The 72,089-nt window shown below is 41.9% G+C and overlaps 1 protein-coding gene and 1 long non-coding RNA gene across 4 annotated transcripts; one reads left to right on the top strand and one right to left on the bottom strand.

Moving 5' to 3' along the window:
- Window positions 1-14,414: 14,414 nt before the first annotated feature.
- Window positions 14,415-45,700, bottom strand: LOC132207636 (uncharacterized). Its single transcript, XM_059643576.1, has 13 exons — window positions 44,599-45,700; window positions 39,380-39,510; window positions 37,504-37,752; window positions 37,186-37,271; window positions 36,341-36,399; window positions 34,909-34,982; window positions 30,716-30,915; window positions 27,455-27,517; window positions 23,574-26,076; window positions 21,242-21,319; window positions 16,809-16,871; window positions 15,335-15,415; window positions 14,415-14,917 (listed from the first exon to the last, which is right to left on the bottom strand). Exons 9-13 carry the CDS (start codon window positions 23,762-23,764, stop codon window positions 14,425-14,427), a joined length of 906 nt encoding a protein of 301 aa, XP_059499559.1. The 5' UTR covers window positions 23,765-26,076; window positions 27,455-27,517; window positions 30,716-30,915; window positions 34,909-34,982; window positions 36,341-36,399; window positions 37,186-37,271; window positions 37,504-37,752; window positions 39,380-39,510; window positions 44,599-45,700; the 3' UTR covers window positions 14,415-14,424.
- LOC132207637 (uncharacterized) lies at window positions 45,300-67,962 on the top strand. 3 transcript variants are annotated; one of them, XR_009443654.1, is made up of 5 exons: window positions 45,304-45,510; window positions 49,172-49,325; window positions 54,333-54,432; window positions 60,011-67,509; window positions 67,696-67,962. It is a non-coding gene; the product is annotated as an uncharacterized LOC132207637 (long non-coding RNA). The 3 variants fall into 3 exon arrangements; XR_009443652.1 differs by lacking the exon at window positions 67,696-67,962 and having other exon boundaries at window positions 45,300-45,510; window positions 60,011-62,192; XR_009443653.1 differs by lacking the exons at window positions 54,333-54,432; window positions 67,696-67,962 and having other exon boundaries at window positions 45,302-45,510; window positions 60,011-62,192.
- Window positions 67,963-72,089: the final 4,127 nt, after the last annotated feature.

Here is a 72,089-nt window from a genome sequence, read left to right as displayed (position 1 = left end):
CAGATCTGACAGCCCTTCCTCACTCTTTTCCCGATTGCTGACTAACATGCTGAGACAAATTCCTTTGGCAAACACATAGGAAACAGACAACCAGGCAAGTTACTGAAGGGCCGTCATGTAGGCACACAGAATGCAGAACATTTGGAATAAAATGTACACTGTTTCATAAACTGATTACGGCTTGGAAGGGAGGCAAATAACACTATGTAATGCCCAATAACTAACTTCATTTTTGAAGGGCCAGTAAAAATCTGAAATCAGTTTGCCTTTTTTATCCACATAAATATTTTTGATTAGAAAAAAGTACATTAATATTTCAATGCAACTGTAAACTGAGGCAAGAACTATTAGCAGCCAGCACTACAGAAATTATGAATGCTAGGATTTTCCATGAAGCATTCAACTCTTATTCAGAAAAGTATTCTGCTCACCAATTCAAGAGGCTTTCAAACCTTGGACATATCAACACATAGTGTTAATGGCTTGCTCTCTTCCACCATGGTTGTTTCATGCACTGTGGACTTTAACATGTCACAAAGGCTAAAAACCAATAAAGAATAGTGTACCTGGGCAACATCAATCCATTTCTCAATGATTTTAGCCGTCTGCCATGGTTTCAACTGTTGAGGTCTTAATATGGTGCTGGTGACACATTTTGTAACATTATTGAACTGTGTCATGGTGGCCTGGACGGTTGATACCAGATGCTGTTTTTCTTCCTTCCCTCGTTGAGACCAGATGGACCCTAAACATTGGCTGGGCACAAGTTTCCGAAAAAGATCCTAATCAAAAATAAAAAGGAAACAAAGGTTAAAGGTGTCAGTCGTGCCAAATTTAAGCAATGAACGACAAACAAGATTTGTCCATCCATGGGTACATTCGTCCTGCTAGTTTGCAATTGTACATTAAAACTGCATGCTATATTGTCAACGACTGGCTATATAATACTCACATTGATGCACAAGGGCACATTGGCTATTCAGACAGATCAAAACCCTCGAATTTTCAGTCATCTGCTTCCTATTTGTAGGTTAGATTTAAAATCACCGGTTATCTCCACCCAACTCCGACTGTTGGCTCCACGCACACCATCAATGCACGGCTCTGCTGGCAATAGTCACTGCTACAGATGCTCAGCCCTGGTGGCCCACAGGCTAGACAGGCTGGGCATCAGTATAGCGGCCCTGCATCATGTCTACTTCTCGCACCAAGGCAGGTTGACAGAACACAATGGCAGCCCGGCCCTCTGTTGGTTCAACAGATCTCAATGTCAACACTTCCCCACTGTTGGTTTCATGCTGAACACGAATATTGCCAAACGTCCAAGCTTGTCAACTGGCCATTCAGATTGCATAATGTCCTTCTGTGTCCCTCTTCAAGATGAGCAACTCCCATCAACAATTATGCCCCAACAGTGAAAGTTAACACAACCGGCAAATAGTTCCTTCAGATCCCCGTAAACTCATTCAGAATGGAGAAATTTGTCAGTCTCGTCACTTTCAAAGCCAGAGTTGGCTGTGACAGGTTGGAATAGAATGGAATGCTCAGAAACCATCGAGTGGGAAACTGTTGCATGTTTATGCAAGCATGGTGGGCTCTCACTTTTAACAGTCTGATCACGCCACAATGATGTCAGCGATCATTTCCGGCAAGGAATAGCTTCGGGTAACCCTGCTGCCTCGACAGCAAACTACATAATAAAACTCCTGCTGTTTAATGCTTCAGCCCCCTGGCTCTGCATTGTAAAGAAAAAAACTAGCGATGAGGATCAAAAAAACCGCTTTAATATTCACCAGGTCAAACCACTGATTTGACAAAGACTCACAACCCTCACTGCAGATCTCGATGGTTCAACAAAAGAAAAGCAGCTACATTCCTCAACAGACACCCAGCTAGGTTGCTTCCCACCAAAAATGGCTGTTGTCATCATTATGTCACATGATTAGACTCTAAGTGCCAGTCGGTATATACATACACATATGCAACAGAGACTGCAGTGAAAACAGACAGTTACCTTTGGAACTCTGTGCAGAAAAGCAGCTGCCCCTTAACAAACTGAGATAACAAAGTGTGGAGCTGGAGGAACACAGCAGGCCAAGCAGCATCTTCGGAGCAACTGTGCTCACCCAGCTCTGCACTTTGTTAGCTCGGGTTCTTCTGCATCTGCAGTTCCCATTATCTCTTATCCCATAACCAAAACCTACTTTTGACAAACTGGTCACTTCCAGATGAGATTGCTGCACCCCTGTTCTGAACATGAACATATGCTTAGGATTTTTGAGACCTAGAGGACTACTTACATTCTAGAGTCACACCCAATGCTGTCATACAGACCACTGAACTTCCACTTCAAGCCTAAGCCTATGACCAGACTTTGACATAACTCAAATTTTGATTCAGCAACCACGAGTCTCATTTTGTAGAGGTAGGCATCAAGCCACCTTGGAGACTAGATTGGAATACCCCGTGGCTGATCCCACTCCAGAAGATTCTGGGAAAACAACAAAATTGCCATCCTGGATACTACAAACAAAATCAGTGGACTCTTGAAGAAACAGTGACTGTTATGATGAAACAATTAAACTTTTACCCTGAAATACTATTCATTTTGTAAAGTTTCAACACTAAGTTACAAAGGATTTTCAGTGCTCTCTCGGGTCACTTATTTCACATGGCGTTCATTCAAAACAAATGACAAGTGCTGAAGTTTTAGTTGGCAGGTATTTCAAGCGAGATACTGAAGTCACACGTCAAACAACACATTTTAACATCTTGGAAGACTGCATTTTGAAGGGAATTCAGTTATAATGACTGGTGGAGCAGTAATAGCATTAAACAATACAGAGAGATTCAGATGCCTACTGCTGACTGAAACATCTTATTCAGAATGACTGGCCGCCAGACTCCTGTTTACTCACAGCATCCATAAAAGTCAGCTGCTCTGCAATGAAGCGTGATGGGTAGGACAGGAGCTTTTCGTCAACTTGTTCGATGGTTTGGTCGTGTTCTTCTCCCACATAGAATCTGACTCTTCTACGGTAGCCTTCTGTGCAAGTGAAGAAAGACATGTATTTTGTGCCCAAAGTTCACATTGCTCTAAAATATCTCACGAACTTGTGACTAGAAATTGTGCATTGGTTTCCAATAGTTATCTAATATTCATACTTCTAAATCTAGATTTGGTGAAAGTAATATGATATTGCACTGAAATCCTCTTGTTGGGAGCATCTCAATTGCAAAAGAACTTGTATTTAATGACAGATTCCCATCCCAATTTCTGGCTTTAGGAAATATTCTGAATCACAATCTATTGTTTCACAATAACTTGCAAAATTATTACATCAGATTATAAAATAAAATGTCATTGATGAAAACATTTCAAAAGGAAATTGTCCAGAAAGTCGCATTACATGCTGCTGGGTCTTATCGGACCATATGAGAGTATCAATTCTATGCAGAATTTGGTCTTGTACATCATGCAATTAGTACAGGGGTAAGCACTCAGCAATAATTTTAATTAACTTCGTTTATCCAAAAATTTGGAAGTAATTTTGAAGCTTGTCAAAGGAAACCAAAATGAACTAAATCCTGAGACAGAGGGGCAAGCCGCACACAAACTTGTAGGGAGGCACCCTGAATTAAAACCACATTTTTGCAACATAATTGTAAATCTTACTGAACATCTCTTTCTCCGCTGTTTCCTCCGCCAAAAACCGACTCAGGAGTTTCTGGGCCCGATGTTCAGCATCTGACCCTGGCACTGTTTGGTTCAAGTAGGAAAGTACCTTCCGGAGACAAGAGTAAGTTGGAACTTGACGAAAGTCTTCGGCAGACTCCTCCAGCCAGATTTCGAGAATTTCAGGAATAGCACTGGAAATAAAGTCAGAGTTAACAGCTGTTCATCGGGGAAGCAAAACATGTGGGGAAAAAAAAGCTTCTAATTCTACAAATGTCAATGCAATAGATTAAAGTTGGAATATGGGGTCATCGTGCTCACACAGGAGATGAGCTGCCATCTTGAACTGCTGCAGTGCAATGGTGATCCTGCTGTGCCATCAGAGGGGGGCTGTGTGGCACTTTGACCCAATGATGAAGAAATGACTGTCCAAGTTAGAATTACGCTGGCCATGGATGGAAACTGCAAGTTGGCCATGTTTCCAAGTTTTCTTCTTTGTAGATTGCACAGGTAAGCTTAAGGCTCACGTATAAAGTGATTTCACATGTGTCTGAGGTTACTTATTACACCAGCAGGACCTCTTCGTGTTTAGAGTTTACTAGTAAAGAGAAAGTGAGCTTTAACAAAAAATCTTCTTTATAAAAGTCAAATGGGACAAATCAGATGAACAAAGAAAAACACAAGGATAATGATGATTTGTTTGCGTTTGTTCTGGGAGTTGCATTGCCAGTACTTGGATACCTCGGTAACATGGATAAATTGGGTCTAGTTGCAGGTGAATAATGAAATACTCCAACATAGTCAGCTTTCAATTCACTTATTTTAACTGCCTGGCTAATACTGAGAGGCCACGTAGCATTATTTCACAGGTAAATCAATGGTTACTTTTTTGCAACAAGACATCAGCTGCACAGAGAAGGCATCACACCACTGAAATCGAACGCTTTGCACAGAAAAACTCCCCAGGGCACTTCACAGCAGATTAACCATTCAAAAACTGACAAAGGAGGAGATATTCAAACAGATGTCCAAACATTTGGTCATAGTGACTCTTCATGAGTTTCTTAAAGGCGAGAGATGGTGATGTCTCGAGGAAGGAACTACACATCTGCAGGAAGTAGCACTAACGGTGGTGGGCTGATGAAAAAAATCAAGTAGTACACACCACACTGGACGTGGCAGAACAGAAAAGTTCCAGGCAAAGTTTGGGACCTAAAATAATTCCAGACTAAAGCAAAATAAGAACATGAAAGGATGTGAACACAAGAATTGAAAGTTTTTTCGAAAAAAAATCTAAAGTTCAGACATTGGTCAACCAAGAGACAACGTGGGCCAGCAAACATCAGAATGATGAGTCTTGTTGTGAATTGGGAGATGGACTGAGTTGCAGCTATGGTCTATGATGCAGTAGGTCGGAGAAACCTTTGACTTTCCAAAGACTCCAAAAAGTAAACATTTGTTTGATTAGCATCGCCAATTTACATGGAACATTTTACGCTGAAAGTGCTGTTCTAGTTTTTAATTTGGAATTTCTTTATCTGCAGCCATACACTGAAACCGATGATCACCTATTTGAGCCCGTTCATAATAGATCATGACAGCACAGAAATTACATGGTGTGAAACATTACACACAGACATTGGGGCTTGATTCAGACTTCATCAGCTCCATTCCTGTTAAACAGTGGTTGGTGTAGGAAGTGCTAGGCAGCCACAGTGCCATATGCAGCAATAGCCTCTTGTTGTTTGAGAAAGATATACGACTTAGAAATAGTTCACACTGGAGGGGCTATTTTGACTTCATCTGCTTTCAGATCAGTTGGCATAGGTTGTACTCTTTTGCAATGATTCAAAAACACAGCTGGCCCATACTGGTAAGGTGCTGTATGATATTAACTAGTGAACATGGCAAATTATGAAATGAAGTGACTCATTTTTGGAAATGTCAAGAGATTGTTTTTCAGTGAGGTCAGAAGAATCATGAAAAGCTTGATAAAAGGTGAAGTTTTTAATCAGCTTTTTACAAAATGGAGAAAAGCATACTGTGCATTTCAGATTTTCGAGTCTCAACAGCTGAAACCATGGCTGGTAACAACAGGACAAACATAATCTGGGATAGGCAAAAAAGTGAAACTGGACAGGAAAAAAGAGAAACGTCCGAAGTGGACACAAGGAAATTGCAGAGATGGAGGGACAAGGCTGTGGAAATGTTATTTGTTATGTTACCTCTCGGAAACAGTGACTAACTGAAACACACTGGAAACATGACCTAAGGAAGTTGCCTGGGCTCATTTGGTCCTGAATCATTCAGAAATGCCTAGGTCACATTACAAACACTCGAACAGTAACCCTCCAAAAATATATATAAAGAAAAATCAATTCAAAAGATCACAAAACCAAAAAATTCCATTTCCTACTGAAAGCCTTCATGGCTGGGAAATAAGTTGCTGAGCTAAAGAGCCTCTACCCTGCTGACAATATGGTAGAACTTAATTAGTACTGTGCTGAGTCCAAAATTTGACCCAAAACACTTTTCTGTCGTCCCACTAGAATTAAAGTCTCTGTTTCCAATAGATTCATTAACAAGTTACTACATCCCCACCGAGTAATCTGAAACCTTTAATCAGCTGCAGTGTACAACATCATTTCATTTAATTACTCATTATCATCCTTCCACCATCTAAAAGGATCATTTCCTAAAGCGAGCACAACATAATCTTAGATTGCAATGGCACTGGAGAGAAGCGTATTCTTAAAGTATTAGAGTGTTCCAGAATTGAAATAATTATGTACGGGTGCACTTTTGTCTTTCTTTTCAATTCTGGCCACTTGCGCATCTGAGATTAATTGTTTCACCGATGACAACTTCACTGGATAGATTCCTGCCTCTTCTGCCCTCACTCAAGCTGTTCCTTTAAAACCATGCTTTTACTCAACCCCTAAATATCTGTGTTTTCTTCAATGTCAAACTGACAGGTTGTAAGCTACTATTCTGTAGAAAAAGAACTCAACCCAAAAAACTTGAATTTAAAAGGAGATTAACATACCAAAAAACATACCAAACGAGCACATTACTTTCATGAGGATTACACTGTCCTCAATCGGGAATCAGGATAATTTAGGTTCCTTTATACACTTCATCCCTATATGTCTCTTGAGACATTAGTACAGGAATATTGTGAAATTAATCAGGACCAATTTGGTATCCACAATTAGCTGTGTTCATCCAGACATGAATAGCTAGGTGTTGGAGAAAAATTTCCAGATAACCACCATGCCCTGTGGCTTAGATTTCTAAAACTTTGTTTCATTTACCCAAAAAGCCAACTGGGTGGGTTAGAGTGAATAGCAATGCACAAGGCATCCCAACTGTGTTCTGAGTTAGTAGGTACTGCTGATGCTGGAGTCTGAGATAACAAGGTGTGGAACTGGATGAACACAGCAGGCTAGCAGACTAGGGGCTCAGGAAAGCTGGCATTTCAGGTCTGGACCGATCTTCAGAAAATTTCTGGTGGAGGGCCCAGACCCGAAATATCAGTTTTTCTGCTCCTCTGATGCTGCCTGGCCAACTGTGTCCTATTTGTTTGATTAACGAGAGGGATTTTTCCTTTGCTGCATTTTTCATAAATTGTTTGAGCTTTATTTCGAACTTCAGTGCAGCCCAGTTGTGAACGCTTGCTATTGCATCTGAAGTAAAAATATTCCATGAAAATCCTCACTCCCTCAAATTGACCATTTTTCTCAATGCAATACTGCAAAAATTTGCCTTTGTATTTGCTCACAAGTAATTTTTCTGTGCTTGGCCCTTCAGGCATTGGCTTTCTTGATTGTAAAAATGACAAACAATATCAACTCAAGAAAACAAAATAAATGAGTAAGCAAACCATGTACAAAAGAAAATAAATCACTGTATATATAAAGGCAAGAATCTCAAACTTTAAAGTCCCCAAGTCCAGTCCAGCACTCAAATCTATTGGATAAATGTTCTTTTGTCTTAATCAAAAAGCACAGAGTTTAATCGAATGGCCAGACAAAGAAGAATAATCCCATCTTTAACCCCATGCAGCCAAAGTGTCATGCAGGGCAGCATGGTGGCTCAGCGGTTAGCACTGCCACCTCACAGCTCCAGGGTCCCGGGTTTGATTCCAGCCTTGGGTGACTGTCTGTGAGGAGTTTGCACATTCTCCCCATGTCTGAGTGAGTTTCCTCCAAGTGATCCAGTTTCCTCCCACAGTCCAAAGATGTGCAGGCTGGGCGGATCAGCCGTGTGCTAAATTGCCCTTCGTGTTCGGGGAATGGATCTGAGTGGGATGCTTCAAGGGACAGTGTGGACCTGTTGGGCCGAAGGGCCTGTTTACACACTGTAGGTAATCTAATCTTATTCAGAGCAGTAAAACAACCTCAGCAATCTGGTACAGCTCAAAAATAACTAGAATTCCAGCTAGAGATGCATTTGTGCGATGCTTTCTACAGTCAAATATCTTTGAAAGCACTTAGTTTACAAACTTCAAACATGAAAAATCATTTCACAAGATCATTTGGATTTCATTGATTCAGGAAGTATTAATTCAAGATCGATTATGTGCAAAATGTACAACAGCAGCACGGAGTGGGAGGGCTACCAAAGTCAGGACACCACAAACAAACCACGTGCCAAGTATCTGACTGCTCTAGATAGCGGTATCATTCGGTTTCAACTATTCACAGGAAGTTTGCAGGATAACTTCTAATAAAGTGGTGTGAAGAGGAAAACCATTCCTGCAATAATGCATCATTATCACAAACTAGACGAATGACAATCTGAGATAAACAACCCCAAAAGCGTGATCATGTAGGACAAACAATTCCAAAAGACAAAGAATTTTGGATGATTTACACTGAAAAATATTAACAAGCCAATCTCTAGGAATAATGCAATCATTGGACATGCAAGGCAAGCAGCTTCTTTAATGCAAAAACAGAGTTAACATTTTGGGTCCAGCGACCCTCCCTCAGAACTGGAAGGGTCACCCGGACCTGAAACATTAACTCCGTTCTTACCTTCACAGATGTTGCCAGAAATGCTGAGCTTTTCCAACAACTTTGTTTTTGTCCCTGAATTGCAGTGTCCGTGATTCTTTCAGTTATTATTTAGCTTCTTGAATGTGATTGTTATGGGTTGGAGTGCTGTTTGCCATCCTGTTTTGGGTGCCTTATATATTCATGACAAAGGCTCTACATTATTTTACAGGTCTTTCTGGCTCTCCAGCAATTCTTCTCACATTCTTAAATTTCACATTGAAAATACAATTTCACTGCATGTCAAATCAAACTTACATTTTCATTAGTGTTTCCTTTTCTGCAGGACTGAAATTATATTCTTCTAGAAAGCTTGATCTGTTGAAGTCTATGCTTCTGCAATTGATCATAAACCACAAAAGAAAAAGCAAATTAAAATGGTGTTTGGGTCTACAATTGCTTGCCAGCCGTAAAATAAGAAATGAAGTCTCAAAATTCAGCATCCTAAGCCGTGATCAGCTAACTTTATGAAACAAGGTCACACTCTAAATGTAAAACTGCATAAAATAGTGAATACGTTCTTTAAATTTCCTCAGGAAGTTTACCAGAAATGCCCTTGAGGGCCAAAGCAGCTCACCAGCAGTGGTGGCGGCTGGTGGTAACAGGGGAAAGGAGCAGGTGCAAGGAGTGAAGCCACTTCTTCAATAGCTTACATTTGCTATTAGTCCAGAAATTTCAGTCTGAGATAAACTCAACACCTTCACATGCAACTGCTGCTTGTGCTTTGTATTGCTTGTTCCTCAGAATTAGGGAGAGAATATGCAAAGAACTCAGAAGCTGTTTCTTCATCAATGTGCCATGATCTGGAATGATATCCGTGTTTTTGTTTCTGTGGTATGTCTGACACAGTCATACAGCATGGAAACATCTCTGCCTTCATGAAGAGATTTCTGATTATCCAACCTATGGCCACCAGCTCTCCAGCCATTCCCTTTACACACTACTGTATTGCAAATGAAGCATAATATGGTCACATTTTGGATCAAACTCACTTCTTGACTGTCGCTCCCTTCTCCGGTGAACTTAAATTCTGAATTTCATCAGAATTCGGACAGTGTTTGGACTTAACACTTTCACAGCTGCAATTGAACATCAAGAACAATTTAAAACACCTCAAGCAAACCCTTTCATCTTCAGTTAAATCCATTAAAATACCCATGAAAATTGAAGATTCAGAATGACAAGCCTCCATCAGATGGTTTTATTAAACAGGTTACACACCAGATGGTGAAGATTTCTGAGTCAGCATAAAATGTTAGCCCATATGCTCCCCAAGTATTCTTGCTTGAGACTGGGATTACAGTTCCTGTGATGCTGTCCCGCCAATAAGATGAATCTAGTTGCTGGATTTATCCACACACTTTTGAACATAAACATAGTACATGTTGTAATCCTCCAGTCCTCTGATACCACCCCTGCATTCAAACAGCATTAGGGTGTTGTGCAAAGTGCCACTGCAGCCTCAAGCTATTTTTTTCTTTCTCAGTATCCTCAGTTGTCTACAATTCACTTCCTTCTGAGTTACCAACACCAGGGACAACCAGCCGTTCTAATCAAAGCAGAAATTGCTGTAAAAGCTCAGTGGCTCAAATTACTCAAAAATGTTAACTCTGCTTTCTCGCCACAGATGCTGCCAGACCTGCTTAGCTTTTCCGGCAATTTCCATTTTCGTTTCAGTTTTCCAGCATCTGCAGTTGTTTAATGTTCACATTTCTAAAATGCTGCCCAACCTCAGCTCATCCTTGTCTCAACTATTTACTTTTCATCGTGAATTGGACATCAACTTCTTCTGAATAGTATCGCAGCCAGGCCCTTACCTCTGTGAAGATTAAACAGTGATTTATGACCATTAGCCCCACTTTCGCTACCCTTTCACTGCTCACAATGGAGGACGACATTCGGATTCCCTTTTTACATTAGCTGCCAGCATCATTTAGTTCAACACTTCCCTTCTGAACTACTTATAATTAACTCGGTACACACTGGGGTCATCAATAATCCTCATCATTTGTACCATTTGCCACACTCTCCCGCTTGTGGGAACATTCTGACACTGTCACTAAACAACCTCCTGCTGTAAGACAGACTGCTGTTTCATTGCAGTTTTGCCTAAACTTGTGTTCAAACTTACTTGCTGCAAACGCCTTCTTGCTCCTTTTGAAGTTGGACCTCCTCCAAATCAAAATTATTCTGGATTGTTCCTTCTTCTCTTCTGGAGCCAAAATAAATATCTTATGATATGGTGCTTCCTGAAATGATCCATGCCTGATATTTGATCGATAGTGTGTGTGTATGTGTGTGCACAAATTATAGAAGTGGTAGTGCAGGTTGAAGATATCATCAGGATTCTGAACTTTAAAAATTGGAGCATTGTATGAAAAACAAATATGTTCTGACTAATCATGATTAAACAAAAACCTCCTGGTTTCCCCTCAACTCTGGTATTTACCAACCACACTTCAGGAAGGGATTTGAGAGGGTGCACAAAACATTCACAAAAAATATTACCATAGATGACAAACTAGACAGCCCTGTGGAGAGGCTGAAGGAGCTTGGGCTGCTCTTGGAGAAGACTAAGAAGTGATTTTAAAAGTGTTCAAAATTATAAGGGATTTGGTTGGAATGGATAAGAACAATCGGTTCCTTGTGACAGAAGGCTTAAGAAGAAAAGGACACTGATTTAAGATGATCAGCAAAAAGAACCAATGGTGACAAGGATTTTTTTTTAAAATAGCATCATTAGAAACTGGAAAGCTCTGCCTCATTGTGTGGTGGATGCAGCTTCAATTGAGGTCTTCAAAAGTGAGCTACAATTTTCTAAAGGAGAGGTTTCGCAGTATTACACAGTAAAAGGACTTAGGAGTGAACGTAGGCAAGTCCCTCTTTGAGAGCTGGTACAAACATTATTAAATCATTGTCTCTGGGCTATTACCATTCGATGGCTATACAACATTGCACAAACTGCTAGCTCCCCAGCTATATCCTACCGCTTTGTCATATTCTGAATAATGATTCATTTTGTCATGCATGCAATTAAACTTACTCAGCAATTATTTCGCTGGATCCTGAAGAAACACAACTTCCATTTTCCTCACCATTTGCACTGTCAACATTTCCAGAACTGCAATTGATCAAAGAGGACAAATTAAGTCATTTAGAACAGGCAAACTCGTCCAGAATTAAATCCAACCCAATTCAACAACAAAAAATCACAGCCTTGAGAGATGGATTGTTTTGACTTCCACAGGATGCCCACAGGCCTTCATATTGAGGCAGTGCTGGGGTGTGGGTTGGAAGAGACAGAGCAGGGCAATAAGGAGAGAAAACCATTTCTTCAGTATTTCACCCTTGTTGAAAGCCGTTTCTGGGCTATGCAAGAACTTGATACTGAAAGACAAGCAAAATTTAATCTACCACTGAAAAGCTTTGAAAGCTTTATGCTAATTCAACATTATCCCATCTCTTAAAATAAGCCAAACATTGCAGAAGCAGTGAAGCAGTTGCTTCATGTGATTGCTATTGTCTGGATTGGTGCTCACTGCACTGCCAATTGGGGTATCTTCCTGAGGCAACCCTGACATAATCCTACAGCAAATCCCAACAGTTTCCTTTCACAGTATTAGATCCCAAATACCATACAACAGGTTTAATCTGTCGTCACATCAAATTTACTTGTCAATTACTCCTTCAGTTTCTGACAAACTTAGGTTTCCACCCACCACACAGTGTGACATGTCAATATTTTCACAGCTGCAACTGGTCACAAAACACCAAATAAATCATTTTACTTGTGCATATGATCACATTTTTAATTTCTGGCACTCTTATCAACTTGGGATTTGTGGCTGTGAGGGGGAGCCAGTGGGTAGATGAGGTGTAAAGATGTCAAATAAAGAACCTCTGCACTGGGACAGACAACAAACATCCCAAAAGAGAGGATTTAAGTTTAACTTCCTCATATCTGAAAAAGAAACTCAAGCTCTTTACAGACTATTGACAATTCAACCCTCACAAGCACAGCTTGTAACTCAAAGTTTGATTCAGAGCACTGATGTAGGAATTTGTCTTTGCTCAAATTCACTGAAGCTTAAGGTCAGATTAGTCACCATTGGCTGTTTTGCTGAAAAAAAATCATTTTTCTATCCTGCTCCTTTAACAGTTCTGAGTTTCGTTAAAGATCTGGACAGAATAAGCTCAGGATTAATTCAAGGTCTCTGACTTGTGAAAGTGCCTGACTCCATGAATACACATGGCAAATGACCAAATTAGATAATTCAAAATGCAAATTATTCAATGGCAATATTGTATGGGAGAAATACCAAGGCTCGGACATGGGGAGCAGGTCACATTCTTAATTGAAGACATATTTCTTCAAATGTTACGGACATTTGGAGGACACTTCAATGAACTTGGAGGAAGTTTGTAGGGAGGGTGCAGCTGAGCAGGAAGGAGGAACACAGAGAAGTGCTGAGGTGGGGTAGAGGAGATTAACTCATTTCTTTAGCAATTTTACCAGAGCCACATTGTCCAGAAATATAACCTCAATATTGATCTGAGAACAATTTCCCATCTAAGTGTTTTGGATGCTTCAATGGTGATGCTATTATTTCAGACAACTGTCTCTGTTATAAATTTTTGAGGGAGGCAGCCCAGCAGACACTTTAATGTGACTGCTATAGTCTGGAGTGGCACTCATTACACTGCAACAAAAATTTTGAAGAAATCAATGGTTCCCCATCATTCCCTTTTCACAATGCTGCATTCCAAATGAAGCAGAATTAAAACATATCAAAATTATTTCCGATCAACCTTGCTTCCTCATGGTTACACAGATGCCTGGCAAACTTTGATTCCTACCCACCCGACAATCTATACAGCCAAAATATCTGCAGCTGTAAGTGCACATGAAGCACAAATTAAGAAAAGGATTTGCATCTACAACTGACTTGTAAACATTGAAAATAAATACTGAATCCCAAAATGCTCTGTATTTCAAGTCCCCATTAGGTCAAAGTCCACATGAATGACTACACTAGATGGTTTGCTTTCCAAATTTTCAGAGAAAATATGTAGGACACTCCAGTTACATTGGCTGGTGCATTTGAGGGGAGGTGGGAGGTTTCGCAGTTTAGCATTGTTGCAAGTTAGACCACCAAGGTCTGGATGTTGAGGGCCAATCAAATTTTCACTGAACATTTTAAAATGTTTTCTATGGATCAAAGGCTGAAATGTGTCATTGATTTAATTACGGGCAATGGCCTCGGAGGGAGTAAAGCTGTTTCTTTAATGTGATTTTTATCGTCTCGAATGGTGACATAATCTTTCAAGAGCTACTATATTCACAGCAATTTCTTTTCATGTTATGTATTATGAATGAAGCACAGAAGGATGAAACTTACTTTGAAATGTCTGCAGTCGCTTTTGGTGAACTTCGTTCTTCATCTTTCTCAGAGTTTGGGCTGTCAAAGGTTTTAGACCTGCAATTCATTCAGACCATAAGACCATAAGACAGAGGAGCAGAAATTAGGCCATTCGGCCCATTGAGTCAGTTCTGCCATTCAGTCAGGATGATAAGTTCCTCAACACCATTCTCCTGCTTTCTCCCCATAACCCTTAATCCCCTTGATAATCTGTCTCAGTTTTAAATGTACTCAATGACCTGGCCCCTACAGCCTTCTGTGGCAGTGAATTTCACAGATTCAACACTCTCTGGCTGAAGAGGTTTCTCCAAATCTCCAATTGAAAAGATCTCCTCTTTATTCTAAAAGTGGGCCCTCGGGTCCTAGTCTCTCCTACCAATGAAAGCATCTTCCCAACATCCACTCTGTCCAGGCCATTCAGTATTCTAAAAGTTTCAATTAGATCACCCCTCATCCATCTAATCTCCAATGAGTATAGTCTCAGAGTCCTCAAACGTTCCTCATATTTTAAGCTTTCCATTCCCTGGACCATTCTCATGAACCTCCTCTGAACCCGTTCCAGGGACAGTGCATACACAACCTCAGTGACAATCAGCATTAACAGTTGGGCTGAGAAGGATGCTGATCTGCCATCCCTTTCACTGGACCAGCAGCTGTCAAAACTGATCCAAACCGTCAACTGGTGAGTAACGCCGGCAGCAATCTCTGTATTGGTCACCGCTGGAATCGGCCAAGGCCTCCAGGTTTCAGATCCAGCAGAAGGCCTGCAGCATGAACCACAAGCTTCCATCTAAAATTTCTTTTTACAACACTAAGAACAGAGCAAATATTAGAACAACAGCCAACTGTTTCTTTAATGTAAAAACAAACAAACTATGGACACCGGCAATCTGAAAGAAAGGCAGATGTTTCTGGAGAAACTCTACAGGTTTTGCAGCATCTGCAGACAGAAAACAGAGTTCAAGTGAAGCCAGGTGACATTTCTTCAGAGGTGTGAAGTTCTAAACAGGGGAACCTTAACTCAAAGCGCCCACTCTGCTTTCTCTCCACAGATGCTGCTAAGTTTCGGGAGATAGCCTCTATGTAATGCTCCTGAAAATGCCAGACCTCCAGCAGCTGCCCTTCATATTTTTGTATTCCGATTAAAGCATCATTTCCTCACATATTGGATCAATACTTACTTTCTGATCTCAGCAACTGTCTTTGGAGGAATTGGATTTTCAAGCTCCTCACAGCTCAGAATGTTATCATTGTTCCCGATGCTGAAATTAGTTGTGAAGAATGTCATTTTAAACAAATACTTGCACCCAGTAATTCTTAGCTCATCGGCAGTTTCCTTTGTATTCCTTGTACTCTGAATAAAGCAAAACCTTAACCACTTATTGTATTCAAACTTACTCTTTCATGACAGATTTTAGAGTGCAAGGTTTCCCATCTACCTTGTAGTTTGCACTTTCAGGTGATCTGCAAATGGTCCTAAAAGTGTTATCAAGTAAATTTGAGCAAACATCCACATCCACAAGAAAATTATCTCCATACACCTGAAAGACATTGAGTCGGCATTTTGTGCCATTGACAGCTAATTTTCTAACAACGGGTCAAGACGCAACTACAGAATATGGTCATTGGTCTCCCCGAAACCCCCAACGGTAGTTTGCAAGATAAGACCATGAGACTGGAGTGTGGAAGTAAAGAGAGAGAGAGAGAGAGAGAGGGAGAAGGATGCAACAAATCCATTTCTTCAACATTTTATATTTGTTGCAGAGTCTAAAAATATCTCAAACAAAGAGCTCCAGGCCCAAATATAGAAAGGCAACCAACTTTCCAGTGAAGAACTTCAGATAGCGTCTCTACATTCAGGGCTGAATGTCCCAAGTCAACTGGCCTTGGCCTGAGACATGACATTCTTGGCAAAGTGGAGGGGAGTTCAGGAGGAAAGCTGAACTCTCTTCTGCACCATTATACTGTATTGTCAGAGGTGGGCAAAGTAGGTGGTTTAATGACTCACTGGGCATGAATCACGTCACCAGCTGACAGCCACTTGTGTCTGTCTGTCTCTCTGGTAAATATTAGAGTTCCTCAACTCCCGCAGTGGACATTGGCCTGCAAATCTCTTTTCTATAAGCTCGGCAATGACAATTGTAAAGATTGCAGCTCTGCCCCTATTTCATCCTTTTGTCAACTGTTTTTATGAAAAAAGATCACCCTCCAGATTTAGTGTGTTCATGGACAGCAGCAGGTTTTTCTTCAAAACCTTCACAGGAGATTTGAAAGACACCACAGGCAGACTGAGGGTAGGGGATGAGGTAGGAACCTCAATTCTTCGACATGTGGTATCCTTAATTCAGAGCTCAGCTATCTAAATGTTTGGCGACAAATGAAGATCTGAATAGTGAATGGATGAGCATTTTTTTTCACTGAACACTTTTGGATCTTTTCTGTTAATACAGCTTTTCTTTTTAAACAAACAAAATCTGTGTAGATTTTTGATACAATCAAGCAACTTTGTTAATGTGACTGCTGCTGTCTAGTGTTTGCTGCATTGCTGTGGGAGGAAGGCCCTCCACAGATCTTACAGGAAGTGCCAGCAGGTTTTTTAACATTGTTGTATTTTGGATGAAACTTAATTAAGTCACACATTAGACTGAAGCTTACTTTGTGTTCACTGAATCGATTACTGGAATCTCTTCTGCCTCTGAGGTGTCAAAGCTTCCATATCTGCAATTGGTCAGACAGCACAAACTAAGTGATTTTAAACAAGCTTGAATCTACAATTTGCATTCAGCCACTGAAAAACATCTGAAGGTTCGGGATTTCGGCATTTGAAGCCTTGATTATCGAGTTTGTTAATACTTTGCATTGAAACTCCAATTTGGCATTTTACAGCATACCTGCCACATCCCATACAACAGAGAAGAGTAAAACATTCAATGTGGTTCTGTCTCATCTGATCGTAACTTCAAATCTACATTCCTGCCTATCTGAGTGACCTTTCACTCCCTTGCTCTCAACAAGTATCTATTTATCTTTCCATTTACAGTATTCCAGTGCTCTGCTTTTACCATCTTTTCAGGAAGAAAACTTAAAAGAATACCCACATTTTGAGATATTTAAAAAACCACTGTTTTAAGTTGACAACCACTGAATTTTAGACACTCGCCCTTCATTCTAGTCTCTTCTGTAAGAGGAAACACCGTCTGCATATCTACCCTGTACAAATGCTCAGGTTTTTTTCTTTCAATCACATTGCGCCTTCCGCCCTAAACACCGACTGATGCAAGCCTTGTCTGTACAAATTTTCCTTGTGAGGCAAGTCACTTAGGCTCGGTATTATTCTGGTAAACCTGTTCTGAACTGCCTCTCATATATTTACTTCCATCTTTAAATAAGGCTGACCACCACAAAGAAAAACATTCAAGATATGGGCTCACCAGTGATCCCTAATTTTGTGTTTAAGTTCCTTCATGATAAAATGAAAACATTTATTTGCTTTCCTAATTACTTAATGTATCTGTACATAAGCAATTTGTGATTCATGCACGAGGATACCCAGAATCCACTGTATCTCAGAGCTATGCAATCTCCTTCAACAAAAAAAACTGCTATGCTTCCTGCCAAAATGGACTTCAAATTTACCCATGTTCAACTGTCTTTGTCAGATCTTTGACGACTTGCTCAACCTCTCTTTCTCTGCAGTATTCCAATGTCCTCTGAGGTTAATTTTTAATGCATTTTTGTCTCTTCAGCACATCTGTCAGCCATAAATTCATTCCTTCGTAAGTCATCGACTGTTCGTCAATACTTCGAAAACTTGGCCAGAAACAGATTATTAAAATTATATTGGAATTATGTGATCCAAACAATTTTGAGCTCCAGTTAATTCTCTGTCTCAAATAAACACCTAAGTAAATGAGAACACTCATGCAAAAAGGGATGAATTCCTTGGATCTAATTACAGAAAACCAAAATAACTGTAGCATCTAGTCAGCCTGTTTCTCCCTTTCACTATGGATATAGGAAAATCTTGAAATGTAGGATGTGTGTAAGGTGAATGGATACTATTAGCATCCATTGAATTATGATGATCTTTTAGCTGAATTCAAATGGTTGACTCAAACACGAATCTTAAACACAACATCTGTCCAATTAGTAAAATGGATTTGAACTTTCGAATGGCATGGAAGCCATTTTGTTGTTGACTTTTTAAAATCTCGCAAGGATCTCCCTGCAAATGGAAACATTCACCAAAAGACATTAGACAAGTCAGTGATCTAAGCAGCCAATGTAATAAACAGTTACACTGTGAAAGGAGGAGATAGTAAATATAACAGATGATTGTCTTAACCAGAACGATCTCAGAGCTTAATGAGAACCAACCTCCTCAAATTTCAACAAACCACATTTTGCTGAGATTCCTTCGTTTTACAAATTTTTCGCTTGACCTTTAAAAGAATACCATCATCTAAGATGACTACAGGCACAATACAAAAGCAAATAAGAAAGTAATAACCTGCGAAGAATCTTTATGCACTATTGAACCTCTGAGAGATAATGTGAGACACATGAGTGAGCTGTCATGTTTAAAATTCGAGGGCAAGTATAGGTCATCTTTTTCTTTAAAACTCAAAAGCTTATTGCTGGAATTATTCTGCTGGAACATTTATTTACTTGGGCAAAGAAAGAGAATATTTTGGCCACAGGAAAAAAGAGAAACCCAAATTCCCTTTTGAAAGGACCAGCTGGATCATTTCTGCAATCCATTGGGTTCATGAAAGCCAGCTCATTAGCTTACTGCTTTGAAGAAAAATCTAATCACCTCTGGTTATTTGCTGATCTTCTCAAATTTTATAAGCATAGCACATTTGTGAAACTTTTCATCCCCGGGGTGTCCCTATAATGTCAGAGGCACATCAATTGAAGGTCAACAGTGGTGAGAATCGCTTTGTCTCTGAACTGAGTTTTGATCAGTTACCCCAAAAAACCATTTGTGAATTGCATAAACTGTTAAATACTCACCGACATTCAGAAAACTAATGTATTAAAAAAAACTGAGGTGACAAGAGAAACCATCACTGATGTCATTTGAAAAATATGCAACCCATTATGACAGAATTGCGGTACTCCTGCATATTTCAGTGGTAAACAGACATTCATTTGACCAACATTTCAGTTTTGCAAAAAGGCTCCTCATACTGCATTCAGCTTCCAAACTTTTATTGTTATGCCCAACACAGACTTACAGAAATTGATAGATTTTGTTCAATTAAAATAGCACTCTTCCATTCACTACATGCAGAAACTTAGACATCCCAAACATTGTTTCAGGAAGCTCCAAACTACATAAAAAGCATTGAAGGAAGTCAATGTTACATTTTATCCTTAATCTCAAGGTCTAGTCATTGTCCTAACACATTCACCGCACTTATTAAACTTTGTGTTGTACTGGGTCAAAATCACTTCATTATTGCGAAAAATTAATCAAAAATACTTTGCCACCTGTCTCTGTATTATGTTTTGTGAGTATGTTTTATTCACTTTTGTCCCAAACCACTAGCGGGGTGCTTAATCATGATTTGTGCCACCATTTGGGATCAGGGATATTGGAAGGGGATAGGGGCACAGAACAGGAGAACTGAAGGACTGCTTTGCCTTGTTGTAAACAAACAAGTTCATCACAGGATGTTGTCAAGGATTCCTGCAGGAAATAGGAGAGCCCAAAATAGTTACAAGTTCATCTTCGAGAAAAGAAAATCTAATGTAAATGTCGGGGAAGCAGAATGAACGTCACACACTGGATTTCCACATCTCTTTTCTTTTCATTTTGAAAATTAGAACATGTGTGTATTGCCCGTGAAATCATTCTGACTGCATTAATATGGCACAATATTTTGTGGGTCCTTTAAATCTCTTGTGCATGCAAATCCACATTTAGCAAGAGATTACTGAATGCTGCAAGGCACCTGAAAATGTTTGCCAGTCTCCTTTCCTTCTACACTTCCCTTCTGAAGTACCTATATTTCACTCTGTACACATTGGGGTCATCAATAATCCTCATCATTTGTACCATGTGCCACTCTCTCCTGCTTGTGGGAACACTCTGAGATTGTCACTAAACAACCTCCTGCTGTAAGACAGACTGCTGTTTCATTGCAGTTTTGCCTAAACTTGTGTTGAAATTTACTTGCTGCAAACGCCTTCTTGCTCCTTTTGAAGTTGGACCTCCTCCAAATCAAAATTATTCTGGATTGTTCCTTCTTCTCTTCTGGAGCCAAAATAAATATCTTATGATATGGTGCTTCCTGAAATGATCCATGTCTGATATTTGATCGATAGTGTGTGTGTATGTGTGCGCACAAATTATAGAAGTGGTAGTGCAGGTTGAAGATATCATCAGGATTCTGAACTTTAAAAATTGGAGCATTGTATGAAAAACAAATATGTTCTGACAAATCATTATAAAAAAAACTCCTGATATGCCCTCAACTCTGGTATTTACCAACCACACTTCAGGAAGGGATTTGACAGGGTGCACAAAACATTCCCAAAAAATATTACCAGAGATGACAAACTAGACAGCCCTGTGGACAGGCTGAAGAAGCACAGGCTGCTCTTGGAGAAAACTAAGAAGTGATTTTAAAAGTGTTCAAAATCATAAGGGATTTGGTTAGAATGGATAAGAACAATCGGTGCCTTGTGACAGAAGGCTTAAGGAGAAACGGACACTGATTTAAGATGATCAGCAAAAAGAACCAATGGTGACAAGGAATTTTTTTTTTCAATAGCCTATTCAGGAACTGGAAAGCTCTGCCGAATAGTGTGGTGGATGCAGCTTCAATTGCGGTCTTCAAAAGTGAACTACAATTTTCGAAAGGAGAGGTTTCGCAGTATTACACAGTAAAAGGACTTAGGAGTGAACGTAGGCAAGTCCCTCTTTGAGAGCTGATACAAACATCAAATCATTGTCTCTGGGCTATTACCATTTGATGGCTGTATAACATTGCACAAACTGCTAGCTCCCCAGCTATATCCTACCGCTTTGTCATATTCTGAATAATGATTCACTTTGTCATGCATGCAATTAAACTTACTCAGCAATTATTTCGCTGGATCCTGAAGAAACACAACTTCCATTTTCCTCACCATTTGCACTGTCAACATTTCCAGAACTGCAATTGATCAAAGAGGACAAATTAAGTCATTTAGAACAGGCAAACACGTCCAGAATTAAATCCAACCCAATTCAACAACAAAAAATCACAGTGTTGAGAGAGGGATCCTTTTGACTTCCACAGGATGCCCACAGGCCTTCATACTGAGGCAGTGCTGGGGTGTGGGTTGGAAGAGACAGAGCAGGGCAATAAGGAGAGAAAACCATTTCTTCAGTATTTCACCCTTGTTGAAAGCCGTTCCTGCGCTGTGCAAGAACTTGATACTGAAAGACAAGCAAAATTCAGTCTACCATTGAAAAGCTTTGAATGCTTTATGCTAATTCAACATTATCCCATCTCTTAAAATAAGCCAAACATTGCAGAAGCAGTGAAGCAGTTGCTTCATGTGATTGCTGTTGTCTGGATTGGTGCTCACTGCACTGCCAGTTGGGGTATCTTCCTGAGGCAACCCTGACATAATCCTACAGCAAATCCCAACAGTTTCCTTTCACAGTATTAGATCCCAAATACTGAACAACAGGTTTAATCTGTCATCACATCAAATTTACTTGTCAATTACTCCTTCAGTTTCTGACAAACTTAGGTTTCCACCCACTACACAGTGTGACATGTCAACATTTTCACAGCTGCAACTGGTCACAAAACACCAAATAAATCATTTCACTTGTGCACATGATCACATTTTTAATTTCTGGCACTCTTATCTTATTTTGGCTGTGAGGGGGAGCCAGTGGGTAGATGAGGAGTAAAGAGGTCAAATAAAGAACCTCTACACTGGGACAGACAATAAACATCCCAAAAGAGAGGATTTAAGTTTAACTTCCTCATCTCTGGCAAAGAAACTCAAGCTCTTTACAGACTATTGACAATTCAACCCTCACAAGCACAGCTTGTAACTCATAGTTTGATTCGGAGCACTGATGTAGGAATTTGTCATTGCTCAAATTCACTGAAGCTTAAGGTCAGATTAGTCACCAGTGGCTGTTTTGCTGAAAAAAAATCATTTTTCTTTCCTGCTCTTTTAACAGTTCTGAGTTTCCTTAAAGACCTGGACAGAATAAACTCAGGATTAATTCCAGGTCTCTGCCTGACTCCATGGATACACATGGCAAATGGCCAACTTAGATAATTCAAAATGCAAATTATTCAATGGCAATATTGTATGGGAGAAATACCAAGGCTCGGACACGGGGAGCAGGTCACATTCTTAATTGATAACATATTTCTTCAAATGTCACAGACGTTTGAAGGACACTTCAATGAACTTGGAGGAAGTTTGTGGGGAGGGTGCAGCTGAAGCAGGAAGGAGGAACACAGAGAAGTGCTGAGGTGGGGTAGAGGAGATTAACCCATTGCTTTAGTATTTTTACCAGAGCCACATTGTCCAGAAATATAACCTCAATATTGATCTGAAAACAATTTCCCATCTAAGTGTTTTGGATGCTTCAATGGTGATGCTATCATTTCAGGTAAATATCTCTACCATGAATTTTCTAGGAAAGCAGTCCAGCAGACACTTTAATGTGACTGCCATAGTCTGGAGTGGCATTCATTACATTGCACAAAAAGTTTTGAAATCAATGATACTCCATCATTCCCTTTTCACACAGCTGCATTCCAAATTGCAGAATTAAAACACATCAAAAGTACTTCTGATCAAACTTGCTTCCTCATGGTTACACAGATGCCTGGCAAACTTTGATTCCCACCCACCCGACAATCTATACGGCCAAAATATCTGCAGCTGCAAGTGCTCATGAAGCACAAATTAAGGAAAGGATTTGCATCTACAAATGACTTGTAAACATTGAAAATAAATTTTGAATCCCAAAATGCTCTGTATTTCAAGTCCTCATTTGGTCAAAGTCCAGATGAATGACTACACTAGATGGTTTGCTTTCCAAATTTTCAGAGAAAATATGTAGGACACTCCAGTTACATCGGCTTGTGCATTTGAGGGGAGGTGGGAGGTTTCGCAGTTTAGCATTGTTGCAAGTTAGACCACCAAGGTCTGGATGTTGAGGGCCAATCAAATTTTCACTGAACATTTTTGAATGTTTTCTATCGATCAAAGGCTGAAATGTGTCATTGATTTAATTACTGGCAATGGCCTCGGAGGGATTAAAGCTGTTTCTTTAATGTGATTTTTATTGTCTCGAACGGCGATATAATCTTTCAAGAGCTACTATATTCACAGCAATTTCTTTTCATGTTATGTATTATGAATGAAGCACAGAAGGATGAAACTTACTTTGAAATTGTTGCTGTCTCTTTTGGTGAACTTGGTTCTTCATCTTTCTCAGAGTTTGGGCTGTCAAAGGTTTTAGACCTGCAATTATTTAAGACCACAAAACCGTAAGACATAGGTGCAGAAATTAGGCCATTCGGCCCATTGAGTCTGTTCTGCCATTTCGTCATGGCTGATAAGTTCCTCAACCCCATTCTCCTGCTTTCTCCCCATAGCCCTTGATCCCCTTGATAATCAGGCACCTATCTGTCTCAGTTTTAAATTTCCTGGCCTCCACAGCATTCTGTGGCAGTGAATTTCACAGACTTAAAACTCTCTGGCTGAAGAAGTTTCTGCAAATCTCCAATTTAAAAGGTCTTGTCTTCATTCTAAGGCTGTGCCCTCGGGGCCTCGTCTCTCCTACCGATGGAAGCATCTTCCCAACAACCATTCTGTCGAGGCCATTCAGTGTTCTGAAAGTTTCAATTAGATCACCCCTCATCCTTCTAAACCCCAAATGAGTAGAGTCTCAGAGTCATCAACCGTTCCTCATATTTTAAGGTTTCAATTCCCTGGACCATTCTCGTGAACCTCCTCTGAACACGTTCCAGGGACAGTACATCCTTCCTGAGATATGGGCCCAAGTCTGCACGCAGTACTCCAAGTACGGCCAGACCAGAGCCTTATAAAGCCTCAGAGGTACAGCCCTGTTTTTAGATTCATATCTTTTCACAATAAATGCCAACATTGCATTTGCCTTCCTGACTATATAAGGCAAAAACTAAAGACATTTTAAAAAAACACTTGCACCCAGAAGTGGCTTCATCACAAAAGAACCAATGAAATATTTAGTGTCAAATCCATAAGACCATAAGATATAGGGGCAGAATTAGCTCATTCGACCTCCTCAGTCTGCTTTGCCATTCAATTCTGGCTGTGATGTTTCTGAAGCCCAATCGCCAGCCTTCTTCTGAAACCCTTGATCCCCTTATTAATCAAGAACCCATCTCTCTCTCTATCTTAAACAGTCCGAATGACGTCGGCTTCCTGCAATGTTTTCCTCAGATTAACCACTCCCTGTCTGAAGAAATTCTTTCTTACCTTAGTTCTAAAGGTTGGCCTCTTCACTCCGCGACTGTGCCCGCATGTCCTAATCTCTCCTCCTAGTGGAAACATCTTCTCTGTTCCATGTACAATCCTTCCAGGCCTCTCAGTATTCTGTAAGTGCCAATAAAATTCCCTCCCATCCTTCTAAACTCCATCCTAAACTGAACCAAAACCCTCAACCACTCTTCAGATGACAAGCCCTCTCAAGTTGTCAAGTCCTATTCAACTGGATTTGTTAAACAGGCAACATTTCTGATGTATGTAACTACAATAGATCAAGATTTGTTTTTCCCTTCCAAGCTCTAACAGGTGGTTTGCAAGTGACAGGAGTTGAGTCTGGAAGAGGAGCTGGGGGAGTTGCAAGGAAGAAGGGATTTCAACTTTCACACAAGTTCTCAAAGCACAATGGTCTGGATTTTTTTGGGCGATGCGGGGAGGTGGGACATGTAATAACACTGCAAACAGAGTTAGAGAGTCAAGTTTTTCAATATATTTACTGGCAGTGCACAGTCCAATGTTTGGAAAAGAAATATTCCATTAAAGACTGTGTGTTAATGCATGGCCAATCATTCGCTGACAATTAAATTGGAGGTGGGAGGATTAGGAAAATGGCAGGGAGGGAGTTTACCACCTACACATTGCAAAGCTATGTGACATGGGCCAGTTCTCTTTTTCACCTGGGCTCTCCCTGACATCTAAGGACTGCCTCCCTCACTTTCCTGATGGTGCCCACTTACACAACCTCAGTGACAATCAGCATTAACAGTAGGGCTGAGAAAGGTGCTGATCTGCCATCCCTTTCACTGGACTAGCAGCTGTCAAAACTGAGCCAAACCGTCAACTGGTGAGTAACCCGGCAATGATCTCTTTGTTGGTCACCGCTGGAATCGGCCAAGGCCTCCAGGTTGCAGTTCCAGCAGAAGGCCTGCAGCATGAACCACAATCTTCCATCTAAAATTTCTTTTTACAACACTAAGAACAGAGCAAATATTAGAACAACAGCCAACTGTTTCTTTAATGTAAAAGAACAAACTACAGAAGCCGACAAGCTGAAAGAAAAGCAGGCATTGCTGGAGAAACTCAACAGGTTTTGCAGCATCTACAGACAGAAAACAGAGTTCAAGTTGAGCCAAGCGACACGTCTTCAGAGATGCGAAGTTCTGAACATGGGAACCTCAACTCAAAATGCCCACTCTGCTTTCTCACCACAGATGCTGCTAAGTTTCAGGAGAAAGTCTCTAAATAATGTTCCTGAAAATGGCGGCCTCCAGAGGTTGCCCTTCACATAGTTGTATTCTGATTAAAGCATCATTTCCTCACACATTGGATCAATACTTACTTTCTGATCTCAGCAACTGTCTCTAGAGGAATTGGATTTTCAAGCTCCTCACAGCTCGGAATGTTAGCATTGTTTCCGCTGCTGAAATTAGTTGTGAAGAATGTCATTTTAAACAAACACTTGTACCCAGTAATTCTTAGCTCATCGGTAGTTTCCTTTGTATTCCTTGTGCTCTGAATAAAGCAAACCTTAACCACATATTGTATTCAAATTTACTCTTTCATGACAGATTTTAGAGAGCATGGTTTCCCATCTACCTTGTAGTTTGCACCGTCAGGTGATCTGCAAATGGTCCGAAAAGTGTTATCAAGTAAATTTGAGGAAACATCCACATCCACAAGAAAATTATCTCCATACACCTGAAAGACATTGAGTCGGCATTTCGTGCCATTGAGAGCTAATTTTCTAACAACGGGTCAAGACGCAACTACAGAATATGGTGATTGGTCTCCCCAAAACCCTGAACAATAGTTTACAGGATAAGACCGTGAGACTGGAGTGTGGTTGTAAAGACAGAGAGAGGGACAGAAGGATGTAACAGATTCATATATTCAACATTTTATATTTGTTGCAAAGTCTAAAAATATCTCAAACAAAGAGCTCCTGGCCCAAATATAGAAGGGCAACCAACTTTCCAATGAAGAACTTCAGATACTGTCTGTACATACAGGGCTGAATGTCCCAAGTCAACTGGCCTTGGCCTGAGACATGACATTCTTGGCAAAGTGGAGGGGAGTTCAGGAGGAAAGCTGAACTCTCTTCTGCACCATTATACTGTATTGTCAGTGGTGGGCAAAGTAGCCGGCTTAACGACGCACTGGGCATGAATTAAGTCACCAGCTGAGAGCTGCACATGTCTGTCTCTCTGGCAAATATTGGAGCTCCTCAACTCCTACAGTGGACATTGGCCTGCAGATCTCCTTTGTATAAGCTCAGCAATACCAACCGTAATGACAGCAAAGAAAAGATTGCAGCTCTGCCTCTATTTCATTCTTGGTCAACTGTTTTTATAAAATAGATCACCCTCCAGATGTACTGCGAGTAGGTTTTTCTTCAAAACCTTCACAGGAGATTTGAAAGACACCACAGGCAGACTGAGGGGAGGGGAGAAGGTAGGAACCTCAATTCTTCGACATGTTGTATCCTTAATTCAGAGCTCAGCTATCTAAATGTTTGGCGACAAATGGAGATCTGAATAGTGAATGGATGAGCAATTTTTCACTGAACACTTTTGGATCTTTTCTGTTGATACAACTTTTCTTTTTAAACAAACAAAATCTGTGTAGATTTTTGATACAATCAAGCAACTTTGTTAATGTGACTGCTGCTGTCTCGTGTTTGCTGCATTGCTGTGGGAGGAAGGCCCTCCATAGATCTTACAGGAAGTGCCAGCAGGTTTTTTAACATTGTTGTATTTTGGATGAAACTTAATTAAGTCACACATAAGATTAAATCTTACTTTGTGCTCACTGAATCGATTACTGGAATCTCTTCTGCCTCTGAGGTGTCAAAGCTTCCATATCTGCAATTGGTCAGACAGCACAAACTAAGTGATTTTAAACAAGCTTGAATCTACAATTTGCATTCAGCCACTGAAAAACATCTGAAGGTTCAGGATTTCGGCATTTGAAGCCTTGATTACCGAGTTTGTTAATACTTTGCATTGAAACTCCAATTTGGCATTTTACAGCATACCTGCCACTTCCCATACAAGGAGGGAAGAGTAAAGCATTCAATGTGGTTCTGTCTCATCTGATCGTAACTTCAAATCTACATTCCTGCCTCTCCTAATGACCTTTCACCTCCTCTCCCTCAACAAGTATCTGTTTATCTTTGCATTTACAATATTCCAGAGCTCTGCTCTGCATTTAATTGCTTTCCAAATTACTTAACATGTCTGTACACGATCATTTTGTGATTCATGCACGAGGATACCCAGATTCCACTGTATCTCAGAGCAATGCAATCTCCCTCAATAAAAACAAAACTGCTATTCTTTCTGCCAAAATGGACTTCAAATTTACCATATACAACTCTATTTGTCAGATCGTTGACGACTTGCTAAACCTATATTTCTCTGCAGTATTCCGAAGTCCTCTAAGGTTAATTTTTTAGCGCATCTTTGTCACGTCACCAAATCTGTCAGTCACAAATTCATTCCTTCAGAAGTCATGGACTGATCGTCAACACTTGGAAAACTTGGGCAGGAACAGATTTTTAAAATTATAGTCATACTATACGATCCTAACCATTTTGAACTCAAGTTAATTCTCTGTCTCAAATAAAAACCTCAGTAAATGAGAACACTTAAGTAAAAAGAGATGAATTCCCTGGATCTAATTACAGAACACCAAAATAACTGTAGCATCTAGTCAGACTGTTTCTCCCTTTCACCACGGATAAAGGAAAATTTTGAAATGTAGGGTGCCTGTAAGGTGAACGGATGCTATAAACATCCGTTGAATTATGATGATCTTTTAGCCGAATTAAAATGGTTGACTCAAACACTAATCTTAAACACAAAATCTGTCCAATTGGTAAAATGGGTTTGAAATTTGAATGGCATGGAAGCCATTTTGTTGTTGACTTTTTAAAAACTCCAAGAATCTCCCTGCAGATGGAGACTTTCACCAAAAGACAATGGACAAGTTAGAGATCAAAGCAGCCAAAGTAATAAACAGCTACATTGTGAAAGGAGGAGACAGTAAATATAACAGATGACTGTCTTAACCACAGCTACCTTAGAGTTTAATGAGAACCAAACTCCTCAAATTTCAACAAACCACAGTTTGCTGAGATTCCTTGGTTTTACGAAATTTTCGTTTTACCTTTCAAAGAATACCATCATCTAAGAATGACCACCGGCCTAACACAAAAGCAAATAAGAAAGTAATAACCTGCGAAGAATCGTTGTCCACTATCTCACCTCTGAGAGATAACATGAGACACATGAGTGAGCTGTGATGTTTCAAATTCTACGGCAAGAATGGGTCACCCTTTTTTAAAAACTCAGAAGCTTATTGCTGGAATTATTCTGCTGGAACATTTATTTAGTTGGGCAAAGAAAGAGAATATTTTGGCAACAGGCAAAAAGAGAAACCCAAATTCACTTTTGAAAGGTCCAGCTGGATCGATTTCTGCAACCCATTGGGTTCATGAAAGCCAGCTCATTAGCTTACTGCTTTGAAGAAAAATCTAATCATCTCTGGTTATTTGCTGATTTTCTCAAATTTTATAACCATAGCACATTTGGGAAACTTTTCCTACCCAGGGATATCCCTCTAATGTCAGAGGTACATCAATTGAAGGTCAGCAGTGGTGAGAATCGCTTTGTACCCGAACTGAGCTTTGATAAGTTACCCCAAAACACCATTTGTGAAGTACATAAACTGTTCAATGCTCACCCAACGTGCAAAAAACTAATGTATAAAAACTGAGGTGACGAGAGAAACCATCACTGATGTCATTTGAAAAACATTTCACCCATTATTACAGAATTGCGGTATTCCTGCATATTTCAGTTGGAAGCAGACATTCATTTGACCAACATTTTAGTTTTGCAATGAAGGTTCCTCACCCTGGACTCAGCTTCCAAACTTTGATTGTTATGCCCAACACAGACTTACAGACAATTGATCAGAGATAATGGGAACTGCAGATGCTGGAGAATCGAATTAACAAAGTGTGGAGCTGGATGAACACAGCAGGCCAAGCAGCATCTTTGGAGCACAAAAGCTGGCTCTAGGCCTGACACGTCAGCGTGTGTGCTCCTAAGATGCTGCAGAGCCTGCTGTGTTCATCCAGCTCCACACTTTGTTATTACAGACAATTGATAGGCTTCTTTCAATTAAAGTAACATTTTTCCATTCACTACATGCAGAAACTTAAACATTCCAAACATAGTTGTAGGAAGCGCCAAACTACATAAAAAGCATTGAAGGAAGTCAACGTCACTGTTTATCTTTAATACCAAGGTCTAGACATTGTCCTAATACATTCACCACACTTTTTAATCGTTGTATTGTACTGGTTCTCGATCGCTTCATTATTGCGAAAAAATAATCAAAAATACATTGGCACCTGTCTCAGCATTATGTTTTGTGAGTATGTTTTATTCACTTCTGTCCCAAATCACTAGCCGGGTGCTTAAACATGATTTGTGCCACCATTTGGGATCAGGGATATTGGAAAGCGATGGGGGCACAAAACAGGAGAGCTGAAGGACTGCTTTGCCTTGTTGTAAACAAACAAGCTCATCAGTCCCACTGCAGTCTCTCTTTATGAAGGACTTCAAGTCTAATTACTTTTAATCAAGTTATTCAAACTTATTATGGCACATGACATAGGAGATAGAATTTGAATCTGGACCTTTTGGGCAGAAGGTGTAGGATAAAACCATCTGTGTGGAGGATAAAATCCTCCAGAATACTTTAAAAAATGTGGACTTTTCTGATGAAACTGGATGAAAGTTAAAGCCCAAATTTGCAGAGCTTAACGTCCGAGGGATTTGGGTGCAGGTAAGTTCATGTCTTCAATGAACAAAAAATCGTCTCCCTGACTGAGGGTTGGATGGAGATTCTCAGTTTCCTGAGAGTTGTTTCCATATGGCTAGTTTCAGCGATTCATTGCCAGAAGGATTAATAACAAAAATTACTCGAAAGAACATACTTTTCTATCATTACCATTAAACAAAGGAGATGCTCATTAGATTTATGCTCACTTGTCCAGGAGGATGTACAACACACTTTCAGCAGTGGTATATGCTTGGTATGTCGAAAAGAATGTGCAGATGTAGAAACGCTCCTTGTTCATGAGAGCGATTACAAAATTTTCGACGAGTCTTTTTGAGGTCTCAGAGTTAAGAATTTGAACGTTGGAGGTATTGACAGTGAGATGTGATGGAAGCTCATCTCCTGATGCCTACAGAGAGTACGAATTTAAAAAGTAAATGTGATGCAGGAACAACGTTTATTTGTACAGATCTCTGACATGGTAGAAACATTTCAAAATGCTTCACATTTACATAATCATTTAAAAATCACTCCAAGATTCATGAAGCTAAAACTAGGACAGGCCACCAAAAGCTTGGTCAGAAAGATTGGTTTTGAGGACAAAGAGGAGATGTTTTGGAAGAGTGTCCCAGAACTGGGTAGCTGAACACACCAATGACAGAATAAAGAAGATCAAGCATGCAGGGAAAATCAAAGTGGCCAGAATTAGAAGTGCAAAGATATGAGCATTGAAGGGCTGGAGGGGAATACCATTGATGAGGAGATACAATATGTTCAATCCAATGATAAAGCAGCTGGTCACTTCATGTATTACTTGAACCATTCAAAGAAAATACAAAGTTAAAGTCAAAACATCACAGAAACATGGCCAGCTAGATTCATATAAAACAGAAATTTGAGCCTTGGAGTTATTTTGTATCGATCTCAAGAATATTAAACCATCATTTTAAGTAAATAAACATTTAATATTAAATCCCTTCAGCTGACCACCCACTATTTCTCAATTTCTACTTCAATCCAGTCATCAGATGGGCCAGCAAGTTTCCACAACAGAGTAAATGTGGAATTATGTACAGCAACTTCTGTCTACAGCTCGAGGCCACAGCAAGCTACCGGAAATTAGACAGTCTGGCTTCAATCCTGTTTGAATTCTCTGCTAACAATATCACTGACTTCACATTTCTGAACAATATTGTTTTTAGGAATCTAATTACTCTTGAAAGCAAGCTTACATAACTGGTAGGAAAACAGAGAGGTGTAAAATGTTTGCTGACTTGGCGGAAAATAGAAGGAGGGAGAAACTGAAGAAAAAGGAAACCTCTGTTTTTTTTTGTTCCACAGCTCGTGCTATGCAAGGTCTCTTCCAATGTGCTGCCTAAGGGTTATCATACTTGATACTGTGGAGTGTGCAAAAGAAATTAAGAACTCTCACAAAGAACTTCATAGTTCAAATCGCATCAAGCACCCCTATATCAAATTCAGTTTCCTTCATGTCAGCAGATGAATATACCTTTGGGATTGGGCAGGGGTCAGGGTGGAGCATGTCAGCAAAGGAGGGAATTGGAGCACTCTTTAAGGAGCCTGATTTGAAATTTGAAATCCAATGTGAACCTCTCAACTTTGCCAGAGTAGCTGGCCGGTTCAGTCAGAATGATGAATTGTCTGTAATCACAGGAAATGTATTTCCAAGACTTGTTCCAAGTAATAGAAAATTGTACAAAATGTGTTTCAATTAAATGAAGTTGTCGTTTTAAGAACTTTACCCCACACAAGTATAAAAAAGCATGACTGAAGAAAAGCATAACCTTCAAACAAAGATAACAAAGTGTGGATAATAAAATGTGAGGCTGGATGAACACAGCAGGCCAAGCAGCATCTTAGGAGCACAAGATGCTGCTTGGCCTGCTGTGTTCATCCAGCCTCACATTTTACTATCTTGGAATTCTCCAGCATCTGCAGTTCCCATTATCTCTAACAAAGTGTGGAGCTGGGTGAACACAGGAGGCCATGCAGCATCTTAGGAGCACAAAAGCTGATGTTTCGGGCCTAGACCCTCCATCAGAAAAAGGGGAGGGGGAGAGGGTTCTGAAATAAATGGGGAGAGAGGGGGAGGCAGATCGAAGATGGATAGAGGAGAAGTTCGGTGGGGAGGAGACAGACAAGTTTCGAGGCAGGAATGGAGCCAGTAAAGGTGAGTGTAGGTGGGGAGGTGGGGGGGATAGGTCAGGCTGGGGAGGTCAGATAGGTCAAGGGGGCGGGATGAGGTTAGACAGAAGGAAATGGGTGTGTGGCTTGGGGTGGGAGGAGGGGATAGGTGAGAGGAAGAACAGATTAGGGAAGCGGGGACGAGTTGGGCTGGTATTGGGATGCGGTAGGGGAAGGGGAGATTTTGAAGCTCAAATTGTTTATGTGTCACCATATTTTGATCCAGTAAGACAAATAACATTAAAAATAAATTGATGTTTTATGACCATGCTGACAATCTCAGCAAGAGAAATTACGTAATGTCCATGTTTAAATATTACAAGAGCAAAACTATTGAATGGTTGCAATACGTTACTAAAATAAAGGCTACCAGCTGTCAATACATTGCTTTCACCATTTTTAATGGTGAAATCTCTGTTCCTTCCTCTCTCACCCTACTTCTCATTCCTTCCATCTGTTCTGTTGTTGTGGTACCAGGCTATCAGCTCCCCTACTCAAATTTACTTCATAATCATTCTTCCCGCTCCTTTCCTTCCCATTCATCGCACGGTGTAACAGAAGAAAGGGCAGGATATCTATGGAAGGATGTGCCCTTCAGTGTTCTAAGTTTTCACAATGCCAGCAAAAAGGAAAAAAAAATAATCGAGCACAGTAAATCACAGTCCCTCAACGCACAGTTTTTGCGGCGATAATTCAAAACTGGTGCATTTTCACAGCATATTGAACATATGCAATTAGTAAGCAATCAACAGGCATGGAGGAAATCTCTCAAGCAGATATTAACATGTCAATAAAAGCAGGATGGAAGAGTTGAAGTTAATTATGCAGTGGAGAAAATCAACTGAAGTGTGCACATTCAGGTTTCAAATATTAAGTAGAGTTCCACATGAACATTGTTTTATTTACCTCTCGTAGTCAAAATGCCACAACACACTAGCTTGCCTGACAGATGACATGTTCTCTTCTTGTTTCAAATTCAGGAACTGGTTTGCAAATCTGGTTCAAATTTGGACTTTGTTAACTGAAGGTTGCCAGGCACAGCATGTGGCAGAGCAGTGGAATGTGGGCAGTGATTGAAACACCATCTAATGTCCACACTTAACTCCTATTAACACACTCCAGTTTGTGGCTATAAGTTAGTTCTAGTCATGATGATTGTCAAAAATTTACGAAAAACATGACAGTTATGTTCACCACCCCCACTACACTACATCAAGGGACACAATTCCTCTTCATGATTATGTCGTTGTTCTATGTTCATCATGAATGTAAATTGGGTGACTATTCTATCTCAGTCTTAAATTGAAAAGAAGAATTTGCACGTCGCTTACTTAATTAATACCAATTAGAAAAGTTGAACAGATCTCTATCCTAGTACACAGCATACTTTTGTTACTCCATTTGTCTTACAGTTTGCTTGCTGAATATCTCAGAACTTAAACGATATTTTCTGAATTCATAGGAATAAGGTCTCTTGAGCTTGCTCCATTGTATCACATCATGATGTGTTTCTCTCTTAACTCCATTTATCCACCATTTATCCATTTACCGTGAATACACTGGCATAACATAAATGGCAGTCTTGAAGTTCTGAATGAACCCAACAGACTCCAACTTCAGAAGCTCCAACGGACAACATTTTTGGAAAAACGTCTGTCGCCAGATTTCACACCCAACGGACATAGCTTGGATTTGAAAAGTGCAGCAATAGATATTTCCTGACATAAACAGTCAGTGATTATCACAAGAAAAACCCGCTTGTCTGTTTCAAAGTGACCCACCTTTCGAAAAAAAAAGTCACCATTATCACACCACATCATAGGGCTGTGCTCACATGAGTGAGAGAGAGAGACAGCTGGTGGTTGTTTAACCAGCATGTCAGGCACGGGGAGAAGTTGAGAAGGACAATCCCTCATGGTCAACACAAATGTTGTTTACTCTTTCAATATCATCTTGCTCTTCCTTAGAACAATTGAAACTTTAAAAGGCCAAGTGAGCAGACGAGAGCATCAGCCTTCAAATATTTCAGCTCCCTCAGAATGAAATGGGACAAACCTGTGACCAAATATATAAAACATCTTGCACATCGTGGAAGAACGTGCGAGTGAGTGAGTGTTGGATGGTATATTGGAATATGAAGAATAAGTAATCGGGGATTGGAATTTGTCATGTGTAAAAAACCAAGGATAGTACAAACCATTTTTATTCAGAGTAGTATGACGGAAATCTGACTGCTTCGGCAAGCTGACTGACCGGAAATAACAGTCAAATCTATAAGATAAATGAAAACATCATGACAGACAAAACAAAATTAAACATGTAAAGAGAAAGACTGCCATAAAAATTAAATACTGGACCAAAAAAGATAAAATGCTGACTTCAGTGTAGTTACATCTGTCCATGATCTGTTTGCTCTTCTGATATCACATTGCTCTTGCTTAGAAAACACAACTCTAAAATCCTAACTAAGCCAACACGGACGTCAGGTTTCAGACTTTTTAGGCCACTCAAAATAAAAATCAACAAAGCTTTCACATCAATATATAAATAAAAATCACTCTACACACCCTGGAAGCACTGTCTCAGAATCTAAAGGGAGTAACCCACAGTCGAGGCAAGGTAGGCTGCCTTCATGCAGGATAGGTTCACCAAGAGCAGTCTCTGGCATTAATACAGGGTAATGGGCACTGCCAGATGGACACCCGAGGCAGTCAGCTTCTCAGAGTCCACATCTCTGCAGTCCAGTGAGTGGGACTCAGTCAGCCCAGTGGGAGACTGAACCCAGTGTGGGGAGTGGGGAGAAAACAGCTGGGAAACTGTAGAGACATCAGTTAGATGTCGGGTCACCTATTGCTCAGTCTGTCAAGGTCGCTCAAGGGGGCTGCCACATCAGTCCTCATTGTGCTCAGTGATATTACACTGAGAAATGTCTGACTCCAGGGTCAGGCTGCTGTCATTGATGCAAGGCTGACAACTACTACTTTTCAGAGGTGTCAATGGACCGCTGCTGTTTTAATCTCGTCGGATACGGGAGGCACGGTGGCTCAGTGATTAGCACTGCAGCCTCACAGTGCCAGGAACCCGGGCTCGATTCCAGGCTCAGGCTGACTGTGTGGAGTTTGCATATTCTCCCCGTGTCTGCATGGGTTTCCCCTGGGTGCTCCCACAGTCCAAAGATGTGTAGGCTAGGTGGATCGGCCATGCTAATTTGCCCGTAGTGTTGAAGGGTGTGTGGGTGAAAGGAAGATGGGTCTGGGTGGGATGCTTCAAGGGGCGGTTTGGACTTGTTGGGCTGAAGGGCCTGTTTCCACACCGTAGGGAATCTAATCTAATTTAATATGTCACAGATGAGTATGAGCAAATGGAACTAAGGAGCAGGAATATTTCCAAGATAACAAAGTGTGGGGCTGGATGAACACAGCAGGCCAAGCTGCTGCAGTTCCCTGCTGTGTTCATCCAGCTCCACACTTTGTTATCTTGGATTCTCCAGCATCTGCAGTTCCCATTGTCTCGAAAGGCAAATTTCCATGTGAGGTCTGGAATAAGTGAGTCGATGCCTGACTGAACACAGGGAGACAAGGAACTGGATTGAAGCTTGTGCTTTGTGAAAAATTAATGATAACTCATACCTTTCAGAATCAAAGTGGGTTGGAGTCTGAGGAATGAGAAAGGTGAAGTATCGTCAAACCTAAAAGACAAATGAAAACACCATAAAAGTAAAAGCCAAATTCAACATGAAAAGAGAAAGAGTACGATCACACTTAAATACTAGACCAAAAAATATCAACTGCTGACTTCAGCCTCATTATATATGTCAAATATTCATTTGCGCCTTCACTGTCTACTTGGTCTTCCTTCAACAATTTAACATTTTAACTTGTCAACTGAGCAGCCAGGACATCACCCTTCAGATACTTCAGTTCAAAATGAAACTCAACGAAGCTTTGCTCTAATTCAACTCCTTGAACATCGGGAATGATTTCCCAAAGGGCCTTTTTCATCCAAATACTATTTTTTGGCTGCTGTAATGTAGGAAAGGCACTGGTTAATGTGCAGAAAGCACGTTTTCATGAATAACAATTGGTAATGACTAGTTTCTCCATTGAAACAACATTCACTGAGGGATAAATCGTAGATGATTTATACGGGAGAATTCCATTCTTGTTTTTTTTGCGAATTGTTGTGATAATGGGATCTTGTGGTCATCCGAGATGAACATTTTCCCTGCTAATATCACCTTCAGCAAAGACCAGAAGAAACATTTTGCTCCATCAAAGAGTGGACACAAAAATGTGGCCAATATAATTTTGGTTTTGGCAAGTACTGGAACCATTGTGACCCACAACATACACGCATCAATTCAATCGGGTTACCCCACATTCACATCATTTTTCCAGTTTTCCCGTCTTTGAAATTCGTACTAAAATCCAATTTCTTTACAAATAGTGTCCAGTATATATTGAATTCAAATTACCTCAAAACTCTTCTCACAACCAAGAGTGATACCACGAAGGTATTGCTCCTTTCCCTCCGCTTCAATTCGTGTTAGTTCTAATTACACTGATGAGGGAGAGAAAAGAAATAAGCGATGCGCACTTGAAACTGCAGAGCTACAAGTCTGCAATGTTCACCTCACGTTGTCTCAACATGAAGTGAAGACACACAGCAGTTATTGTTTATTCTTGTTTGTGTTTATGACATCACAGGCAAACCATTGTGATGTCACTGGGCTTATTCTTTTTTGAAAGAAAACCTTCCTGAGAAAGAACACAAAACCTGTTCCAGCAGTTACCTGCTGTTTTCCACTTCATCTCCATGTACGCGGTTGTCATGTGGGGAGGGCTTGTTTGTAAACGTGGGCATCATGTCATGGATGCAGTTTCCCATCTTCACCATCTTCCCTGAACAGCCTTCCTGGTATATTGCCCATGGAGGTGAAGGCACCAGGAGGCCTGCCCACATGTGACCAATACGTCTATTAATTTATTTGGTGGCCAGACTGGCTGGTCAGCTGTCAAGAGGAAGGATGGTCTCATCTGTCCTGAAAGTCCATTAAAAACATCCTGGAGGTTAATTCAACGTTTACATTGACCTTCGAATCCTTTGCACTCCTCTCATCACAGTCACAACAACACTTAGTGTTATGTCCTGCATGTTCACCAACTCTCTATTCATGCTCATACATTACCTTCAGTTCCAGAGCCCTTCCCTTATCTATTAGCCACCAGTGTGACACCCTACAAAGTGCCTCTTGGGAATCCAAGTGCTATGCAGCTGTTGGTTTCCTCTTTGCGACCTCACTTGTTTGACTATCAAAAAGGAATGAAATTGTCAAACATGCCTGGCCCCAGGGTGACCTTGAACTTACCTGCAACTGCCCTGTCTCCATCATGGAAAGTCTTCTTCTGGATTGACCACGTTGATTTAATCAGATGATACGATTTTTGTTTTAAAAGCATTGCTAAAACATACTTAATGAAGAGACATTATTAAGCACTTTCCCAACTGATTGAAATCATGTTAACTGGCTTTATTCCTTATTTTTGCTCCTCCTTCTTTCTTACATAGCAGTGTTACAACTGCTAATTTCTACTGAACTCAGACTTTTCCAGAATCCAGGATGTTTTGGTAAACCAGAAACCAAAATATCTACGATGTCTGAAGCTGGGCTCCAGGGGTATTCAGTTTCTTGGAAGGACTGACAAGAAGGAGGAGGTAGGTCAGCTTTGCTGGTTACGGAATAAAATTAATATGGTAATGACAATGGATATTAGTTCTGGTGAAATGGAGTCTGGGTACAGTTTAGAAACATCAAGGGACAGAAATTGACAGTGGTCGATGTATATACACCCCAGTCAACTCGCGTGGTACTTTTAGCAGAAGGCACTAAAAAGGAAATTGAAGACACCAGCAGAAAGGGAGAGCTCTACTACGATGAAAGGTCACTGACTTCAAGAGTCAGGTGACTTCAGTTGGCATAAAGATTGGGCAAAGCAAATCAGTTATCATTGCATACAGGAGGAATTCCTGACGTACTTTTTAAATTCATTCACGGGATGAGGGCATCACTGGCTAGGCTAACATTTATTACCCATTCCTAAATGTCCAGAGAGCAGTTAAGAGTCAACCACATTGCTGTGGGTCAGGAGTTACATGTAAGCAAGAATGGCTGTTTACTTCCCTTAAAGGATAACGGATTCATGCTCATCATTAGACGCTTAATTCCAGGTTTGTATTGAATTCAAATTCCGCCGTCTGCTGCAACTGGATTCAAACACAAGTCCCCAACATAGTATCTGGGTCTCTGGATTAAGTGTCCAGTGATAACAACCTCAGGCCATTGTCTCCCCAATGAAGTGTGTGCTGTGCGGGTTTCTGGGTCAACACTTTGAGGAACCAACAAGCAAAACTGAAGTTTGAGGTGGGAAGACTGTGCTCATGCCCCCTCGGGGAAGTGAACCTCATTTTCACCCACAGAAGGAAACTAACAAGGACACCTTCCACCGAGAGTGCCAGAGGCTTTCGGAGAGAGCAACCCCCAGAAAGCAGAACGTCACTCACTTGGCTCTACTGTCCCATTCCAGACTCCAAAACTAGAACCTATTTACAGCAACAAATGGAAGTATTTGATGGATGCCCTGGGTTTGTGCTCCTCCCCCATTGCTCACCTACAGTTTTCCTGCTTCACCTTGTACTTCCAGCCAAACATCACTGATGTCAGCTGCTTCCTGCCATTCCAAATGCTCCTCCTCAAGTGGAAGGACAAACAGCAATGTGGAAATTCAAACACATTTCCGACCTGTGGAGGAAATGATACTGTTATAATTTCAGATAATTTTTAAAGGGCTCTTTTTGCCCATTGAAGCAGGGGGTGTACAAACACTATCACAGGCTCGAACTCACAACCACTTGTTTCTGAGACCAGTGCTCTGACCACTGAGCTGTGCAGCCAGGCACAAGACATGGAAAGAGGGTCTCATGTATTGGAAATAACAAAAGAATAGATAACTGGAGACTGTTATATATCAAGACGTAACAAAACCGAAACAGAGCAGAGGGGCATCATGTGCAGAAGGTTGGGAGAATGCAAGGCCGAATCAGACAGTGTCCTGAGTGCCATAAACTGATCTTTCCTGCTGGTCCAGAGATTACGATTCAGTGCCTTCACTGTCGTAGCCTGTTCATGGTTATCATTTAAAGTAATAAATCTGAAATACTGACTGATCTTGAGAAGGAGAATTATGTCATTGATCAGTCAAAATCGATTCACTCCATGTTACAGTTCCACAGCAGCAATGCCAGCTGAAACTGCCTGGCATGCAATCAGTTTAAAACAAGAATAGAGGGGAGGTCAGGAAAAGTGAAGTGCCATGGTAGTTTGTGAGAGGTGACTGGAGGCCAAGTGGAGCCAGGTTCAATGTGGGTGTTGAAGACCAGTCTTCACTGTTACCCTGGCATACAGATCACATTGGATCAATCACACAAGGATCCTCCTTTGTGTGTTGTCCTTTGCACATCACAACTCGGGTCAGTGCCTTGAGGGGCTCGGATAATTTTAATTTTGAACATCAGCCAGCAGCAAAATGACATGACAAACTTTCCCTAATATCAGTACACCCGGATAATGAAGGCCATCAGTTTAACTGGGACAACATAACCGTAGTAGTGCAATCCAAACATAGCCACACATGGGAATTCCTAGAGGCATGGTTCTCAATCCATAATGCAGTCGGCATACAAATAGAATTGGACCCCATATGCAACCCATACAGAACAGAATGCGAAATGACACAAGTTGCCGGAACAGACCGGGCAGTATAAATTTCAAGTGGAGGAGAACAACATCGCTTCTTCGGAAGTCTCACTCATGACGTTACCTTGCGTGGTGACGAAAAGTCTGAACGAAAACAAGCCAGCTGGGCGAGCAAGTTTACAACTTTACTTGTTATCTTTACCGTTTAATGTGTGGCTCAGTGTCAGTCTTATACACACAGTGTTCTACCCGCTTCTCCTGCTGTACACAAGGTTTCCCAGCAAAAGGCAGCTTTGTGTGGAACACATGCAGTTTCTCCTGACAATAGGTACTGTTGCCATGAGCTGGGATATGAAATATACAATGAGCTGAAGTAGCCCCACACTCAAGTTACTCATTTACCTTTTACTTTCAATTTTCAATTTCCAAAACCCAGCAATCCATTCACTTAAGCTGCTGGGAACCTGACAAAAACAGCGTTGGCCAGACATTCCTCTTCGGGAGTGTCTGTCAATTTGCAAGGGTAGAAAAGCTGTCAACTTCACTCGAGTGAGAGAGGATACAATATTCCAAACTTCCAATTCAAAATCAGATGCCGTATCAATTACACCACTGGCTCCACACGTCTTGCTGCAGCTTTCATCCTGTCGATTGCGATGTAATCAGGGATACTGGCGGAAAACCCATTTGCAAGGTGAATATCCTGCAAAATAATCACTGTCGCTGCTGCACTTCAACGTTCTCCACTTTGTGAAGCGGTGAATGTCACTGGCAAACGAAACACATTAGCCCTCACATGCCTGGCTGTCACCTGTTTCTTTGCCACCTGTTTCTCTGCTGGAACTTGCCATTGCTTTGTTCACAGTCACTGCAAAGTTCTGCCTTGCATTTTTTTTTATTAAATTATCTCCTCCCAACTTAAAAACATTCCCTAGTCTTGAAATCTCCCATCCTTGGGAAATGACGACCACAATTCATACTATCTACATGTCTCATTATTTTATGAACTTCTAACAGGCCGCCTCTCAACCTCCTAAGCACCAGCAAGAAAAGTCAAAGTCTATCCAACCTTTCTTTATAAATCAAAGCTTCCATACCAGGCAACATCCTGGTAAACCTCTTCTTAACGCTCGCCAGCTTCATGATATGCCTCCTGTAATTGTGTGACAGAAACCGCACATTGTATTCCAGAAGAGGTCTCATCAACATCCTGTGCAACCTCAATATGACTTCCCAACTCCTAAACTGAAACAATTGAGCAATGAAGGCTGCCGTGCCAAAAGACTGTTTAACCACTGTCTAAATGGGATGGAAACTTCAAATAATCATGTACCTGGATCCCCTAAGTCCATGAGTAGGCACCTTAACAGTGAGAGAAAGTCTGAGGGAGGATGAGGAATAGTTTTGAATTTCTTTGACCTCACATCTGAAGAAATTTATTGTACACATGCAGCTGAATAAGTTCAACAATTCATACTCCGTGAAGAACTATAAATGAACCTGAAGATTTTTCAATTAAAAAGTAAAGTTAGACCCTCTCGAGTCAGAAGGAAGCCATCGCTGTTCTGTTTCTGAACTTCTCTTACCCAACAGGTTCTGCAACATGTCCATATGAAGATGGATAAGGGAGAACCAGTGGATGTAGTGTACCTGGACTTTCAGAAAGCCTTTGATAAAGTCCCACATAGGAGATTGGTGAATAAAATTAGGGCACATGGTACTGGGGGCAAAATACTGAGTTGGATTGAAAATTGGCTGGCTGACAGGAAGCAAAATGTAGTGATAAATGGGTCCCTTTCAGAATGGCAGGCAGTGACCAATGGGGTACCACAAGGTTCAGTGCTGGGACCGCAGCTGTTTACGATATATATTAATGATATAGACGAAGGCATTAGAAGTAATATCAGCAAATTTGCTGATGACACAAAATTGGGTGGCAGTGTGAAATGTGAGGAGGATGTTATGAGAATACAGGGTGAGTTGGACAAGCTAGGTGAGTGGACGGATACGTGGCAGATGCAGTTTAATGTGGATAAACGTGTGGTTATACACTTTGGTGGCAAGAACAGGAAGGCAGATTACTATCTCAATGCAGTCAAGTTCGGTAAAAGGGAAGTACAACGAGATCTAGGTGTTCTTGTACATCAGTCAATGAAAGCAAGCATGCACGTACAGCAAGCAGTGAAGAAAGCTAATAGCATGCTGGCCTCATAACAAGAGGAATTGAGTACAGGAGCAAAGAGGACCTTCTGCAGCTGTACAGGGCCCTGGTGAGACCGCACCTGGAGTATTGTGTGCTGCTTTGGTCTCCAAATTTGAGGAAGGACATTCTGGCTATTCAGGGAGTGCAGCGTAGGTTCACGAGCTCAACTCCTGGAATGGCGTCCGGGACTATCATATGTTGAAAGATTGGAGCGACTGGGCTTGTATACACTTGAGTTTACAAGGATGAGAGGGGATCTGATTGAGGCGTATAAGATTATTAAGGGATTGGACACTCTGGAGGCAGGAAGCATGTTTCCGCTGATGGGTGAGTCCAGAACAGAAGACACAGTTTAAAAATAAGGGGTAGGCCATTTAGAGCAGAGTTGAGGAAAAACTTCTTCACCCAGAGAGCGATGGATATATGGAATGCACTGCCCCAGAAGGCAGTGGAGGCCAACTCTCTGGATACTTTCAAGAAAGAGATAGATAGAGCACTTAAAGATAGTGGAATCAAGGGTTATGAGGATAAGGCAGGAACAGGATACTGATTGTGGATGATCAGCCATGATCGTAATGAATGGTGGTGCTGGCTCGAAGGGTCGAATGGCCTACTCCAGCACCTATTGTCTATTCATTCACCATATCCAGATACATGAACGTTGGATCACTCTCCAAAGGTATCAGTACTATTGCCAATCCTCAGTTACATCTGGAGAACTTGATGTTTGACCTTTCTGAACCAGTGCAGGTCATGTGGTGAAGTCGCACTTGCAATGCTATTAGGTAAGGAGTTACCAAATGATCGTGAAGGATTAGTGATGTTTTCCAAAAGAACAATTTAAATGTTTTCACATATTTGATTCAATCCAATGGTCTGACATATTACACAAGGTTGTCACAAAACAATATTTGATACCAGGTACTTATTAGGACAAGTGACCCAAAACTGGCCAAAGAAGTAGGTTTCAAGGAATATCCTGAACAAACAAGGGGACTTTGAAAACCACGGATGTTTAGGGAGTAAATTCAAGAGCTTATGGCCTTAGGAACTGAAAACATGAAAAAGGTGGGAGTTAAAACCAGAAATCCACAGGAGGTTGGAAGTCAGGGAGAACAAATGTCTTGAAGGAAAAAGCAAAAGGACAGTAGATGCTTGAAAGTTGTAACACAAGCAGAAATTGATGTAAAACTCAGCTTATCTGGCAGTGCTTGTGGAGAGAGAGAGCAGCATTACTGTTTTGTGTCCAGTGACCCTTCTTCAGATATATCTCAGAGGGGTTTGCAGCTGGACGGACTATCAAACGAAAGTGGTGTGATGCCAAAATTTCAAAATAAGGATATGAATTTCAAAACCTTGGTGCTTTGCCACTCAGAAAATGTTTATGTTAGTGAGCACAGAATGGCAAAACTTGAAGATGTTAAAATCGGTGAAAATAAACACATGGGCAGCAGATTTTTGGATCAGTTCAAGATTTCAGGGAAGTAGTATTAAGAAGCCGGCCGGGAGTGTGTTTGGGGAGTTAAGTCGAGAGGTAGCAAAGGAATGGATGAGAGTTTCAGCAGCAGATGACCTGAGATGCTGTTGAGGTTGAAATTGTATGTGGTCTTTGTGATAATGAGTGTGGGGGTGAGTAATGTGGTTAGAAGCTCATCTTGGGGTGAAATATTGCACCCTGACTGTGACCAGTGTGTTACCTGCCAGTTACCAGGGGCAGGGATGGAGTCAGTGGCGAGGGAGTAGAATTTTGCTCCCAGCCTGGATTGACATTTTTCATTGTCTATTTAAATGTGATCTATACCCCTTTTCAAACAAGAACGGACTTGGCAGCAGAACTAATTGGTGAACCAACTGTCAGCTTTATTGAGACAAAGTGTGGAGTTTATCTGTTATGAAGTAAACTACAGTGACAAACTCAGATAGCTACTTACAGTTGAATGTGGATTATACTGCTTAAGTCAATAACTAGGCAGTAGAGCAGTGAAACAACTTATTGGAGTTTCTGCAGCCGCGGTCTTCAAACTTTTTCTTGTGTTGGGCTTTTATCTTCTGATTCTCGTTGCTTTCCATTGCACAGACCTTTCTTGAGAATCTCTTTTCTGCTTGTTCTTTTTTGATTAACCTCCCTCTCTGCCCAATCACAGTTCATATGAACAACACTCACCTCACTTCACCACGTGATGTTCTTCATATTCATAATTATTCCCTTTACATCTTACCTGAGGACTGCTAGACCTGTATTTATTACCCTTATTTCACCGCTATTTCTCTATTGGCTGACAGAGCGGTATCAAGAGTACCTTTAGCTTTGAGCGGCAGGAAGCCTTTTCAATCGCGACTTATTAAAAAATAACAAAAGAACTGGGATGTTGTCAATCAGGAACAAAAGCAAAGTTGCTGGAAAAGCTCAGCAGGTCTGGCAGCATCTGTGAAGGTAAAAAGACAGATCCAGTTTTCAGTCTCATTCGTCTCAAAATGAAACATTGCGACGACGTTCATTTGCTTCGAACAATAACACAAAGCACTGCGCATGCTCCAGCTCACAGTGAAGTCTGGCTGATTGATGTCAGTGCGCGACCAATAGGAGCACAGGTGTGCCGTGCATGACCGGACGGATGTCGCCCAATCAGAATGAAGGGAGGGCGGGATCAGTGAAAACCACGTGATCATCCACGAGTGCGGTGCAGAGTCGCTGAGAAAACCGGAACGGCAGATGCTGGAGAATCCGAGATAACACGGTGTGCAGCTGGATGTACACAGCAGGTCAAGCAGCATCAGAGGAGCAGGAAAGCTGACGTTTCGGGCCTAGATCCCTCGCTGAGACCAAGATTTGTGCAATTGAGGTAAGAGCAGGCCACAGTAAAGAAAGCAAAACGGTAGAAAGCTGGAGGGAAGTGATATTCGTATGGGTTTGGAAGTTTTACAAACAGTTAGTGCACGTCGGAAAACACACCCATTTGAAACTCCCAGACTCACGTTTGCAGAAAACAAATCAACGCCTCAGATGGCGATAGGCCCGTGTGATCGTCACCATCTTTATTGGGGGCAGTGATCCGCGGGGCGCATGCGCGACAGCTTTGAAACTTTAAAAGGGCCGGGGGTGAAGCTGGAGGAACACAACAGGACAGGCAGCATCAGAGAAACAGGAAAACTGACGTATTCGGGCCCACACCCTTCAGAAATGGGGGAGGGGAAGGGGATGCTGAAACAAACAGGGAGAGAGTGGGAGACAAGTGGAGAGGAGACAGACAAGTTAAAGAGGTGGGGATGGAGCAGGTAAAGGTGAGTGTAGGTGGGGAGGGGATGGGTCAGTCTATGGAGGACCAACAAGTCAAAGGGGTGGGATGAGGTTAGCAAGTAGGAAATGGGGGTGTGGCTTGAGATGGGAGGAGGGGATAGGTGAGAGGAAGAGCAGGTTAGGGAGGTGGGGATGAGCAATTGTTTATTGCGAACTGAGTGTAGGTGTTCTGTAAAGCGGTCCCCAAGCCTCTGCTTGGTTTCCCTGATGTAGAGGAGGCCAGAACGGGTGCAGCGGTGCAGTATACCACATTAGCACCTGCATACCCCATACAGATGGCCTCAAAGCCCTACGCTATTTCCTGTCCTGCAGGTCTGACCAGTTCCCCTCCACTGACGCCATTATGTGCTTCGGTGAACTCGTCCCACTGCCTACAGACAAAGGGGGTGGCCATGGGTACCTGCATGGGCCCAAGCTTTGCCTGCCTCTTTGTTGGAACAATCCCTCTTCCGTACCTCTTCCTACAGTCATCCATGTACTGGATCGGCGCTGCCTCGTGCTCCTATGAGGAGCTCGAACAGTTCGCCCACTTCACCAACACCTTCCACCCCAACCTTAAGTTCACCTGGACCATCTCTAACCACCTCTCTCACCTTCCTGGTCCTCTATTTCCATCTTGGGGAACAATCTCAAAACCGATATATATTTCAAGCCCACTGACTCCCACAGCTACCTAGAATACACCACCTCCCACCTGTCAAGTTTGTTTTCGGAGACCCTCACGGACGTGCTGCAATAACAAGACACTGACCTGTTTAGAAAAACACCAATCATTTTCTTACCAGGCAAGTACAAGCTGTGAAGAATCACTGTACTCAACCCGGCACACAGTGCAAAGTCTCACAAGGAGTTCTCTCCGGACAGTCCCTGCTTTTTATACTTTACAAAAGACATGATACAGAAAACGATTTCACAACCTCCAATGACATGATACATAAAACAATTACTACAACAGACAAAAACAGGATACCAAGCAATTATTACATCGATAACATAAAAGACCAGGATATAGTATCGATTGCTTGTGAAGTAGCTGCTCATGGCAGGAGGTGATTTTGAGTTGTTGTCCGGGACAGATTGTGATTTCAAGTTGCCAGTATGTCTGGCTAGGACAAAGTCAGTGCCCTGGCCCCTTAGTCAGCGACAGAAGTTACATGCTTTAGAGGTTTCACACCTTTACAAAATTTCCCCACCTAACCCTATTTGATACAGATTGATTCTAATTTCAGTTCAGTCAGGAAACTTAAGACAGTGTCTGCATGCCGATGTGTGAGAAGATAAGGAGTTACAAAAGCTTTACACTGAATTCCTAGCTGGGCAGGAAGCTTCAGGGCAGTGTCTGCATACCGATGTGAGTAGATAAAAGACTTTACTTCTATAAATCAAAGTCTCTGTATAGGAATCAAATGCAGATGAAAGACTTTGATTTCTATACTTCTTTAAATTAATGGGATGTTATCACATTAACATCTCACACCCACCCACCGTCCTGCAAAAATGCCATCTCCTATTCCCAATTGCTTCACCTCTGCCGCATCTGCTCCCAGGATTCCACTCCCGTACATCTATGATGCCCTTGTTTTTCAAGGACCGCAACTCCACTCCCCACCTCCCCACCAGAGTGGTCAAGAACACCCTTGACCGTGTCTCCTGCATTTTTCTACAACTCCTCCCTCGCACCCTGTCCCTGCAATAACAACTGAAAAAGAATCCCCCTCATCCTCACATACCACTCCACCAATCTCCGGATCGAACACGTCATCCTCTGACACTTCCGCCATCAGCAATCCGACCTCACCATCAAAGACATTTTTCCCTCCCCACCCTTGCTTGCCTTCCGGAGAGACCAGTCTCTCCGTGACTCCCTTGTCCGCTCCACACTGCCCTCCAACCCCACTACTCCCAGCACCTTCCCCTGCAACCAAAGGAAGTGCTACACTTGCCTCCACACCTCCTCCCTCTTCTCCCCCCCCCCCCCCCCCCCCCCCCCCCCCCCCCAATCCCAGGCCCCAAGAAGACTTTCTACATCGAGCAGATGTTCACCTTCACATCTGCCAATGTGGTATACTGCATCCCCTCTACCCGTTGTGGCCTCCTCTACATTGCGGAAACCAAGCGGAGGCTTGGGGACTGCTTTGCAGAACACCTACGCTCAGTTCGCAAGAAACAACTGCATCTCCCAGTCGCGAACCATTTCAACTCCCCATCCCATTCCTCAGATGACATGTCCATCCTGGGCCACCTGCAGTGCCACAATGATGCCACCCAAGGGTTGCAGGAACAGCAACACATATTCTGCCTGGGAACCCTGCAGCCCAATGGTGTCCATGTGGATTTCAGAAGCCTCAAAATCTCCCCTCCCCCAACTGCATCCCAAAACTAGCCCAGCTTGTCCCTCCCTCCCTAACCTGTTCTTCCTCTCTCCTATCGCCTCCTCCCACCTCAAGCTGCACCCCTATTTCCTGCTTACTAACTTCATCCCACCCCCTTGACCTGTCTGTCCTCCCTGGACTGACCTATCACCTCCCTACCTCCCCACCTCTCCTCATCTTTACCTGCTCCATGCCCGCCTCTTTAACTTGTCTGTCTCCTCTCCAAATATCTTTTCTCTCCATCTTTGATCTGTCTCCCCCTCTCTCCCTATTTCGTTCAGAATCCTCTTCCCCTCCCCCATTTCTGATGAAGTGTCCAGGCCCAAAACGTCAGCTTTCCTGCTCCGAAGATGCTCCTTGGCCTGCTGTGTTCATCCAGCTCCACACCTTGTTATCTTGGATTCTCCAGCATCTGCAGTTCCTATTATCTCTTATCCAAGAGAAATGTTTGTTTCTTATGGATTTTTTTTCCCAGACTGTTGGATCATAGCAGCTCACACTGCTCTTGCTCACTTCTGTGCTCCCTGATCACCTTTGTCGGTGTCTAATCTCTTCAGTCTCTAATGATGGATAGATTTGATCTCTGTAGTATTTTACTGTAATTTCCTTGTACCTTTTTTGTAAATAAATTTTCCACTGCTGCCCACCCCCTGACCATGTGCTGCTCTCTTACCAGATTAATTTTTGAATGGTATCTTTCACAGTCAGGAAATATTTTCCCAGAAAGAGAGTGTATTTTTCTTCCATTTCAGACCACCAAATTCTACAGCGTTTTTATCTGTGTCATTCATTTTGCACTTCTGCAGCATTTACTGTGTGTTTCTCCTTCCACAGATACCAGCGATCGTTGCCAAAGCCCTGTTACCTGTGGAGAAGGTGATGTTTAACTTTCGTGTGCTACTGCAGTTTGTATGATAAAGGTGCTCTCACAATGCTCCATTTGAGAAGTTACAGATCATTCATCTAGCGATACTGAAGAGCTAATGGTGTATGTCCAAATCAACAAACTATTTGTATTTTTATCATGTTTTATAATTTCACAAAAATATTATCAACAAACTTTTGACGTAAGGCCATATTAGGTCAGGTGACCAAAAAGTTACCAAATCTACAGGTTTTCCTGACTCTCTCAAGGAAAGCAAACCTAAGAGGTTTATCAGGGGAATTCCAGATCACGTTTTCTGGCAACTTTAGAAACAGCCTCCAATAGTGAAGGGATGATTAAACGCATTGTTGGAGTCTGGAACTAAATGAGTTATCGAAGTCTTGAAGGTTGTTTGGTGCAGGGAGATAGGGCTCATCACAGCCAGGAATTAAATCACGGGTGAGAATTTTAAATTGTTGCTTATAAATAGGAGCCTTTGTGGTTCAGGGAGCACAGTAGTGATGGTGAACAGGTCTTGGTACAAATGAACTTGTGTGCAGCAGAATTTTAGGTATTCTTGAGATTGCAGGGATGTTGAATGTGGGAGGCCAACTGGCAGTGAATTTGGGTAGTTAAGCCTAGAGATAACACAGGAATAGATGAGAGGTTCAGCAGATGAGCTGAAACTAAGGTGTCACTGTCAGTCATTGTCACTGAAGTGGAAATAAGTGGTTTTTGTGCAGGGCTCTGCTGTTTACCCTCACCTCACCTCAGGAATTCAGCTGTTTGTGAATTTGCGGATCAAGTCTGTAATAAGATCAGGAACCGAGTGCCCACCATGGCCCAAACTGGGTGTCACTGAGCAGGTTACTGCTGAGTAAGTGCTGCTTAATACTGCTGTGACAACACCTTCTATCACTTTACTGATGATAGAGAGTAGATTGCTTGAGGGGAAATTGGTCGGGTTCGATTTTCAATGTTTTTGTGCTGAACAGACCTGGGCAGTTTCCCAAATTGTTAGTAGATGCCAGCGCTGTAGCAGGACTGAAATAGTTTGGCTTGGATGCTAGCAAGCTGTAGAGCACTAGTCAGAGTGTTGCCAGGGCCCATAACCTTTGCACTGTTCATTCATTTCTTTAATATTATGTGAAATGAATCAAATTGGATGAAAACTCACATCTCTGATGTTGGGGACCTCTGGAGAAGGCTGAGTTGGATCATCCAGTTGGCACTTCTGGCTGAAGATTGCTGCAGACTTGTCTTTTGCATGGATAGGTTGGGCTCCTGTGTCGGGTAAAGATGGGGATTTTTGGCATTCTTCCTCCAGTGAGTTGTTTAATTGTCCATCACTGTTCACGACTGGGTGTGGCAGAACTGCAGAGCTTGCATCTGATCTATTGGTTATGGGGTGGCTTAGCTCTAACTCTTGCTGCTTATGCTATTTGGCATGCAGATAGTCCTGTTTGGTGGTTTTACCAGGTTGGCACCTTATTTTTTAGGTATGCCTGGTGCTGCCCTTGGCGTGCCCTCCAATACTCTCCGTTCAACCAGTGTTGGTCCCCTGGATCAATGGCAATGGCTGTCTGTAGGATATGCTGGGCCATGAGGTTACAGATTGTGCTGGAGAAGGTCTGCTACTGTTGCAGTCTCTCTCAAAGCCTCATAGATATCTGGTTTTGAGCTCCTGTGTCTGTTCCAAGTCTGTCCCTTTTAGCCGAAGTTAGTGCCACCCAACGCAATGGGGGGTATTCTCAAGTTTAAGATGAGGCTTTGTCTCCACAGGACTGTGCGGTGGTTGCTGTTAACAATCCTGTCATGGACAGATGCCTCTGCAGCTGGGAAATTGGTGGTGATGAGATCAGCTATATTTTCCCCGTTTGGTGCGTCAGCACCTGCTGCAGTCCCAGCCAAGCAGCTTTGTCCTTCAGGACCCGACCAGCCTGATTGGTAATCCTCCTGCAAACTACTCCTGATGTGGACATTGAGTACATTTAGTGCTATTCACACTCGCAGTGCTTTCTCCAAGTGCTGTTCAACATGATGGAGTTTTTTGTTTCTTAAAATTCCCTCTTGGGATGTGGAAATCGCTGGCTGGACCAGCGTTTATTACCTGGAAGGCAGTTAAGAGTCAAGCACATCACTATGGGTTTGGAGTCACATGTCATCCAGACCAGGTAAGGATGGCACATTTCTGGAAAGGGCATAAGTGAACCAGATGGGTCTTTCCTGATAATTGGCAATGGCTTCATGGTCATCATGAGAATCTTAGTTCCAGATCATTATTTAATTCATGTTTCACCATCTGCCATGGCAGGATGCGAACCCAGGTCCTCAGAATGTTATCTGGGTCTCTGGATTAATAATCTAGCGATAATACTACTGCTGATTTATCAACCAAGGGAGGATGGTACATGGTAATCAGCAGGAGCCATGAGACTTCCAGGCGTCAGAGTCAATGTTGAGTACTCCCAGGTCAAATAATCTGGTCAGAATAGCACTGTGCTGTCACGTCTGCTGGGACAGGGCTTCACTAAGGACAATGATAGTGGTGTGTGTCATTGTTTGCCAGGTATGTTTCCATGAGTCTGACACTGTTCCTTGACTCGTCTTTGAAGCGGCTCTCCAAATTTTGCCACTAGCCCCCAGATATTATTAAGCAGGAGTTTGGGGGGCCGATAGGGCTGATTCTGCAGTTGTCTTTCCTAGTTCCCTGGTAGATGCCAAATGGGCCACCCAGCTTCATTCCTTTGTTGAAACTTTGCAGTGATTTGCAACTGAGTGGCTTGCTGAGGTTGGCAAATTTCTTTCCCCGAAGGACATTAGATTTTTTTTTCACTCTGTCATCAGCAATTGTTGCCATGGCAACCAGTTGATTCTTCCAGTTTTTTTTTTAATTGAATTCAAATTCCACCATCTGCTGAGATAGGATTTGAACCTGGACTTCTGTTGTACATTTTAACATTCTGGATAAAAGTTAGTCATCAGGTTTGTTCACTCATTTTTAAATATCACTAACACAGGCATTGTTTCTTTGCAAAACACTGTCCATCATCCTGTCTCCTCCATCCTCCGCTCCAACAGCAAGTGAAGGAGACACATGCAGTTTCTATGTCACTAAGATTGAGACAATCCAATCAGCTGCCTCTGCTGCTTCCCTCTCTTCCACAAGCCCACCAAACCAAATTGCTTAGCATGTTGCTCCTCGTTTTAGGCTTAAACTTGCATCTTTGTCCAGTTTCATGTCAAGCCTTATCAGAGCTCATCTTAACACTTTGCCCTATTCTCACTAAACTACAAATATTCCAACTCTTATTTCTCCTCCTCCTCCTCCTCCCTGCCTCTTCCCCCATGCCAATTCACAGATATTGTTACTTGTTCTGTCTGTTTCTCTTTTCTGGTTATGTCCTTCTCACCCATTCTGTTTAAAACCAATGTTCGACCTCACCGTCATTGGAAAATCCCACTCCATCTCTCTTTCCTGTCTGAAATTCATGTCGTAAATGTCCCTCCAGGATCTATCCTTGGCCCATGCTGTTTCTCACCAACATACTTCCAGGAGGTGAGATCTTCCACAAGCACTGTGTTAACTTTCACATGTATTCTACAATGTTCAGATCTAACTCGTCTCCATCACTTTGCTCCACTGTTACTCAGTTATAAAACTGCTTATCATGCTTCCACTACTTGATTAGTTGAAATTTCCTCCAATAACACTTTGTGATAGTAAAACACATTGCCTTCAGTTATTATTACAAATTATTTTTCCTTACTATTGTACTGAATCCATCCCTCTCATTGGGAACTGTCTGAGGCTGAACTGCACCCTTCTCCATAATGCTGTCATATCTGGTCTCAAGATGAACATCTTACCGTACATTTCAATCACAAATGCCAGATACCACAAATACCACAAATACATTTCAATCTCTAAAATGCTCCTTCTCTCCACCTCACTCCAGCTCATTCGCGACTGAAACCCCTTACCCATGTCTGTGTTGCCTTAAGCTTGACAATTCCAAAAGAGAACCCTCTCTTCTCTGCCTTATCGAGAATCTGCTCCCACGATGAGAAATATTTCCTCAGCATTTATCCTGTCAACTCCCTTGAGAATCCTCTATTTTTAATTAGAACATCTCTCATTCTTCAAAAAAATCTAGTTAGTATATTCCAGACCTGTTTCGTCTTAGCTTAAAACATAATCCCTCCAAACCAATGATCATCTTAGTTCATCTTCTTTGAAATGCCTCCAGTGAAGTTATATACTTGCTCAAATAAGTGGACCAAAAAAGCTGCTCACATTCTTCCAGATGTGGTCTTGCCAGCAAGTTGTACATTTGTCCTAAGACATGTATTCCAAACTCTTCTACTGCAAACACCTTGACATAAGGATAACATCCCATGACCCTTCCCGATTACCTGTTGCAACTGTATGCTCGCTTCATGCTTCCTGCACAATTATTCCTGAATCCCTTTTGTGTTGCAGTTTTCCACAGTTTTTACATTTTTAAATAACACTGTTCTTTGGTCATCTCCTCAAAAATTAGCAACTTCACGTTTTCCCAAATTATACTCCATTTGCCGACTTGTCGCCCATTTATCAATATCTCTCCATAAACTCTAACCCTCATGGAACTTGACTGTTATCCCTTTTTATGAGATCCTTCCTCATTCTTCTCATCTTTTTGTTGGGAGCACTGGGCAACATGACACATACGTAATTGCTGCCTTTTTAAGGGGCGTTTTTTCAAATGACTGGGAGAAGCTTACTGCCCATTTCTCAGAATCGAGACAACTTGTTCATCAAGTTGCATTGGGCCGGAAAAGCTGATGTCTCATTGTGGCAGTGCAGCAGCACAGAAGGAAAGAAAAGGAAGCAAATCCTGCTGCCTGCATCTCACTAAATCTTGGCCATTCTTTGCCTTGTGTCAAACACCTGTTGTTCTGTTCAGTGACATGAAGCCCCAATGTGGAAATTCCTAGAAACCCAAATAGAAATCCCTCGAATCAGCTGCTGACTCCCACAAGGAATAATGTGCAGCAGGAACAATGCACAGTTACCCTCGGCCAGGAGGAGGGGATGTTGTGGATTCCTACTCTGACAGTGATGGATTTTATGAATTTGTGTTACAGGATATTACAAGTGGACTTTCAGGTAGGAAGCTCAATAATTGTAACACCAAACTCTGACAGAATTACTCAATTCATCAGGACCTGGATATTCGCATTGTGTGTGAGTATTGTGTTCCTGCTCATTCCCATTTGCCATGTAAAATTTCTTTCTTATTACCCCATTCTCTCAATAGATCTTTCCTACGACTTTTAATATATGTCCTGTAGCCCTTTTTTATGGCCAGTTGAGTGTACATTTTGCCGTCCTAATGTTTATCTTTTGTAAACACCTCCTATCAAAGGTCCCCTCAAAATCCTTTGTTACAAGGAGATCAATTTTAGTTTCCCCAAGCACCTGATTACCCAATGACAGTTTGTTTCCTGTGTGTAAGGCACTCATCCGGATTGTGTTGGAACATTTTCCACTTCCCTGCATGAGTACAGCCCCAACAATATTAAAGAAAGGTAACATCCTCCAGATGAAGCAGTGTCAGAGTGGTGTCCCATCCACCACATGCAACATTCCCCTCTACACCACCGAGGCACAGTGGCATCACTATGCCTAAGGTAAAGTCACCATTGTCCTACCTGACCATAGGGCTGGTTTAACCTGAAGATTACTGCACCCCAGGCGAGGAGAGAGATTGAGAGGAAGTCCATCTATTGTAGATGGATATTCTCAATATGTACCAGAAATGTCTAAGTCACACAAAATTATAATAAAAACAGCCCTAACCATGCAACTAAAAACCCTCTCCCTACAAACCATTCTGTTAAATCTCCTCTGCCTCCGATCAGGCACCCTCCCGTCTTTCACAGTGTGTGGGGGATCTTTGGTTTGCACAGACTCAGCTTGTCTCTTTTCCTGTCTGTAATGTCATCATGCTGTGACAATGGCACTGAACCTCACTGTCTGTGAGGGTGGTAGGCACAGAGATCCTCATAGCGTTTAAGATATATATAGATGCACACTTGTGATGCCAATGCAGAGTCTATGGGCCAAGTTCTGGAAAATTAGATTAGAATAGTTAGGTGGTGGTTTTTAACTGGCACAGGCTGGATGGGCCACAAAGACTTTTTCTGTGCTGTAGACCTCCGAGACTCTTCACATAGGAGGATACCCAGCAATATGTCAAGTCATTTCAGAATATGAGATATTAGAACAAATGACTCATGATTGGTCAGTATTTTCGGGAGAAAAGTGAGGTATAGACGTAATGCGGTTTACCTCGAAATTCAGGGGCCTGAAGCCCAGGAAATTGAAAGTACCGCCATCAAGTGGATGTATAAAAATAAGGATTGTATTAGAGGAAAGAAATATCATTCTTGTATCATCCATTTGTGAGGCTGGACGATATTAGAGACAGGAAGGGTTCTGAGACCGGAGAAGATTCCAAAAATAGGGAAAAGTGAGCTTGGATGAGATTACAGAAATGGGGAAGATTGTGAGGCTGGAGGAGACCTCAGACAAAGGGAGGTTTGTGAGGCTGAAGACAATTATAGAGCTAAAGAAGTTTGTGGGCTGGAGGAGATTAGAGATGAGGTGGTTTGTGAGACTGGAGGAATCTGAATAGATGGTGTGAGTTATGTGGCTAGTGGGGGATTCCAACGATAGGCAGGTAGTGAGGCTGGAGAGGGATTCCAGAGATGTGAAGCGTGTTGAGGCTCGATGGTAATGCCTGCAGTAATGCAGGTAGTGAGGCTCGAGGGCATGATCAGGTGGGTAGTGAAGTTTGAGGTATGATCCCTGCAATCGGGAGGGTAGTGAGGCTCCAGGGTGGATTATCATCATAACAACACAGTGGTGTACTTACAGCACATGGAGTGCAGCAGTCATAGAAAGTACCACTTTCTCCAAATCCAATAAAAATGGGCAATCAATATTAGTTTGTGCAGGAAAGACCACATCCCATAAGTCAATTAAAATTATGGTGGGTCTCTGGCTTGGAGAGAGCTAACAGAAGCCGAGATAATTCTCCATTGTAGCAATGTTTGGTAACCGTAGAATACAACATTCAGCTAATTGGCAAATAATGCAGGGTGAAAATGTGAAGATTGTTTGTTTGACTCAGCAAGTTCCCAGGATCTGGAACAGTCTGAATGGTAGCTGGATGCAGATTTAGCAGTTATTCTCAGAAGAGAGTTGGGATTTAACTTTTCAAGGAATGATGGACAAATAGCGGGGGAATTGGGTCAGATTTGCAGCACCTCCCAGAGTGAGAGTGAAGCCTTTGACCGGGTTCCACGTGGTAGACTAATGAGTAAAGTTAGATCACACGTGATTCAGGAAGAGCTCGCTTATTGGAAGCGGAATTGGCTTAGTTGTCGGAGAGAATGTGGTGTTGGGGATTTTTCAGAGTGGAGTTCTGTGACCAGTGTGTTCCACAGCAATCTGTGCAGGGGCCACTTTTGTTTCTCATTTATATTAATGATTTGGATGCGAATTTAAGGGACAAGATTAGTAAGTTTGCAGACGATACGAGAATTAGTGGTTAGTGAAGGTTATCTAAGATGACAGTGAGATCTTGATCAATTATGTCAATGGGTTGAGAAGTGGAGGATGAAGTTCAATTTGAATAAATGTGAGATATTGTATTTTGGTAAAATGAACAGGGTAGGACCAACAATTGATGGTTGCACCCAGGGTAGAGTTGTGAAACAGAGAAATGCTGAGATTCAGGTACATAATTCTTTGAAGTTTATGTAGACAAGTAGTCAGGGTGGTTAATATGTTGTTTAGCACACTTGCTTTCATTGCTCAGACCTCTGAGTCTCAGAGTTGGGATGTTATGTTGAGGTTGTATAGGACATTGAGGCTTCATTTGAGGTATTGTGTGCAGCTCTGGTTGCCCTGTTACAGGAAGGACATTATTATTGAACTGGAGACAGTTCAGAACAGACTTGCTGGGATGTTGCCAGGATTGGAGAGCTTGATTATCAAATAGACAGACAAAGCTAGGACTTTTCTCACTGGAGTATAATGGGTTAAGGAGTGACCTTAGAGGTTGATAAAATCATGAGGGCACAGATTATGCGAATAGCAAGGGTTTATTCCCAAGGTTGGGTGATTTCAAGACAAGGGGACATGTATGTAAGGTGAGAGGAGAAATACATATTTAAAAAGACATGGATTTTTTTTATTTTTACGAACTTGTCCACGTGTGGAACAAACTCAGAGGAAGTGGCAGATACAGGTACAGTCACATTGTTTAAAAGACACTTGAATAGGGACATAGATAAGAGAGCTTTAGAGGAGTATATGCCAGATGCAGGCAGATGTGATCAGTTTACATATAAAACTTATACATTTCAAAATTCTAAATATGCATTAAATTGAAGTAAGGCCAACTTTGACATTATTGGGCAAGAACTTCCAAAAGATGATCGGGAGAGGTAATATGTAGGTCAAGGAATGCTTGGAAAGTGGGAGGCCCTCAAAACTAAAATAAGGAGAGCCAGGCACATGTTCCTGTTCACGTGAAGGGCAAGGCTGGTAAATGTAGGGGATACTGGCTGACTGGAGAAATTGAGGCTCTGGTCAAGAAAAAGAAGGCAGCACATGTTGGGTACTGACATCAGGATTTGGGTCAATCCTTCAAAGTATAGGGGCAGTAGGAGTATACTTGAGGGAAATCAGGACGGCAAAAAGGAGACATGAGCTATCTTTGGCAAATTGAGTTAAGGGGAATCCCAAGAGATTCTGAAACTTCATTTGGGACATAAAAACAACAAGGGAAAAAATAGGGGCCCCTTTAAAGATCAACAAGGCTGTCTGTGTGGAACTGCAGGCTGAGATAGTGAATGAGTATTCGCATTAGTATTTACTGCAGAGAAGGATATGGCAGTGAGAGAGCTTGGAATCATAAATAATGAGTCGTGAGAAGTGTCTATATTACAGAGATCTAGGTGCTGGATGTCTTAAAATGCATAAAGGTGGATAGGTTCCTGGCACCTGATCAGGTGTTACCCACAAACTCTGGGAGAAGCTGGGGAAGTAATTGCTGGCCCCTTGCTGAGGTATTTGTATCACTGACACTAGTGAAGTGCCAGAAGGCCGGGTGGCTAATGTGGTGCCATTCTTTAAGGAAAAGCCAGAGGACCATCGACCGTTGAGCCTGATGTCAGTGGTGGGTAAATTGCTGGAGGGGATTCTGAGGGACAGGATTTGCATGTGGTTAGAGAAGCAAAGACTGATTAGGGATGGTAGACATGGCTTTGTGAGTAGGAAATCTTGTCTCACTAACTTGATTGAGTTTTTTGAAGAAGTGACAAAGAAGATTGAAGAAGGCAAAGCAGTGGACACTGTCTATTATGGACTTCAGCAAGGCATTCACCAAAGCTCCACATGACAGACTGGTTAGCAAGATTAGATCAAATGGAACCCAGGGAGAGTTAGCTATTTGAAACAAAATTGGCTTGAAGGTAGGAAACAGGATCATGGTGGGGGGCGGGGAGCGGGTTCAGTCTGGAAGACTATGAACAGCAGTGTGCTGCAAGGATTGGTGCTGGGTCCACTGCTTTTTTTATCATTGATGCAAATCATGTGGAATGAATATTGGAGGAATGGTTAGTAAGTTTGCAGATGACACTAAAATTATTGTTGTTGTAGTAGACAGCAAAGGAGTTTACTTCCCAAGTACAATGGGAACGTAATCAATGGGTTGATGGGCCAAGGAGTGATAGAAATACACTTAGTTCAGATAAATGTGAGCGATTTGCATTATGGCAATGACAAATCAGGGCAGGACTTAAACAGTTACTGATGAGGCCCTCGGGGCTGTTATGCAACAGAGACTCCTTGGGGTGCAGGTGCACAGTTCCTTGAAGGTGGATTGCAGGTACAGAAGGTAGTGAAGATGATATTTGCTGTGCTGGCATTTATTGGTCAGTGCATTGAGTGTAGGAGTTGGGAGGTCATGTTATAGGCTGAACAAGACATTGATGATGCTGCTTTTGGAATATTGTGTTCAGTTCTGGTCTCCCTGCTATAGGAATGATGCTGTTAAACTTGGCAGGGTGCAGAAAAGATTTATAAGGATGTTGCAGGAGGTGGAAGTTTTGAGATGTAGGGAGAGGTTGAATATGCTGGGGCTATTTTACCTGGAGCATTGAAGGCTGAGGGGTGACCTTATAGAGGTTAATAAAATTATGGTGGGTGTAGGGTGAATGGCCAAGATTGTTTTCCCAGGTTAGGGAAGAACTAACCTGAATTAGAGACTAGAACTAATAACATTGGCTTAAGCTGAGAGGGAAAGTCTTTAAAAGGGAGCCAAAAGAACTGCAGATGCTGTAAATCTGAAAAGAAAACAAAGTTGCTGGAAAAGCTCAGCAGGTTTGGCAGCATCTGTGGAGGAGAGAAGAGTTTCGGGTTCTGAGGAAGGGTCACCGGTCCCGAAATGTTAACTTTTTTCCCCCTCCTCCACAGATGCCACCAGGCCTGCTGAGCTTTTCCAGCAAATTTCCTTTTTTTAAAGGGAAAGTGGGTGGTGCCTGTGCAGAATGAGGTGCCAGAGGAAGCTGGTACAGTTACAACATTTAAAAGGTATGTGAATAGGAAGCGTGTAGCAGAATATAGGTCAAATGCTTGCAAATGGGATTAGATTAATTTGGGATATCTGGTCAGCGTGGACAACTGGGACCAAAGGGATTGTTTTGTGCTGTACAACGCTGATGAAGCATTTTTTTTGTTTTCATTTCAGATTTCCACAATTTTACTTCTGCACTGCTCTTACTCTTTCAGAGGGATTGAAAGGTGGAGTTACAGATCTATACAATGACTGTCCTTCCTCGCTGGCTCTCCCAATTCTCTCTTTTGGTAGTTTGATGCAAACACTGACTGGATCCCTTACCTGGAGGATATTTATGAATGAATTTGTTCTAATGGTGATCCAGCATATTCCCCAAGTGTTGCTGTACACATGTCCAGAGAATTTCTCAGTTTCACAATCTGTGTCCTTCTGGTTTCTTACTTACTTTCTCTTTGAAAGTATAGTCTGCAGTTGGAGAATTTAAACAGGCCCACATCCAGGTCTGACGGTCACTTTGTTTATCACAACCCAATTTTCTCAGGATTTTGAACATTGAAGGAAAAAGCAGCACTCACATTGGGGAGAAATGCACATGGTGTGTGTGTTGAAGAGTCTGTGAAGATTCATCTGAAATGTCCAAACACCAGTGCAGTGACACTGGGAGACAGTGTGGAAATGTGCAGATTGCAGGAAGGAATTTCTTCATCCATCCCAGCTAGAAACTGACCACCAGAGTCACACTGGAGAGAGACCATTGACCTGTTCTGCGTGAGGGAAAGGCTTTGCTGACTCGAATTCCCCGCTGATACACCAGCGAGTTCACTCTGGGGAGAGACCTTTCATGAGCTCTGTGTGGGAAGGGATTCATTGTCATCCAAACTGTTAACACACCAGCGAGTTCGCAGACAACCACAGTTGAAGAACATTGCTGTCACTCTCACTATCAAATAAACCATGGTGTTGGGCTGTTTGTACAGATGTTACCGATACCTGCTCAATTAAAGGTGCTGGTATTGTGAATAAAATGTCACACTAACAGTTGTGTAAGGTAGAGCTTGGAAATAGTCACGTTGTCACAACACATCGACACATTCACACTGACTAAAGCCTATCCACCTGCATGATATGTGAAAAGGGATTTCCTGGTACATTCCTGGTTCCTGGTTAACGACCAGCAAATTTCTGAATAAGTTGATTGGTTTGAATATAGCTAACAGTAGAATCAAAAATAGTATCAGTGATAATGGGAACTGCAGATGCTGGAGAATCCAAGATAACAAAAAGTGTGGAGCTGGATGAACATAGCAGGCCAAGCAGCATCTCAGGAGCACAAAAGCTGACTTTTCGGGCCTAGAGAAGGGTCAAGGCCTGAAACGTCAGCTTTTGTGCTCCTGAGATGCTGCTTGGCCTGCTGTGTTCATCCAGCTCCACACTTTGTTATAGTCGATTCAAAAACCATGTGTTTTGGGCTTGTTTCTGGAGATCATAGAATCCCTCCACTGTGGGAGCAGACCACTTAGCCCATCAAGTCCGCACTGACCTGACGAAGATTGTCTTACCCAGACACTGTCTGCGTGAGTTTCCTCCAGATGCTCTGGTTTCCTCCCACAGTCCAAAAATGTGCAAATTATGTAGATTCACTATGCTAAATTGCCCATAGTATCTTGTGTGCAAAATGCAGGGATAGGGTAGGGTGTGAGACTGGTTGGGATGCTCTTTGCAGGGTTGATATTGACTGAATGGCCATCTTCCACACTGTAGGAATTCTGTGATGATCTCGATGGCCCTTTATTTGTTAGATAGGTCTGCACACCTTTACAATGACAGATTCTGTTGCTCTCCCACAGACATTTGTTTATTGGAAACAATGTAATCTTTCAGTTTGTGGATAAAAATCAAAGGAATGTTTTAAATCCAAACATAGGATTGGGTTGAGTCATGTCCTATAATCCCTGATTTGCATTTTCCCCGTCGGCTATGAAACCTGGTGACCGCTGTGACTCTGCCTGGGAGCATTGCAGTCTCGTCAGCTCTTTACCTGGTGTCCATAGCAGTGATGGATCTCATGACGGAAACATAAACCAAAACATTGTGTGATTTCTAGTACATATTTTCTATTTAGTCTTCTGTCCATCACTTCCCTAGAGGCTGAGATACTGGTCTGGGGACCTAGGTGTGAATCCATCTGGAAATAAGAATGTGATGATGACTGTCAATCCATTGCCTTTGTTGGAAAAACCCATCTGTTCACCAATGGCCTACAGGGAAGGAAACTGCCATTCTTATCCAGTGATGTGATCATCCCATGAATGAATTTTTTAAAAAAATTAAAAACTCCTGCAAATACGTTAAACTGTCTTAATTTATTTGACAGCTGACAGTTCAAACTGCTTGATGGTCACTTTCTCTTTTGATCAAGTTGTGGCCATTTCATAGTTGAAACCATAGTAATTCTCGTACAAACAGTGCATGCTCTGACATGCCACTTATGAACCAGACATCCACGTTGACCATATCCTGATGCTGTGTACCACGAAAGCAAAATTCTTCACCATCTTATCTACTTGTGTTGCAATTTCAGAGAGCTATGGACTTGAACCTCCCAAACTCCCGAACACTTTTTGAGAATTTCATCAAACTGACCTCCAATGGCAGGAATGGACAGGGTCAGCTTGGATTGATGATCATAATTCAGGCTCAACAAATCTACTGGAGCATTTTGAAGATGTAACTGGTGACCATCTGCTGACTCGCCCTTGACTGACTGCTGGTAATAACAGTGATAAGCTGCATGGCTTATGCCTGCAGTAAACAGCCAGGCAAGACAGGAGCACTGTGAGACATTAGGTTCTAGTTGAGACATCAAAGTGCTAAAATGCCAGGGAAAGGCAGAGATATTGTGGCAGGCCCTAAGCAGAACATGCCTCAGGTGCTGAAAAGCATGTAGAGTTCTGACAGCAAGAATGTACTTTGTGGACAGGCAATTCTGCATCTTGATGTAACATTTTTATTTCACTCTGGCTCATTTTGCTAGATCTGCAAATATCTATTGGTCTGGCTAATTTGAGAATTGGCTTTCGGTGTAATGTGCTGATTCATTTCTGGAGAAACTCAGCAGGTCTAGATGCATCTTTGGAGACAGAGAAACAGAGTTAAGGCTTTAAGTCCAGCGAGGCCCTTCTTCAGAACTGAACAGGTTCAGAAAATGGCCTTTTTAATACCTTACCAGAGGTGGAGGAGGGCTAACAGAAAACAGAGGGTGTTGGGATGCGGTGCAAAATACAAATGGGCTTTTAATTGTGTTGAAAGAGAAGCAGATGTACAATGAGAGTAAATAAAGTTGTGAATGGGGGAGATGGGTTCCCTCCACTGAATGCAATGTTAACAAGACACAAACAAGACAAGGTCACATCGTCTGTGCCATATTGTGTTCATCATATCTCCAATAATAACCCTGAATGTGTTGAGCATATGTGAACAATCTTATATGTCTACACACATACGCTGATTAAACAGTGTATATAAAATCATTTCTCCTCCGTTCCGTTGCAACCTATCGTGTTTTTTTCACCTGTCAGTCGCCATTCCTTCAGCCAAATTTATTCTGTCTCTTTCTCTGCATTTTATTTTATTCCATCTATGAAGAAGAAATTGCCTAATGGGCGATATCATGTTAGTCCTGTCCAGTCTGCACAGCCACTGTCCCCTCTTCCTTACTGTTCCTTAATCACTCACATAGATATTGTCTCTGACCCTTTACTCCCAATAAGCAAAGCAATTGGAAATGTAATGTTTAGTTTTGGGCTCAGGCTAAAAAATTGGTCAGGAAAGGCTGTATAAACTGCAAAAAATTTGTTTGCAACTTTAGAAGCAAATTATTGAAAATATTGTGTTAAGGATAAAATGTTCATTTATTAGTGCAGTGAGAGGAAAGTTCAGCAAAACCCACATTTCCTGCCTTTCTCCAGGCAGTTGTGGCCAGAGATGTGTTTGGATTGGCAGTTGTTGTGGTGGAGGAGACTTCGGTGAAATAACAACCTCTCATTTGGCTCTGAGGAAAATGGTTACATACGTCATCACATGTGGATAACACAGCAGAATCATCGAGCCTGTGCAGAGAAAGTATCAACTTTCTCCTCTGTCTCTATCATTGTGAGATGAATTGGAGATGGGCATTGAGACCAATAGCAGGCAATGTCACCCAAACCAGGTATTGTTGTTACATTAAAAGTGTCAGAGTGAAAGGGGTTAACGGGAGCTGTTTGTTCAGTGACTCGAATTAATGTCAGTCTCCATGGATACTAACTGTGTCACTGGAGGGTTTCCCTCTTCTATTAATAAGGGGTTTCTCCCAATGCGTTATCCCACAGTATCTGTGGCTGTGGCATATTCAACACAATTGGGATCAGCAGCTCCAGAGATGTGGAGAGATCAGAATCTGTGACCAGCAGATTGGGATGTTCCAAATGATGGATCAGAATCTCAGAACCACAGCCGGGAATGTGACAACAATGTATAAGAAACTGAGAGGAATAGATTGGAATGTTCCAACAATGGACAGGAGTTTATCCTCTGGCCTTTACTATCTTTCTATCAATTGGTTACCATTAACATTGTGGATAGAAGCTGTCCTGATGGTTATTCAGGCGGGTTACTATCCCATCCTCGCTATTGTTGGTGTTCCCGGTAAGTCTCTCTATCTCTGCCCATTCATTTATTCTGTGACCAGCGACTCAATTTCTAAGCTCTGTATTTGGCAACGAAGGAAACTATTGTATTCACTTTCAGTGACAAACTCAACTCTTATTCCAGGGTTTTTTTCACCTTCACTTACAAACACCCGAGGAGGAAGAAAAGTGTTCATAACCACCATTGGCCCATTTTGTCCTGATCTGATTTATATCACAATATTCCCTTTATCACTAATAATATCCTCAGTTTTCACTTCCGCTTCAGTGCTGTTTCTGATTAAATCATAATCTGCTCCTTTCCAGTTGCAGCTCTCTTCTGGCCACACTTGCAGTTACTAATATTTTGATTGTATTCTTATTTTTATCTCTACCTCGACCTATGCCAGTTGCAAAGTGTGAAGCCAGTTTGATTCTAAAATGAGGAGGTTACAGCTTTGTGTCAGTGGTTTCAGCATAACCCGTCGATGGCCATCAAATGACAGTTCATTGAACTGTTTAGATTCTAGAACTTTCCAAGTAGCAGTGGTGCCATGTCCATTATCTCTGAAGTGCAGTGCTCCGATGTGTTCACTTGTTGAAGGAGGCAGTGTCTCTTCACCCCAACCCCCACTGACCCACTGCTGAGTGGGATACATTACTCTGTCTCCACAGAATAAGATATAGGAAATCTTCCAGAAATTCTACAGGACTGTGACTGTGAAAATGAGAAACTGTGGGAGATTAGAATTAATAAAGCGGAACTGCTCAAAACTAATTGAACTGAAGTTTGGTACTTTGCTCTGGTATGTCCCAGAGATTACATGGAGGTGGGAATAGAGCTTGTGAAAGAGTTACAGGGTCAGACAGCTCTTCAGTCCAACCAGTCCATGTCAAACATAATCCCAAACTATCCCAGTCCCACCTGCCTGGGCTTGGCCCATATCTCTCCAACTGTTTCCTGTTCATGAACTTGTCCAAATGTCATTTAAAACTTGTAACTACGAGAAAGAATTATTGATTACCATTCAGAATTCTTCAGATTCAGGAATTGCCAGTTCCTGCAGAATGGAAGTAGCTGTTGTAACGCACATTAAAAAAAAACTGGAGTGAGAGGGAAATCAAAATAAAAATAAATTTTGGACAACTTGATATCTGTTATGAGAAAAATATGGAACCTTTTTTGAGGGCTGTAAAAACTAGACACTTGGGAAATCATGATATGACTTGGCAGAGTCAACTTCGATTCAGGAAAGGGAAGTTATCTTTGGTAAACCTGTGCAGTTTATGTTAATTGAAACATCCAAAAATTTCAGATGTGTGTCCAAATTATCCCCAGAAATGTCTTCCATTGCTACTCCACCATCTTCCCTAAGATTCTATTCCTAATAACTCCAGCCCGTTCCTTCCTCATGATGTTTTTTTAGTTTCATCACTCAGTTGTAATTGTGTCACATCCAAATGCAAACAATACATTTAAACTGAAAGAGGGAGCTTTGAGAGATAAAACATGGAGAAAGATTGGAGTATTCATTAACTTGATTTATGTCATGTATGTATGAGATAGAGAGAGAGAGAATATGGGTGATGAGATGTGAAAATAGAGAAAACTGCATTATCGACTGAAGTTGATGTACTTTCCAACTTGTTTTGGCAATTCCTGTGTGTTGTGATCCTTTGCCCAGTGCATGTACGACTGAGTAATATGTATATAATAGTTGAAGTATCCACACATGAGAACCAGTGAGAGCGGTGTATTTGAATTTACAGAGTACTTTTGATATGGTTGCACACAGGTGAGTGAATAAAATTAGAGTTGAGAGGTAAGGTGGAATATACTACATGGATTGAGAATTGTTTAGTTGACGCAATACAGAGAGTGGAGCCCTTTTCCAGGCTGAATGCTGCTCGTTATGGGGTATCACATGAATCAGTGTTTGGACCACAGTAATTTAAAAGGCATACAAACTATTTGGATGTGGCCAGCAACAGCATACATCTCATTTTGTAATGATTAAATGATGTGAGGTTGGGAAGTGTTGTGGTCACAAAAGGGCCTGCATGTCCTTGATCATAGGTCACCAAAATTAGTACATGCAGCGCTATCAGTCATGTGGGAAGTAAATGGTATGTTGTCCTTCATTGTAAGATGATTCATGTACATGAATAAAACCATATGTCTGCACATGTACAGCCTTGATGAAAGACTATTTATGGGCACTGTGCATAGGCTTGATCCCTTTTGTAATGAAAGAACTCCTTGCCACAGACACGGTACAAATGGTCATCACCAGTCTAATCCCTGAGATGATGGTACCATGAGGAGCGAGTGAAGAAAGTGAGTGTTTAATATGTTGTGCTGTGAGAGAATCAGAGATTACTGCATTAAAATTACAAAGTTGGTGATGAACTCTTTTATCCACAAAAGAAATTGATAGGGTGAGAAATCCCATACGTGACCCATGTAAATACATGTGGATTTTACATATAAAATGACATAGAGCCCCACAGTGATTCAGAGAGAAGCACAGGCTCTGAATGAACTCTCCCCACATTAATCTGTGACCTTACACTGAACCCGATGTTGTTCACAATCCTGACAGCAGCCCAAATACCCTCTTTGTGACATTAGCCAGACCAACCAGATTCTGATCTCCATAGAGAACGGAAGCATGTATTTTCAGAGGATGCCACTTGTGATTTTGCACAAAACATTAGTCTTCCCACCACACTACTGTAAAACTGCATTAAAGTACTGCATGTGTACCATGAACAATGGAGGCATGTTGACCAGCGTGAAGCAGACTATCTGTACAGCCTAGCTCCATTTGCTTGTCATGTTACCTAAGTCTGTTTACATGTAAGTGACTGTAGGGTCTCAATGGCCTTCTCCTTTTCATATGTAGGGACGCAAGGGGCTGTACAGCAGGGCCAAATGCTGAATTGATCCACCCTGGGCTCCTGAGGAACAGTTCGATGTGTTCATGTGACATTGCTGTAACTGTAAGATATTATTTTATTTTGGTTTCTTTTAAGAGAAGGATTGAACGAGAGGCACAAAGCTGTCTAGTTAAGACCATTGAGTAAACAGTCTTGAGAGGGTTCGGGTTTTTTTAAAATGCAGCCTGAATGAGTGCGACGAGCTCTCACAGATCAGAATTTCTGAGTTTTGCTTTTCTGTTGCATCAGAAGCTATTGGTGTCTCAATGGAGTTGGAAGCTTCAGTGAATGTCTCCTGACTGCAGAATTTTCTTTGGATGATTATTTTCTCCTCCTGAATTGGAGAACCGCATGTGAGAACCTTCTCTGAATTTTATTTCTGACCAAAGTGTCTGTTTATGGGCTGCTACTATGCTGGAACAGTTAATTAGTAATATTTGCTATAGCTATTATACTATAAGTTTATCCACCAGAGCGAGGTTATTCTAAATTCCTTTTTTTTGGTTCTACTTTGACTACAGTGTTTAAATAAATTGTGTTTTGTTTAACATCTGTCAACTATTTCATTAATGTATCTCTGAATAAATGTCAACACAAAGGCAGCACAGACCTCTAGGGAAGAGAATTCCCACTCCAAATGCCCTTTTCAAATTTCTTCTCATCTACCTGATGGAATCAGAAAGTCACACAACGCAGAAACAGATTATTTGCCCCCACTGACTTGATATGTAATCTGATCTATTCCCATTTGCCAATATTTGGTCCATATCCCCCTCAACTTTTCCTATTCTTGTACCAATCCAGATACTTTTTTAGCTGTGTAATTGCACACACCTTCACCACTTCTGACAGCACTTTCTGATCACACACCTCTCTCTGCGTGAAAATGTTGCCCGAAGTTTCCTTCTAAGTCGCTCCCCTCTCACCTTCAACATCAGCACTTTACTTTTGGCCTCCCCTCTCCTGGGAAACCGACCTTGGCTATTCAGGCTATTCATGCCCCTCATGATCTTATAAACATCTGTCATGTCACCCCTCAGCCTCCACACTCCGGGGAAAACACTTCAAATTGTTCAGCCTCTCCCTACAGTTCAGACCCTCCTGTCCTTGAACATCCTTGTAAATCTGTTTTTTTCTGCACCTCTCAAGGTTAACAACATCTTTCCTTTAGCAGAGCCAACCGATGTGTGCGCAGTATTCTTAAAGTGGCCTCATCAATGTCCTGTACAGAAGCAACATGCCATCCCAACCCCTATACCCAATGCTCTGACTGATTAGGGCAACCATGACAAATGTGAGACATTTTTCCATCCCCATCCCTGTCTGCTTTCCGGAGAGACCACTCTCTCTGTGACTCCCTTGTTTGCTCCACACTGCCCTCCAACCCCACAACACCCAGCACCTTCCCCTTAAACAGCAGGAAATGCTACACTTGCCCCCACACCTCCTCCCTCACCCCTATCCGAGGCCCCAGGATGACTTTCCATACTAAGCAGAGGTTCACCTGCACATGTGCCAATGTGGTATACTGCATCCACTGTACCCGGTGTGGCTTCCTCTACATTGGGGAAACCAAGCGGAGGCTTGGGGACCGCTTTGCAGAACACCTCCAATCGGTTTGCAACAAACAACTGCACCTCCCACTCGCGAACCATTTCCACTCCCCCTCCCATTCTTTAGATGACATGTCCATCATGGGCCTCCTGCAGTGCCACAATGATGCCACCCGAAGATTGCAGGAACAGCAACGCATATTCCGCTTGGGAACCCTGCAGCGCAATGGTATCAATGTGGACTTGACCAGCTTCAAAATCTCCTCTTCCCCCACCGCATCCCAAAACCAGCCCAGTTCGTCCCCTCCCCACACTGCACCACACAACCAGCCCAGCTCTTCCCCTCCACCCACTGCATCCCAAAACCAGTCCAACCTGTCTCTGCCTCCCTAACCTGTTCTTCCTCTCACCCATCCCTTCCTCCCACCCCAAGCCGCACCCCCATCTCCTACCTACTAACCTCATCCCACCTCCTTGACCTGTCCGTCTTCCCTGGACTGACCTATCCCCTCCCTACCTCCACACCTATACTCTCCTCTCCACCTATCTTCTTTACTCTCCATCTTTGGTCCGCCTCCCCCCTCTCCCTATTTATTCCAGAACCCTCACCCCATCCCCCTCTCTGATGAAGGGTCTAGGCCCGAAACGTCAGCTATTGTGCTCCTGAGATGCTGCTGGGCCTGCTGTGGTCATCCAGCCTCACATTTTATTATCTTGGATTCTCCAGCATCTGCAGTTCCCACTATCACTGTCCTTCCCTACCCTGTCTCACATGCTACTCCACCTTCAAGGAACTATGTGTGTGCACTAAACGTCTCTTTATTCAGTAACAGTCCCCAGGGCTGTCTAAGTCCTGCCCAGCATCACCTTACCAAATGCAAAGCCTCTCATTTATCTAAATTAAACTCCATCCGCCATTCCTTGGCCCATTGGCCCATTTGATCAATGTCCCATTGCACTCTGAGATAATCTTCACCACTGTCCACTGCATCACATTTTAATATCATCTGTAAACTTACTAACCATGCCTCTGATATTCACACCCAAACCCTTTATATTAATGATGGACAGCAGTGAACTCAGCACTGATACTTGCAGCACGCCGCTGGTCACTGGTCTCCAGTCTGTAAAACAATCCTCTGCCTTCAAGCCAATTTTGAATTCAATTGGCTATCTCCCCCCGGATCCCATGTGATTACCCATTACTAATCTGTCTACCATTCGGAACGTTACCGAACACCTTCCTGAAGCCCATATAGAAAATGTCTGCCACACTGCCTTCATCAAACTTCTTTATCACCTCTTCAAAATAATCAAGTTAGTGAGACACGATTTTCACTGCGCAAAGCAATGTTTACTATCCCGAATCAATACTTGCCTTTCCAAATGCATGTAAATCCTATCCCTCAGAATCCCCTCCAACAACTTACCCAGCTCTCATGTCAGCCTCACTGGTCTATGGTTCACTGGCTTGGCTGATCATTGTTTCCTTTTCGAGTCCCACTCCTCCACTGGTCACAGCAAATTTTAAATGCAACCAGGTTGGTGATGTGGCCGATGATATAGGGCTCAGACTGTGTCAGCATCAGTGTAAGGAGCAAGTCAGGCAGTTTACTTTGATCTGCGAAAACAACATGTTTATGATCAAAACAAATTTACTCAAACTATGATGGAATGAAGAATGACACATGCAGTTCACAAACACACACACACGCACACACACACACACACACAAAGAAATGTGATCAATTCTCACAAATGTTATTCTGGTGCAAAATTTATTCTGTTCGCACAAGTTGTTGGCAATGGGATTACTTCCTGCAGCCCTTAGATTTGGCTGAATTCCCTTTGCTACAGCTGGTGGGAGATTACAATTAATCCTCATCATGAATCCTCCATGAGTGGTAAAGATGATTGGTGCATTTTCAGCTCTCATACATTGATGTGATGAGGAACAAGGAAATAGAGACGGAGCAACAGGCTGTTGCTTTCGAGGCAGGTTACTTTTTTTTCCTCTGAGTTGAATCGCACAATAACACTATCCAACCCACAAACTGGAACATGTGAGGTCTCCTTGAACATTGTCTCCATTATATGCGTACATCACATTCCCTGCTCCACGTAGATGTATCATTGCTGCTGTAATACACAGAGCCACATATGACCGCACTCGTTATAAAGGTATGTTTATATGTGCCTGCATAATATAAAAATAACATGTTTAATATATGTTTAATACATATATAATCTGTGTTAACAAGAATGTGTCTTATTCCTAAAGAAATACAAAAATTACTGGAAAAGCTCAGCAGCCTGGCGGCATCCATGAAGAGAAATGAGAATTAATGTTTCAGGTTCAGTGATCCTTCCTCAGAAACTGTTTTATTTTTAAAATTATTTCCCCAGTTTTATTCTCCCATACAAGAGGAAATATCAGTCAGGTCTTCACCATTAACACTCACCTCAAGCTCTTACATAGTCAAGAACATTTCTCGTTCTCAGGCCTAAACTGTTAATCCTCCAGGAACTGAATGCCTTCATCACAGGACGGTATATACAAGTTAGCAAGGAAGGAGCTGAAGGAAGGGCTTAGGAGAGCTATAAAGGGGCATGAGAAACCCTTGGTGGATAGCATCAAGGAAAACCCCAAGGCTTTTTGCACGTATGTGCAGAACAAGAGAATGAACAGAGGAATGGTAGGGCCGATCAAGAATTGTAAAGGGAATTTGTGCACAGAGCCGAAAGAGATAGGAGGGGTCCTTAATGAATACTTTTCTTCAGTATTCACAACTGAGAGGGACCTCATTGTAGAGGAGGACATTGTGAAACAGGTAGGCTAGAGGACGTGGATGTTCGTAAAGAAGATGTACTATGAATTCTGAGGAAGTTGAAGGTAGATATGTCATGCAGCCCTGATGGGATTTATCCAAGGATTCTGTGGGAAGTGAAGGACAAGATCACAGGGCCTGTGGCAATGATCTTTTCATCCTCACTGTCCATGGTTATATTGCTGGAAGATTGGAAAGAGGCAAACATCATTCCCTTGTTCATAAAAGGGAACAGGGATAACCCCAGAAATTACAGAACACT

Source organism: Stegostoma tigrinum, unplaced genomic scaffold (genome assembly GCF_030684315.1).
Source record: "Stegostoma tigrinum isolate sSteTig4 unplaced genomic scaffold, sSteTig4.hap1 scaffold_116, whole genome shotgun sequence".
In the NCBI taxonomy this organism is placed as follows: domain Eukaryota; kingdom Metazoa; phylum Chordata; class Chondrichthyes; order Orectolobiformes; family Stegostomatidae; genus Stegostoma; species Stegostoma tigrinum.
Note: the sequence above shows the minus strand (reverse complement) of the source record. Positions and strands in the feature narration are given on the sequence as shown.

Bases quoted from the DNA above. Each gene is read 5' to 3' on its own strand.
- LOC132207636 (XM_059643576.1), bottom strand. From the start codon at position 23,764: ATGGGGTTGAGGAACTTATCAGCCATGACGAAATGGCAGAACAGACTC. The intron at 16,872-21,241 runs GTAAGTTTAATT...GACCAATTGCAG, and splicing joins TCCAGCGAAATAATTGCTGA to ATATGGAAGCTTTGACACCT. The intron at 15,416-16,808 runs GTAAGCTTCAGT...AACTAATTTCAG, and splicing joins ATCGATTCAGTGAACACAAA to CATCGGGAACAATGATAACA.